This window comes from Acomys russatus, chromosome 18, assembly GCF_903995435.1.
Source record: "Acomys russatus chromosome 18, mAcoRus1.1, whole genome shotgun sequence".
NCBI lineage: Eukaryota > Metazoa > Chordata > Mammalia > Rodentia > Muridae > Acomys > Acomys russatus.
In genome coordinates, this window is record NC_067154.1 from 43850438 (window position 1) to 43922127 (window position 71690).

Sequence of the window (71690 nt, forward strand, 5' to 3'; positions counted from 1 at the left end):
ATTGTTGTCCTTATGCCACTCATAGACTGTGCCTGGCTGTGCAATGAATTTGACAGATTTTTGACAGGTATTAATCTCACTCGTTGATGAAATGAAAAGGAGACATTTTTTAAAGTGTAAAGGGCAAAACTGAAGAATATCTGATTGCATTGTGATGTCAGCTATCATCATATTTTCTTAAAAGCTAAAGGGTCAATAAGATAAAGGTAATTTATGTGCATTCATGGTATCTAAAAAGTTAATAAGATAAATGTAATGAAATGACAGTCAGTAAACTGGAGATTCCTCAGAAGACTCTTGTGACCTGAAAGCTTTTTAAATACTCAACAGAAATCTACTATCTCATGTGTGATGTGCAAGTGTAAAACAAAAGTGACACTCAACATGGCAGCCTGACTAAAGTTTTTACTCTGGCTAGAATTTCTCACTTTAGCTCACTCTGAGAATTTTCCTTATTCCTTGACCAGGCCAGGCCTCACGAGCTCATATAAGGTATCAGAATCAAAATGGAGTCAGTTTTGTGGAGCTCTCATGCAAATAGATGTCACATCAGTAGGGGATTTTACACATCTATGCCTGATGACAACAGAAATCAGACAGAACCATGGTCTGAACAAAAGCCAGTGCAGCCTCATGCACAAACTATTCTCAAAGGGGTGTCTGACTCACAACTGTCCCTTAGTCTTGGACTGATGTCACCCATATTGTCAATCTTTACAGCCAAGGATTCTCTCGAACATCATAAGCCCTGTACCTCATTTTAGTGTGAAAACCTTCGCCAAGCTTTAATCTCCTTGAATACGCATTATGGACACATAATGACAGATGTGTTCCATAGCCATGCTCTGCCATTCCCAGATAAATGTGTTTGTGGCAGAATCTTTCTGATCATTGTTCAAATCGACTATCCAAGGCTAGAGATGGTCAGGCAGCATGGGGGACTGGGAACGACAGAGGTGCAACCAGCACAACCAGAGATCTTTATTTCAGTCAAGAGTCCCGTCCCAACACCAGTGGTCAATGTCACACAGGATAGAGCACATCGAAGGACAACAGAATCATGACCTGGAAGAGAGCACCTGAGATGGTGCTGACACTGACTATAGGAGAAACCTTCTATTTCTGAGGTGATTGTCTCAAAGATATCACAAAGTTGCAGTATCAAAAAATAAAAATAATAAAAAAAAGAAAAACATAAAACAAAATGTTAATCAGTGAACAGAAAATGAATTCTTATAAAACAAATGAACACAAATTAGTCTGCTGTCTGCTTCAGTTTAGATCCCAGGGGTCTAAAAAGACCCAGGCACTGAAAGCTCAGTCCTCAGGGCAACATTGCTGAGAGGACTTAGAGGGAAGCTTTTAAATGACTGAGGGGAATGTGAGACCCAACCACCTGGTGCCCTTTGTTTCCTGACTCAGTGTCTAGCCACCTATGGGAAGGTGCTTAGGCTCCGTGATACACTCCCCACTTAATGTTGCTTCCTGGCCCAAAGGAAGAGGGTCAGCAAACCAAAAACAACCCTTTCTCTTTATAAGTTAACGAGCTCATGTGTTTTGATACAGTAACGGAAAGTTGAAGGACGCGTCACCAAAAGAAGAAACTCATTTAAAGAACTAAGTAGCAGAATGGGCGACTGAAGCCATTGACTACCAAGCCCTCTAATCCTATCGGAGTCCTGAACAGAAACGTCAAATGATGTGCCTGACAAGATTCAGCTGTGGCGACGCGGAGGCTGGGTGCGTAGTCACACACTCTATCTGATACATATGCTGAAAAATAAATAGACAAGGGCTAGATTTACAAGTAGTAAAGAAAGAAATGTCTTTGAAATTTCTGATGAAGGAAAAAAAAACTTGACTGTACAACAAAGTCTGCGGTGTGATGTGGAAATAGCAAAAGGGTGAACCCAGACTTCCCTTGGAGAGCCATCGCAGTATTCCTCAAGAGCTACGCTCCAATTTAAAATTTACACGTAGCCCAAAAGACCATGACACACCTTGTTTCTCTTCTGCCTGCTACATATGCATAAAGCATTGCTGTACAAACTACTTAGAGTCTGCTAAATTTACTTAAACAGAAGCTCATTTTATCCGCTTTTATCAAGTATCCAGTATAAGGCAGTACAATCTACTGCAAATAACCCTTCAATTATCAATAGTTATGTAGGAAGCACTCAGTCTGCAGATAACTGCTCAACAATCAATAGTTAGCTAGGACTCAGTCTCAGATAGCCCCTCAACCATGCATAGTTAACTAGAACTCAGTCTCAGATAGCTCTTCAAGTAGCCATAGTTAACTAGGACTGAGTATCAGATAGCCCCCCCAACCACCCACAGTTAACTAAGGCTCAGTCTCAGATAGCCCCTCAATCATCCATATTTAACTAAAACTCAGTCTCAGATAGCCCTTCAACTATCTACAGTTAAATATGACTCAGTCTTAGATAGCCTCTCAACCATCCATAGTTAACTAGGTTTCAACACCACACTACGTTATACTCCTGAGAAAACCACACACAGAGCCTTTCTTTAAGGGAGAATAATTCTCATTGATTGTCAGCAGTCCAAGCATCCACAAACAGGGATCACAATGCACTGTGTTGAGCTGATTGCACTGAAGGATTTTGTAACCAGGTACTCATGTGGTGCTCCCTAGTCCTCGGTTCATACCCTGGGGACTCGGTTCTTTTCTGCAAACCCGTGAAATCCCACCCAAATTTTAATGAGTTGGTAAAGAATACAGAAGAAGGGACACATATACATGAAAAGCAAACACTGACTCATGACCTTCACCAATGTAAAACAATTCAAAGTAAATTCATTCTTAAGTACATTTATCTTTCTCTGGCACATATATATGGTATACATTAGGGTAATAAAGGATAATATAGCCCAAATGCTGTTTTTGAATATTCTTTCCTGTACATTTTCCTCCATATGCACACACACTTACACACACACACACACCTGCACATGTACAACCCCACACATGAACATGTACACACACATACGACCCATTTCTATTGGAAATGAAGGCCACTAAACTTTATTCACGCTACTGCAATTGACTTCTAGAACATGTCAGCTCCACAGTGACTCATTCACCTTTGTTTTTTATCTCTTTTGTTAAAATAAAATCTTTTCTTTTCTTCCTGAAAGGCTGAGGAGAAAGGAGCCAGAACAAGGGCAGGAAGAAAGAAAGCTCAACAATCAATAGTTAGCTAGGACCACCCTCGTTTTAGGGAAACCAAACATGAATCGCCCTGCTTTCACTGGCTTCAAAAAATATTTCTATAGTGACTATATCCCAAGTGAACAACAGATAAATTACCTAGGGGACGAAGGGTGGTGGCCACCGCTCAGCTTCTCCTCAAAGCTCAGCTGCTTACAACAGAGTGAAACAGCCTGAGACTGACTCATCGGATTTTTCTCAGTAGCATCACAGGAAAGAATGGCAGGCAGTGTCAGAGAAAGGAAACCGAATGCAAGCACCCCACCCCAAGTCAGCTCTTCTGACTACCACAAAATCAAACAGGTTAGTGTTTTCAACTGATGGACTGGGTAAGTCCCATCACCCTCCACAGTATGAATGGCTCTTAATCAATCAGTTGCAGGCCTTCTAGAACAGGTGGGAAATTCTTCCTCCACATTGCCCTTAAGCTAGCAAGAAGAAATTCCCTTCCCTCCTCCCCCACCTAGAAAACATCTGCCTTTCCTGAGTCTTGCTAGTGTTTGGGCTGGAACTTCAGTTCTGACTCCTCTTCTCTCCTTGAGATTCAACCTGGCACCACCCAAGGGCTCCTCTGGGTCCTCAATACATCAACTGCTTCTCCCAGGGCTGTCAGCATCCACAGTGTTGTGTTGTGAGTCATTCGCTGTAATGAATAAATAAATTCTCTCTCTCTCTCTCTCTCCTCCCTCCCTCCCCCCTCTTTCCTCCCAGCCCACTACACATAGGAACACACACACACACACACACACACAAACACACACTTACATTCAGTTTTGTTCCTCTATTGAACTCTAACACACTCTGAAATAAAGTTTCCAAGGATCAGAAAGCTTGGAGCCCCTGAGCCACGTGGCTCTGCACTGAGGTCAGTCATGGGGCTCAAAGTGGAGTGACCAGCCAGCCAGGATCTCTCAAAGGTAGCCAGCCCTGGCTGTAGGCAGGCAGTTTCAGTTCCACCTCTGTGGGGTTCTCACAGAGCTGCACCCAACACTACTTCATCCAGGGGGCTGGTCAATGTGAATTTTCTGGAAAGCAAGAGCTCTGGCTGCAGCTTGGCTCTAGAAAAACAAAGTAATGACATTTTTCAAAATTCTTAAATGTTTTGACTATATTTATTTATAATTAGTGCGTAAAGACACTAACTGGCACATATTGATGGGATAATGGTGTTTTGGCATATGTATACATGTACAATATTGAACTTGCTTAAATATATTTATCTCCTCAAACACTGACCACTTCTTTTGTGTGTATGTGTGTCCATATGAGGGTATGTGTGTGTGCAGGAACATGCAAGAGTGTCCATGTGCATGTAGAGGCAAGAGCTTGACTTAGCATGTCTTTCCTCAATTGTCCACCACCTTACTCTTTTCTTTTTTCCTTGTTTTAATTAATTAATGTATTCACTTTATATCCCAGTCATGGCCCTCTCCCTCCTCTCCTCCCAGCCCCACCCTCCTCCCCTGTTCTCCCTCCCCTTTCCCCTATTCCTCAGAAGAGGGGAGCACCCCCTTACCCACCCACACCAGCTCATCAAGTCGCATCAGGACAGAACGTGTCCTTTCCCCCTGTGGCCTGGCAAGGCAGTCCTGCCAGGGGAAGTGATCAAAAAGCAGTTAACAGAGTCCATGTCAATGGTCAGGCCCTGCTTCCCTTACTAGAGGACCCACATGGAGCCTGGGCTGCCCATTGGCTACATCTGTGGAATGGGCCTAGGTCCATTTTAAAAGTGTGCCTACAGGGGCATGGCTATCACAGCACTCGGTGTTTAATAGCCTCTGCCCTAGGCACCCTGAAGCTGGAGCCCAGAGGCTGCAAATGTTGTAGCCCTATGGTCTCAGAAGGTGTCAGGGTGACAGCCAAATGATCATTGCAAAGTATTGCAGCTTGAAAGCTCTTGGAAGGCTTCAGAATGCGAGTTAAGAGCAGTTCTTTTTAAAAAAAAATCTGCAAAAAGAAAAAGAAGGATCACCGATGATGGTAGAAAGATACAGATCTGGGGCAGAGGGGAGGCTGGAGAGATGGCTCAGCAGTTAAGAGCACTGGCTACTCTCCCAGAGGACCCAGGTTCAATTTCCCAGAACCCACAGGGAGGCTCACAATTGTCTGTAACTCCTGTTGCAGTGGATCCGACACCCTCATACATTCAAGCTAAACACCAACGTACATAAAATAAGAATAAAAGACATTTTTGAAAAATGAGTACAGGTCTCCTATCTCTGGCATGTCTTGGACATTAGAGTTATAGAGCTCTGGAGAGGCGGGTATCAAAGTCAGGAGCTACAGATTTCTTGGAAGCTGGAAATAGCCATGAGTTTGAACTTTTTCTTCGGGTTGAGTCCTGGAGGCTGTCTGAACAAGTTCCCTGCCTGAGGCAGAAAACTCTGTCACCATGAACAGAAAGAGTGTCAGAGAGACTTCTAAGACCCTGGCCAGGAGCTTGTTATGAGGCAGACTCCATCCTCAGGGTTCGTCCCTCTAGAGTCTTCTTTTTTCTCTTCCTCTTCCCACGAACCATCTGGAAGGATGAGTCCCTGGCCCCTCTCTCTGTTGTGTAGAACCAAGTGGACCCGAAGTGTCCAAATGTGTGTGCCCACAAATAAAATGTTAAACAGAACTGATCAAGGGAGACATGTCAAATCCACGGCCCAGGTTGTTCCTGGGATCCCTACCAGAAGCTATCCGGCAGCTGTTATCCCAGCAAGCATTGTTAATGATCTGACCATAAATGCCTGAGGATTAAAGTCCGTTTCCCTGCCCTAAGGGTGCTTGAGGAAATTCCTGTCAGGTTTTGTCCAGTTGGAATTCTTGCTTCATTCCCAGAAACCTTGTCACTAACAGCTGGGACTGAAAGGCAGCCTGCCAAGTGATGATCTACTGCCCACAGCACCTTGTCCTCAGGGCTCTAGAACCCTTTCCACCGCCACAATTACTGTTCTAAAGAGGTAACTCTGTCTGCTGTTAGGGCAAGGCGTGGGTAAGGGGACAACAGTCAGGGCTGATCTGAACATCACAGTGAGAGGAACCTGCTCTAGAGAAGGAGTTGCATCTGTAACAGCTTTGAGCCTGAACTCGTGTAGGCAAGAAGAGATGAATTTTTAAGAAGCCCACTAAACAAGGTTCAAATAATAAGACCAAGAAGAGGACTACTAAAGAGTATTCACCGAAGGCCCTGTGTAGGGAGGCACCCAGGACATTCAAGGCCATACCTTCACCATGAACCCTATGGTTCTGCTAGGTCATGGTGCATCTAGGAAACACATACGTTGTCAGTGTTCTTCCTATATCCTTGATTATTCCTGATTGATTTACACAGACAATTCTCTTCACTGGAAATAGTTTGTTTTTTTTTTTTTTCTGGGGCATGAAACTTGCCTTGACAAATCAAACATTCACCCAGCCTGTAACCAAGCAAGTGTTCCTTGAGACTGAGTATGCACTCTTCTTATACACTGTAAATTCAACACATTCAGAATTAACTGACCCATAAGAGAGCCTTGCAATCAAGCAGACTAGACTTTGGGTTTCCAATGCCGTTGACTCCTACAAGTTCAGCTGAATGCAGGGCCTCAACTGTGTCATGTTTCCCGTTACTCCTCTGTGAGTCTCTCATGCCTGTGACTCAGGACAATGTCTGTGAGAGATGTGGTGACCACATTCATTGAAAGCAACAAGGAATGGAAAAACTCCCCCAACACACACCCACACCAAATCCAGTGGAAGCAACATACAGGTTGATATCTGATAGTGGCATTGTGTGCTGTTCTGAGTCAGCAGGGACAGAAAAGCAATTTTCTTCCCTCTGACACTCCTGTAAAAGATTAAGACAAAAAGTTCCTCATTCCTTTATATTAATGTATTTGCTCTGCAGTTCAATGAGGAAGGTGTTCAGAGGACTTCTCCTTAGAGTTCCTGCCCATCTCCTGCTGTCTGCAGAAACCACCCAGTTAAGATTTTCATAGAAAGGTACACAGTTTGTGCTTTCACTGTTAGAAGAGCCCTGCTTGGTAAAAATGCACATTCAAGTCAGAACTCCAAATTCCTCTGCAATCATTTTTTTTTTCTTTAGCTATCCTTTCATGCTGCATGTTTACGACAATAAAGGTGGCCCAGAATTAACCTTCTTGCAACTAAAACCAAATTTTAAAAAACTGTCACTGGGTGCCCCTCAAGCAGGAGTTCCAGGGAGGGACCTGGAAGGAGCCCCTTATACACCCTTTCCCAAGCATACCACCTGCTGTGAGGGGTCAGGCTCTTCCGTGCGACTTCTGTTGAAAGCACAGGGAACATTCTTCCCCGTTGACCTTTCTCTCTGCAAGATATACACTGCTCAGAGTCCAGTCTTGAGGTCTTCAGAGCCTCTCTGACCAAATGGAGAGGTGACTTATCAAAATAGGACTCTTTCAAACGGATCCCATTGGTCCCTCTTGCCTAATTTATCTTGATGGGCAAGTACCAAGTACTGACAGCCATTTTAGTCCCTCTGCCCTCTTAGACCTCTGAACTTTGGTAGTTAAAATCCCCCAAAGACAGTCCCACCAGTCCTTTAGTTCTAACCTCCATGCAACATTTAAGCAAACTCTAGACAAAAGCAAATTCTGTTTTTCATAAGGTTCAGTTTCACAAATAGTTAAAAGATTGGATTTTGTCATGGGGAGCTGTGTGTGTGTGTGTGTGTGTGTGTGTGTGTGTGTGTGTGTGTGTGTGTACCCTATCTCTTAGTTAGAAGGGCAGATTAAGACAAATGTACTAATCTCCTGGAGGTATTGACAGCGGGGACACCAGAGAGACATGGTCCTCGTTTTTCTATTCAGGAGAGAACGTCTTCGTATAGAATCCCTTCTGAAACTCATTTCCAGAGAAAATACCACAAAGCACCTTGAGAGTCAACAAATTCAAGTCAACAAATTCCTCCCAAACTAATTACAAAAACACCTCAGATATTTGAAAAATTAACCTGAAGAAGAGCAGTGAAAAAAAAAAATATTACAACCACTTGCAAGATGTTCCTTGTCAGTTATTAGGGTTTCCCACAGTGGGATAACAGATTATTCTGGTCCCTGAAGAAGGCATTTAAGACAGTGTATCCACCCAGCTCCTGGCCTTCATTGTCTCCTGGCCTCAGACTGCATAGAATAGCACTGTGCGACCGACCTCAATTGACTTGAGAAGAAAACCTCCTATCTCCCTCAACAAAACAGCATGGTCTTACATCACCGCTCCGTGCTGCATCAACCCTGCTGTAAAACTCTGTGCCTGCCTTACTAGGGACTCTGTCTTCTACCAACCACTCCAGCTTCAATGGGAAGCCCCTTGTAGGTCTTCAGCTTCTAACCTCCCCGTGTCCCAGTGCCTTCAGCATCAGGTGACCACAGCACACCTGTTGAGTATTGAGCACACCTTAGCAACTTAGGGCTCTTGGCACTGTTTATGGTATGACAGCAAGCAAGAGGCCCACAAGACAAAGTTCTTGGTCAAGTGCCACTTGAAAGAAAGACAGAAGAAAATAAAATGCAGGTCTCTTCCCGCAGCACCTTAGAGATTGTCAGGCCAGATTTGGTCAGGACACCTTCTAACAACACCAAGGTGTCACTCATACCAGAAAACCTCAATTTCTTCAAATCCTCAGCCCTTCATGATGCGTGGCAGATTTCCATGAAAGGAAACTCAGGAGAAACCAGACCAACAGTCCTAGCCAGGGGGAATTGATCAGGCTCCTTTCAGCAACCCTGACCTCTGACACTGGAGACTGGCAGCTGTGCTGAGCACCTTGAAATTGTTTACAGAACCCCAGTGTTTTGCACTAAAGAACTCCAGTGAAGGAGGGATGCTCCAAACAGTAGAAGAATGGCAAAGTCCATCTCTCTCAGCATTCCTAAAATGTTCTGCCGATTGAAACGATTCCTGTTGGCTTCCCATGGGATCCCTCATTGAATTTTTGTTGAATTTCCATCCAATGCACTGGCTGAGGTAGTTAATCCTTGCACACTTTCCAAGAGGGAAGTAAGCAGAGAGCCAGGAGGAAACTTGCCTTGCAATGTTGAAACAACTCAAAGAGGAAAGTAAAAGTTCAAGCAGAGAAGTGGATGCTCTGAGACCCTTGGTGGCAGCAGGATGCCAACCAAGATTCGATGTGAGTGCTGCAGCCCTGTGCTCTCAGCAGGCTTCTGGCGGGGGGGGGGGGGGGGGGGGAGCGGCAGCCAAAAGAGCGTGCTGGCAAGTGTCACACTTTGAAAGCTCTCCGAGGGCTTTGGGGTGCTAGGCAACAGCAATCCCTGACAGAGTGGTCCCTGACAGGGCTTACAGGTGCAGCAGCGTATCTCCTGTCTCTGGCAGGTCTTGAAGGCTCGAGGTGCAAATCTTGACAAGTCTCTGAAGCAGTTCATCGTGGAGCTTTCAAAGAGTTGCAGGAATGAATTCCCTTCTGCAGCCAAAACATGGAGCCTTGGACTCTGAGGAAGGAGGGTCTGGAGGCTGATCTATGCAAGTTCCCTGCCTGGGCCAAAAGCCTCCCATGTGGCAAGACTCTTAACTAGTCTGACTCCTCTCCAGAAAACCTTAAAGGCATTCTTTCTCAGGAGAATGTCTGGGGGTCAAGTCTCTGACTAGGTAGGGAGCCAGCTTGGAGCAGGATTCCATGTTTTCAGCCTCCTCTTCTGCAGAGAGGAGAAACCTGTGAGGGGCAGGACACAGGGGACTGCAGAGAGCCGGGATCCAGTCTGGCTGAGCTCATGGTTCAGAAGTCTTCCTGCGCGTTCTCTCTCTCTCCTTCCCCCCCCCCCCCCACCCCGGGGAACAATCTGTGAAGGCTAATTTTCCAGAGTTTTCCTCTATTACACAGAACCAGGTGGGCCTCAATGGGCCCAATGTGTGTGCATGAAAATAGGATGCAAAAGGGGGGCCATGGGGGGAGGGGAAAGCTGTCAACCCTAAAGGGGAGGGACAGAACAAGGAGCCCACCCACAGTTCCCTTCGGGTCTCATGTCCCATTTTCCACCATTGCTCTTTCTGTAAGGCTTTGTGAAGTTGTCGTTGGTTCGTTTGCTTATGTGGTGTGTGTGTGTGTGTTTCTAATTAATTTTTTGAGAATTTATTTTATTTATGAATTTACAACATCTCCACCCTTCCTCCTTCTCTCTTCCAACTCTAGCCACAATTCCTTACAAACATATGACCCCTTTTTTAGTTATTATTGACACACACATGTGCACACATGTGCATGCTACACACACACACACACACACACACACACACAAATACATATCCTAATGATTCCACCTAATGTTACTTATATTTTCATGAATTTAGGGCTGAGCACTTCTGATTGGGTAACACCAGGGAGCTCATCCCTGGAGAAAACCAATGTTCCTTCTCTCAAAAGCCATTGACAGCTTAGAACTCTTCCTGTGGGTGTAGTCTTATGAAATGTCCCCATCCGTGCTGGCATGTCAGCTGATGTTATTGGTATGCAGGTCCTGTTTGGGCAACCATATTGCTGACATTTCTTGAGAGCAGCTCCCTGTTATGTCTAGAAAGTGCTATCTTGCTGCAGGCACCCTGGTGATCCGGATCTTACAATGTTTTCACCTCCTCTTTTACCATTGTCTCTGCATCTTAGGTGTAGAGGTTCCGTTGTAGGTGTACTATCTAGTCTTGTACACTCCACACTCACTTGTTCTCTGCGTTTTGACCAGTTGTGGATGTGTGTAACTGTCTCCATCTGCTGCAAAAAGAAGCATTTTGGATGAGGAGCGATGGCTGAGCATACCTGGGGTGTAGGGATAAATATTTAGAACGCGCCTTGCTAGTAAGTTCTTCTCTAGACTTTATGACCTTGCCAGCACCAGCTAATGATTACTTTCACAGTTCCAGGCATGAACTCCCTTCTGTTAAGCAGGTTCTAAGTCCCTTTAGACATAGCCAGGAGTTACTGCAGAAACTGGTTAACTGACTGATGGAACTGATGGATGGTGACACTGGGGTGTCAATGAGAAGGCCACCCTGAGTGACTCCTGGCCCTTGAAGTTCTGGGGTCATTTCTTCTTCTGTCATATCCTTGTTATTTCCTTATGACAAACTTTCAGTAGTGGGGTACCTAGTAAAGAGAGTGAGTGTGTGTTCTGATATTTGGCCTCCAGCTAAGACAGTCCATCCATTTTTAATCATAAATTTTTTTTCTGATATCTGTGAGGAATCAGAAAATCATGGCTGCTCTGCAGCCTCCTCTCATCAATTCTCCATCTACAAGTGAGCTCACTACATCATGGCAAAGGAAGTTTAAGTGAGGTCATTTAGGAAGTGTTGAAATGTTGGAAATTTCATGGCTAAAACAAAAGTGAAAGGGAGGGACTGTGGGCAAGGGCTGAGTATAAAGGCACACAGCCAGCAAAGGCACACAGCCAGCTTCTGCTCCTGCTGGTCACACCTGAGCCAGAGCTGCCCCCCAGAACACCACAATGCTCAAGGTACGGTGCCACTTGATGTGCTTTGCCTAAATTGCTTTTCTGGTTTGATTCTTCCCTTCTCAGTCAGTTGGTCTTTTAGTCACTAACCTCTCTGACGCAGAAATGACATCTTAACCCTTCTCATAGCCTGTGAGCTGCCTAATTTAGCTGCATGTTAGTTCTCACCAGGGTTTGACAAATAAGAGACATGATCTCATGGCTTACTCCTAGCAAGAAAGCAAGCCATTGTGCCTTCACTGCACCCCAACCTCTTGGTTTTATGTGTGCCCTCTGTGTGATGCGAGCACATTGCACCTCTAATTATCTGTTTGCTGTCATGTTCTGTGGAGTCTCCTGGGGACTTTTTGAGTCAAATGGCCTCACTCACTGGCTTGGTGGCTCACAGAGCTATGCATACTGAGCTCACAGGGGCTCCTGATGTTTATTATTAAACAGCTCCCTACTCTGCTTTAATCTATACATTAGTCACCGTAGTTTACTAAAAAGATACGCAAATGCCACTATAAAGTCAAGCACACCAGCGAGACATTTGACCAAGTGTGACTCACAGAAGTCTGAGCTGCAGTGATCGCTCCCCTTATGATCTCTCCCTCAAAGGTCAGGAAGGGAGGTTTGCTCTTAGGCTCACAGGTCATGTTCAGCACCCTCAGGGGAGCCCACCAGCCTCACTGTCATATATCACATAGACATGGCCTTCTGAAGCCATCCCCACGCTGCGGGCTTCATGCTGGTGTCCCTTGCCGCCTACTCATCCAGTGTTAAATGGAACTTGGAAATGTAGTCAACAGGTTATTATTACACCAGCTCTTTTCCATCCTCCCTCCCCCATTTCATGTAAAATGTTTATGAAAATATTTACCAGCATAAAAAGCAGTATTATTCCTTTCATCTGCCATCACCAGAAACATCCATTGCAGGATTCTTTTTGCTGCCCAGGTCATCTACTCTCCTTCCTTCTCCTACTCCAAGCTCCCTTCATTTTCTGTCAAATCTTTAACAATGTAATGAAATTTCCATTTCTTTGAAAATAATAGGCATTAAATCTGAAGACTCTAAAAATGGGGTTAGAGCTGAGATAGGATGATTGTCACAAGTTCAAGGCTAGCCTAAGCTACTTAGTGAGTCCAGGCTGGCCAGAGCCACATAGAAAGACCAGCCTAAGAAAGAAAAAGGAAAGGAAAGGAAAGGATAGGAAATGAAAAGAGCAAATAAGATGAAAGGAAATGAAAAAAGACAATAAGAGGAAAGAAAAGGTTGGTGGGTGGCAAAGGTGGGAGATTCCCATGAAGGCACCGGCTCTGTTTCTGTGACTCCGCTTCAACATTGAGCTCAGTGTGAGTGACCCTGGATATTTTACATCGTCTTATCTGATCAGTCTCTGGCTACTGTTCTTAAATGAGCAATGTTACAGTCAGCAATGGAAAGAAAGATAAGCAATAATGTGATTGTTATGTGCAGAAAATGAAACTTCTAAATAGTTGACTCAAAGCCTGGTGCTAGGCATGTGCAGAGATGCTCCTTCCAGTTGGCTGGTTTTAAAATATGTTCCCCTGTGAAGGCACAAACTAACAAAAGTACTACCTGTGCACTGAAGAGCTTGATATTTAAAGGAATTACAAAGTCCTCTGCTTTGTGAGTAGAGTCAGAACACCTTCTACATGCAATGGTCATAACCACAAAGTCCTTCCATCACCTCCCCTTCGATCTGGGCTTAACAGCCTGCATATTTCTGCATCCTCACACCTAACAATGTACAATGTACTTGGAACACTCATTACCATGCCTGGTACAAATCAAACAAGGGCAGTTCTCAGCTATCTGGATGCGCCTCCTGTCCAGATGTCCTCATTTCATGGACAGATGTCCTTCTCTCCTCCCCTCTGTCTAGGCTTTCCCTTGCTGCCCTCCCTCTTGCTGTTATCATCATCTGCTAAGCAGTCTGCATTATCAGTGTGACTGAGAAAAGAACTTAATTATTGCATATTTCCACACCCTTACACCCAACCAAGTAGGTGCCTAGCTCATATCACTTTTTAGAAAGGAAACTCAGTTACGTCAATCAGGTTTCTTCTCTTTGCCTCATGGTCTCAAAATAAGAGAGTGGACACAGAGCAAGTGTGCGGTTCTAACCTTCTTCTCTCTGAAGTCTGTCACAGAAAGTTTCGCCAGCATGATCCACGGCTTGAAAGTGGACCACCTGACAGACAGTGTCATCCAGAGGAGCAAGAGAATGATCCTGGATTCCCTGGGTGTCGGCTTCCTGGGAACGGGCACAGAAGTGTTCCATAAAGTCTCCCAATATAGTAAAGTAAGGAATCCAAAGTTTGCCTCCAAGATAAAAACGAGTGTGTGCACAAGCCCACTCCAGAAGTCCATGCTCTTGTTTAACTTAGTTTGGTTGCATTTGGTGTGCCCAGGGTTGCTCTGTACATTTGTACCGGCTCCTCTCTTTCCTCATCTTATTTTCAGAGTCCATTGCTATCCACTACCAACTCAGTCTTAACACCATTGACTGGTAATATCTCATGGCTCTTTACTTGCACGACTAAATGTACATTTCAACCCAAAAGTCTGAGAAGTGAAAACTTAGCATAGATAGCTTCTTCATGCAAATATTCTCTAGAGAAAAACGCTATTCAAGTGCTCTGAGCTGAAGGTAGGCATGTCCACGGGAGACTGTTGTCAGCCACTCTCAACAGGATGTACTTGGTGTGCACAGCTAGTCTGCCCCACTGCAACTCCCAAGACTTACCCCAAGATCAAGCCAAAAAACTAGGAATGTAACATTTCAAAGTCAGTCCCCGCTCTCCACATAACTGTTGAGAATGTCCTGTCTAGTTTATGACTATATAGTGGGGGAGGAGGTCCCCCTTAGTCTTAGACTTAGCGGTGGTGAATAGGGTGAAAGTGGGAGGGAGGGAGGGAGGAATGGGAGGATACAAGTGATAGGATAACAATTGTAATCTGAATAAACTAATAAAATTAAAATTAATTTATGAAATAGAATTTAACACTTATATAATTCCTATAATTCCTGATTTTGTCATGGTTCTTCTTGCTGTAGGTAGTTTATTTTATATAAGTGTAATAATATAAATGTATATGTGAAAAAATATTTAATAAAAAAGAAAAATAAGTAAATAAAAGAAAAAAAAGAGTGGATTCAGATCCGCTTGCACGGAGCTTCTTGATCATGACTCGGGCACAGGCAGAGCTATATCCTCTCCCTTACAAGACTAATGTTGTATATTCCCTGACATGGAAGAGCAATGTCCCACCAGCTGGGCTGCCCTCACAGAGGTTCGCTGAGACCTGACTCTTGAGATGTCACCTCAGCATATTGTTGCACTAACTGATTTTCTTCTGTTCCAGATCTACAGCTCCAATAACTCCAGCACTGTTTGGGGTCGACCCGACTTCAGGCTCCCACCCACGTATGCTGCTTTTGTCAACGGTGTTGCTGTAAGGAGTTTACCAATCTTTTCTTTAGTTAGATCAGTCTAACTCCAGAGGCAGGAAAATTATTTACAAATGGGATCACAGCGGTTCAGAGATGTGAGGTGTCCTGCCTTTTCTCCTCATTTCATGCTTCTACAATAAAATGGTACTTTCCCAACAAATTATAAAGTAGAAGAAATGGAAGGATCTAGATTAAAAACATCTGTAAAAGTATTTTAATTCTGGACGTTGAATGGATATAGCAAAAAAAAAAAAAAAAAAGTATGACAGACGTATAACCCAACATCCAAACATAATGTCTTGTTGATTCCTTCTGTTGTGGGTCCCAGTATCTGTACAGTAATATTCTCTTTGTTTAGTCATTAGATATTTATTCAGAAAGAAACAATGGCCACACAATATCTCTATGTTCTCAATGAAAACTTAGAACTTTTCATCTGACAGATAATTTCCATGTTTTTTCCTCTGTGTTAGGGAAACCCCACAAAACATAATATTCTGGGATTCAGGAGAGAGATTAACTGGCTTGTGGGGACAGCAGCTCAGACTAATGAAATTAAACCCACTGGTGTGTCCTGCAGACAATGAGAAACACACCAGCCACATTAGACAGACATAAAAGGCTATGTTTAAATGAAATTCTGGTTATTACTGCTTCATCTGTGGAAGAAATAAATGGCTGGGGTGAAAAAGGACAAAACCTTAGGACATAAAATAATCACTTTAAAACACAGCTTAATAGTTAATATAGGTTCGAGAGCTTTTTTTGCTGTTCTTGCAACTTTGATATGTATGGCCCAATATATAATAAATGATATTAAATTTTTAGTGCGGCTTGTTTAAAAGGTGAAGGGTGAAGGAAAGGGCAGCCTTCAGAGGAAGAATACAGATCTTCCGCTAGCACTGGTCTCCAGGGTGGGACTCAGAATCCTCCAGGAAATCACTAATGACTCTCCAAGGTCCCGCCTTCTCCTGACAAAGGAGTGAGGACCTCTGTCCTGGAGATGGATGGGTTGGGAGGTGGGGAGGATCTGGGAGGAGTTAGGGGAGAGGAAACCATGATAGTCTATGAATATTTTTTTCAACAAAAATAAATAAGATTTAAAAGAAAAAAATAATCACAGTCTATTTTTAGGATGTAATTTCCAGATAGTGGGGTCCCCCCAAACTCTCAAGATCATTGCTAAATTAGGAGGCAGTCCAAAAGGCAATGCACTTAAGAGCACCTCTGAAGGGGGCTGTTTGTTATCTATTCACACAGGTTCATTCCATGGATTTTGATGACACGTGGCACCCTGCCACCCACCCTTCCGGAGCAGTCCTACCTGTCCTCACAGCTTTGTCGGAAGCCCTGCCTCAGACTCCGAAGTTGTCCGGCCTTGACCTGCTGCTGGCATTCAATGTTGGCATTGAAACACAAGGACGATTAATGCACTTCTCCAAGGAAGCCAAGGACATACCAAAGAGGTATAGAGAGACTGCGCCCATCAAGGAGAGCCATGCTGCCCTCTGTCTGTCAGTAGCTGTCTGTGTCTGGCTTAGAGGCTGGCTCAGAAAACAGCTGCAAATGAGACCGTTTTCGGGCACAGAACAAGCCCTATATCTATATAGAAAGGTGTGGTTCGGAAATGATTCTGAAAACTTCCCTTGGCCTTCTAAAGACAATTAGCTATAAAAGCCAGGAGATAACGTGGAGGTCTCTCACTCTAAGGCAATTCCCATCACAGGCACCCTGGGTATCCCTGGCTATCTCTCAAGCTGGAGTTACAGGCAGTTGTAAATCTTGGAATGAAACCTGAGTCCTCTGTGAGAGCAGTACATGCTCTTAAGTGTTGGACCATCTCTCCAATCCCTTGATTTTATAATTGCATTTTTTTCTCTCCACAAGTCCCATAATTTATTCATGTGTGTTGGTCACATCCTCTGCCCAATTCTCCCACCTCATTGTGTTTCCACACTTTATCTTCCCCTTAGATGAATATCTTCTTTTTATTTAATTTTTATAAGTAACCCTGAGTCCATTAGTGCTACCCATATACACACGGGTGTGTGACCATCCACTAACGCGGAAACAACCTACAACAGGCAGACCCTAAAAGGAGGGTCATTCTCCCTCCCTCAGCAGTCATCACTGTTTCTCCAATGGGGTGTGGTCGCGTTGTCCTCTCACAGGTGTTGTGAGAGTACCACAGCTACGGTGAATGATGTGCAACACACATGCCATGTCTAGAAATGAACATTTCACAACTTTCCTCCCATCTGCTGGCTCTTATATTCTTTTCCCCTCTCCTTTGAAGTTCCTTGAGCCTTGGACAATGGGAAGTTGGCATATGTGAATAACCCATCAACAGCTGAGCACTCAGAGCTATTTATAGCCAGCACCTTGACAAATTGTGAGTCTCTGCATTAAGCACTACTTCTCTGATAGCAGCAGCACAAATTATAGCTATATACATAAATATTTAGAGTACGGCTTAGCAGGGCGACCGTTAAACAAAACAACAGTGGAGTCCAACTCACTGGCCTTCCACGGAGCCTAATGATCTCCTCAGTCTCAGGACAGATATAAAATCTTTCCTGTGGAGCAAACTTCAAATCCAGTCAGAAAGCAGTTCGGTACTCCCGTGATTTTCATGCCACTCTTGTACCGGCAGGTCACTTAATGGTATAGCATGCGATGTCCAGTGCCAGGTAAAGCTAATGATGTCTTTTTCTACCAGAAGCCTGCGTAGCACATTCTGAGTCTGGCTACGTGGCAGAGAGAGGGGGAGGGATTATTTTCTAGTCGGTTTGAGGTTGATATCTCTGTCCTGTGTCCAAAGTGAGTGATCTCTTCAGCCATAGGGCCAAACAATATGGTTATGATGGATAACCAAGAGCAATAGCAATAGCTTGAATTGTTTTGGATCCCTTTGTAGCCTCTGACGAGCAACTCATAGGGAGGTATCCCTTGCCTGACACTGGGATCTTTCATCTAATAACCCGTGTCTCTGGAAGAAGCGTTGTCTGCCCAAGCAGAGAACTTCTACTGAACTCCCCTTATTTATAAGATATTGCACATCTTAAACTAGCTGACAAAGTAATGGATTCTCATAAGGCTGCTTCGTGTATCCTCAGTTTTGGCGAAAGTAGCCCTTACTTTTTCCACTCCCCAGTCCCATGTCCCCACTTAAACTTTTAACCTGAGCACCCCCCCACTCTCCCCTCCACCCCTTCCATGTCATTTGTCTTCCTCTCTAATTGACTATTTTCCTTGGCTTGCAACACTGTACGATCCCTTACAGCTTTTTCATGCACCCTACTTTTTGATTGTCTCTGTCTACTAATATCTTATTTCCCGATGGCCTCGGTATTTGAGACTTCTCCCGCTATACTTTCATTCGACCTGTATTTTACAATCCCCTCTTCCTTATGGTATCCATACCCAGTGGCCTGTTTCTAGTCTCCTGCCTTCCACATGTACTCCAGGTCAAACATATTAACCAAGAGAGTCAATACTAGGATCCACATATAAAAGATGATATGTGGTGTTTGTCTTTCTGGGAATGGGTGACTTTATTCAATGTATTTTTCTCCACTTCTGCCCATTGCCTGCAAATTTAATGATTTGTCTTTCCTTATAGCTGATTAATAGTCCATCATCTGTAGGTACCACATTCTTTTATCCATCCATCCATAAGTTGAATTTCCTGCCTTTGCCTTTCAGGTTTCACCCGCCTTCTGTGGTGGGGACTTTGGGAAGCGCTGCTGCTGCATCCAAGTTTTTAGGGCTCAGCTTGACAAAGTGCCGAGAGGCCCTGGCTATTGCTGTCTCTCATGCTGGGGCACCCATAGCAAATGCTGCCACTCAAACTAAGCCCCTTCACATCGGCAATGCAGCCAAGCATGGAATGGAAGCCACGTTTCTGGCGATGCTGGGTCTCCAAGGAAGCAAGCAGATCTTGGACCTGGGGTCAGGGTTTGGTGCGTTCTATGCTAACTACTCCCCCAAAGACCTTCCAAGCTTGGATTCCCACACATGGCTACTAGATCAGCAGGATGTGGCCTTCAAGAGCTTCCCGGCACACCTGGCTACCCACTGGGTGGCAGATGCAGCTGCCTCTGTGAGAAAACACCTTGTGACTTCAGAAAGAGCTCTGTTTCCTGTTGACCACATCGAGAGAATTGTGCTTAGGATCCCCGATGTCCAATATGTGAATAGGCCCTTCCCAGACTCGGAGCATGAAGCCCGTCATTCATTCCAGTATGTGGCCTGTGCCATGCTGCTCGATGGTAGTGTCACTGTCCCATCCTTCCACAGCCAGCAGATCAACAGGCCACAGGTGAGAGAGCTGCTCAAGAAAGTGGTGCTGGAGCATCCTTCTGACAACCTGCCAAGCTTCAACACCCTCTACTGTGAAATGAGCATCACTCTTCAGGATGGCACCACCTTCACCGGACGGTCTGACACCTTCTATGGTCACTGGAGGAAACCACTGAGCCAGGAGGACCTGCAGAAGAAATTCCGAGCCAATGCCTCAAAGGTTCTATGCAGGGACACAGTGGAAAGCCTCATCAAGGTAGTAGATAAGCTGGAAGATCTTGAAGACTGCTCCATGTTAACCACACTTCTGAAAGGACCCTCTGTCCAAGAGGAGGCCTCCAAACTATCCAGCATGTTTTCATTCCATCACACAACCCCGCCCAGGCTTACCAATATCTGAACAGCTTTGCACTAGAAGAGATACAATGGTGTGCTCTACTGCTCCATCTGCCCCGCAAAGAACAGAGCAAGGTAGAGAGTCCAGAAACAGAGATAAGTGTATTTGGAGGGAGTCCTGTCCTGTGAGTTTGATAGGACCATTTCCACAACCTTCAAGATAATATTCAAGAAACAAACAAGATCTGATATGTGTTCACAAGGGTAAAGTCTAAGGCACCTGTTGTCTGCTTATAATCTTCTCTGGGGAATTATTTATTAACCCTGGGAATGTCACAGATGTAGAGGAAGTTGGACCTACATGTTGCTGGCTGGAGGTGGAGCAAGCTTGGTCCTGCCACTGCCTGGGCAGAGAATGTGGGTACTGTGCAAGCCTCCTCTCTGCAGTGGATGGTGTGAGGGAGCGTGGCAGGTGTCTCTTGTTCTTCCCCCACACAGGCCTGGATATGTAGCCAAGAACCTTTCTGCTTCGGCCTCTCTACTGCAGAGACAAGACAGTCTGGGATGGGGCAGGGGGGCAGCTTTGGCCTAGGACCCATGGCTTCACTCTTTATAATAGATAACCTGTCAACTCAGAAATTATCTTGAGAAAATTTGACAAGCCATGGATACAATAAAAAATAAATAAAAGGGAAGAGAGATGTAAATGTGTGAGTGATGAAATATTAGCTATAAAACATACAGATGTTACATTAGCAACCATGGTGAATGTTTTCTGAATTCCTGGTATTTTCGTGAAAAGAGCAGGCTCTTAGCTCCAGACTTGTAAGCATTCACATGGAAATGTGTTTGGTAACTCTTTGAGTGCCCCAGCAGAACATATCAGTTCCTAGTTCACAGGAGGAGAAAATATATCTAGGAAAGTGATAATCCATAGGAAGGAAAGAAAGATGAGGAAAAGATACTTTTAAAAACAGGATGTAAAATGATAGAATCTTGACTATATCTACAATTCCAACAAACAAACAAAAAAGAACAAATGTTCCAGTTAAGTAGAACCAAAACTTTTAGAACATGCTTTGTATTAAAAAATATTTAGCAGCTTTATTGATGTTTTATTAATCACCCACTTGAAGTATGCAGTATAAAGATGTTTAGTCAGTTGTGCTAACATTGCCATAACTGAATTTTGGAATACTACCATTACCACTAAAAATTCCTTTGAACCTATTTGAAACAAGTCCCTACGCCCACCTCCAGTACTTAGCCCAATACGAGCTTTTAAAATAGAGTTTTGTCTTTTCAACCCATCTCATACAAACAGAGTCACCTGTCCTTGGCTTCTGCCACATAAATGGTTTGGATCATCTTCCACTTGGGGATGAGTGATTTCTTTCTTTCATTGCTGAGTACCATTATAAGGTCTATGGTAACTTGTGTGGGAAACCTCTTCAGGTAATGTGGATAAATACTAACCTGCTATTTAATTAACACATGATAGTGAGGACTTAACACACCCCAAGGGATGTACTTAGTACAGGCAGGTGAGAGGACAACCAATGAAACAGATCTAACCCCCAGTTCTCATGAGTGTGCAATCTAGTGAGTTTAGACAAAGAACCACCTTTGTGCCTGCTTTGTCAGGATCCACTTCCTGTTTTCCTGTCCTGGTGTGGTTGTCAACTTCTGAGGGCTGAGTTGTGTTCAGAGTCCAAAGTAAGTGAGAATTCCCTAAATGCAATAAAACCCAGCAATTCCTGGGCTGTGATACAGCCTGGTACACCTTGGAAGTGTAGCTTCCTGGTCAACTCAAGCAGGAGCCAGCACAGAGGAAAGGATGGGGGGGGGGGGGCCAAAGTCGGAGGAAAGTCACCTTATTCCTTCCAGTGGCTATTACGAGCGTGTGAAGCTACGTGCACGTGTGAGGAGTCCTTCCCCACCAACAGAAATCCACCCACAGCTCTATGTGATGGGAATCCTTTTTAATCATTTAGAAAGGAGAGATGGCTCAGAGGTTAAGAGCACTGGCTGTTCTTCCAATGATCCTGAGTTCAATTCCCAGCAACCACATGTTGGATCACAGACATCTATAGTGAGATCTGGTGCCCTCTTCTGGTGGTCAGCACACATGCAGGCAGGGTGTTGTATACATAATAAAAAAAAAGAAATTAAAAAAAAAAAAGAAAGAAAGTGATTTTTTTGACCCTGCCTTCAGCCCTATGTGAAAACAGAGAATAGAGGTAGCAGGTGGCTCCTTGGATAAAATGTTCACCACATCCCATGTGGATCTTCTTCTTCTTCTTCTTCTTTCAGAGCTCCAGCATCCACAGGAAAAGCCTGGCATACTGCCTTCCTCATGGAACCCCAGTACTGGGGAAGCAGAGACAGAAGGATCCTGAGAGCTCACAGGCCAGTGTAGCAAAGTCAGTGAGCGCCAGGTTCAGGGCCATGTCCTGACTTGGAAATAGGTGATGAACAGTAGAGGAAGTCACAGGGCAATAACCTCTGACCTCTACACATGCACACAAACCAAATACACAGAACATGGCACAGGAATAGTTTGACAGAGGCAAACATTCAGCATGTTTCTAAAACAGTCGGGTGTTTTGCTATGTTCTGGGCACCAGCTTCTTCTGGCTGTATGGCATGTGAAAACAATGCATGACACATAACTTCTAAAACTCCCATGGCTTTATGTGACCATAAAGAACACAAGATAACTAAAATCTATTCATTCTTCTAGTTCATTCATAAATGCAAAAGTTTACATAATTACTAGCATAAATTCTTCTTGCTTTTTTATTGGAGCTCATAGCGCCCGTCACCTCAGCTGCTGAGGAAAGAGCCTACCTGGAGGTTCAAGGGGAAGTCTGGAGGAGCCGGGAGTCCATCTGTTTGAAATGTAGCATGACAGTGTTGCCTTTGCTTTAAAAAGTGAAAACTCAAAATGAAGCATGCTCACACAGAAAATGCACGGACTGAATAATTTAACAGTGGTCACCCAGATATGATGGGGATCATACTTGAGGTGCCTGCCAAGCCGTAGAGTGTGCAGCTCATTTGGTCAGAGCTAAAATGTTTTCACTTTGACAAGTTCTTCTAATTATTTCCTCTAAGGCCTCCCTTTCTAAACATGTGGTAAAACACCTCTTTCTTCCTGTCTCACTAAAACCCTTATGCCAAAGGGCTGTGCCACGAACACACATGAGGGTGCCATGTGGCTGGTAGTATCCCTCCAGGGCCTGCTTACAGCTTTTATTCCACCCAGGATCCTTGGCATCGGAGAGTGTGCTGGTGAGAAGGGTTAAAACCTCATCTTTCTTCGGCTTCCCAACATTGGGAACAGAAGCTCACAGACCCTGCACACATAACAAAGCAGTTTAAACCAAGCTTTCATTTTAATACCCAACTAATAAGGCAAATGAAAAATGACTCTGTGAACATTGATGGGAAATAGTTAAAGCAACCATGATTTAATTTATACAAAAGAATTACTATATTGGATTTATTCTCTTACAGAGAAAGCCAATGTATTTTGAAAGAATATACCAGCTCTTATCTCCTTAAAACACATCCCCGCCCCACTCTAAGATCAATTGCTACACTAGTGTTGTAATAAAAGCAAACGTGTCCCACTGTCAGAATAGCAGTTGTGTTTATATGTAGGGAGGAAGGGAAAGATAAAGTACCACAAAGCTGCTCACCTCTCAGGAAACATGACCTCTGCTTCTCTGTCTGTATCATAGTCTGGCCAGCAGAGGCTTCCAAAGCAGGAAGGGAACAGCTGCCGGCCAGGCTGAGGAGTGAACAGTGCAGCCCTTGCCAGCCACTCTAATCCCACCTGAAAAGACAGGAAGGAAATACCAGGGTTAACAAGGCAAACTGATGAGAATTTAGACATGACATTTTAGGCGAAAACTGAGGGGATGTGATGGGAGTATTACATTCTCTGCATATGTTGAGTCATCACACTGTACTCCACAAATATGTAGAACTAAAACAATAAGAATTGGAGTGGGCTGGAGAGATGGCTCAGCAGTTGATAGCACTTGCTACTCTTTCAGATGACCCGAGTTCAATTCCTAGCAGCACGCACATGCCAGCTTACAGCCCCCTCTTCTGGATTCCTTAGCCACTAGGCACACACGAGATACACAGACAAAACATCCATACTGGTAATTTTATTTTCAAAAAGGATCGGAGAATATACATTGTATACATATGTGAAATTGCCAAGAATAAAGAAAAGATGGTTATAAAGAATAAACAAATGGGATAGTTTGAAAATGCTTTTGTGGCCAGGCATGGGTGGTGCACGCGCCTTTAATCCCAGCACTCAGGAGGCACAGGCAGGCAAATCTCTTTGAGTTCAAGGCCAGCCTGGTCTACAAAGTGAGTCCCAGTCCAGATCAGGCAAGACTACACAGAGAAACTCTGTCTCAAACCAAAAAAGAGAGGGAGGAAGCAAGGAAGGAAGGAAGAATTAAATAAGTCAAAAAATCAGAAACACTTATGAATCTATCTTTTATTTGAGGAAGTGTCATCACTGATTTTAAAATGATACTTGCAATGAAAGGCCAGCCCAAACACAAATTCTCCATGTGGTTTCCAAGGTCTTGAGGCTTCAGAGTGTGGCCTTCATCTCGCCACCATCCTGTGCTCAGAATCTGCAGGTGACACCAAGCATCCCGTCAAGCTGGTTTTGGAAATCAAGAGAAACCAGGAGTCTGTCCAGGAGTCTGTCAGCCGGAGCACTGGCAAATCCACTGGGATGTGTTGAAAAGCATTATTATTGCTTTCCATGCCAGAAAGATTGATGTAATTGGCACCAGGTGTGGGTCAGGCATCACATGTGCTTTGTTTTGTTTTGTTTTTTAAAGCACCCCAGTTGATTCTCAGAAGGGCCAAACTCAGAGTGCCACAGACCTGGGCTGGTCACAGAAAGGTGCAAGATAGCAAGCAAGTATACAGCACTAACAGAAGATGGGTTTAGCATTAGTGAGCATTGATTAAAATGAGTATTTTGCCTCACAGCCTTAGGATAACTCACCAGGTATAGTGACGGCAGCAAGCACAGAGACGTTAAAGTCTGCTAAATCTTGTGTGTGTCCCCAAGGGCACTCCTGGCACTTTGCTCCCACACATTTCTTTCCTTCTCTGCTGAGCTGTTTCAAAAGATAAGGAGTCCATCTGCTTGGCCTTGCCTTCACCCTCAAAATGAGAAATAAAAGCAAATGATGTCTCTGTATGTATTAAAACACCCAAGTGAATCAAGCAGAAACACTGAATAATTCTGAATGTCTCACAGCCATACCAGCTGTAAATAGCACAGTGCAGCCACAAGGGGGAAGGTGGCGATGCCCTCCCCAGGAAGGAAATAAGAGCTATACATTAACTTGCAGAATCACAAATGGGTGGATTTTACATAGAGAAACCTAAAAATAAATAGATAAGTCTGCTTTATAGGTTTTGTTTTTTAAATTAAAGTACAATGACATTCGACTCCTCCGTATACCTCATTTGCTCTCTCTCAAATCCATGGCCTCTTTTTTTCTTTAGTTGTTACATGTACACACACACACATGTGACTATAATCTGCTCAGGCTGTATAATATTATATATATGCATACAAATTTCAGGGCTAATTAATTGGTATTGGGTAACCAATTGGTGTGCTTTACCCCAGAGAAGACTGTTTCTCCTGCTTTTGGCTCACGTTCATTAGTTACCCATAGTGCTTTGAGACCCTCCGCCTTCCGCATTCACGTGCCTATCAGTGTTGTCCTTGTTCACTCTTGTTTCTGCTGCCATGTTAAGACTTCATGGGTGGAACTCCCCTGTCATTCCAAGGAGATGCAACCTCCCAGCAGCATTCCTGATCCGCTGCCTCTTAGAATCTTTCTATCCCATCTTCTTCTTCTTCCCGAGCCTGAGGTGCAGGAGCTGTGTTGTACAAGGGTCCCGTGGTACTGGTCACCACTCAGTCACCTCTCATTATTTTGATCACTTGTGGTTTTCTGTAATGAGCAGTTGCATTTGTTGAGAAAAGAAGTTTCTTGGATGAGGGATGAGGGCTATACCTATCTGTGGACATAAGGATACATAGTTACAATATAGCTAGAAGTTCTGCGTGTCCACAGAGCAATTAAAAACAGACTTGGAGGCTGGAGAGATGGCTCAGTGGTTAAGAGCACCACCTGTTCTTCCACAGGTCCTGAGTTCAATTCCCAGCAACCACATGGTGGCTCACAACCATCTATAATGTAATCTGATACCCTCTTCCGCAGATAAAGCACTCATATACAATAAATAAAATAAATAAAGTCTTTTAAAAAAAACAGACTCACACAGGTATTTGTACACTTCCTTTGTGGTAGCATTAACCCCAAGGAAATCTACAAACACGCGACAATGTAAGTGAACCTTGAAGACAAACACTGCGAGGAAGAAGCTGGACACAAAAGAAAATACAGTGCATAGCTCTGTTTATGAATTGCCCCAAAAGAGGCAAATGCACAGAGACAGAAAGTGGAGTAGATGTCACCAGAAGCTGACCTGGGAGGGGAAGACGAGGTCATTGTTTAATGAATGTGATTTCATTTGGGAGTGATGGGGAAATTCTGGAGCTGGGTGATGGAGATGGTGGGGCCACATAGTTCTGCCACTGGGTCTTACACACCCCAAACAGTTACAGCGGTAAGCTTTATGCTATGTGTATTACACACACACACACACACACACACACACACACACACACACAAAGAAAAAAAGAAAAGAAAAGAAAAAAAAAAAGAAAAGAAAAGAAAAAAGAAAAAGAAAAGAAAAGAAAGAAAAGAAAAACGGCATTGGTGGAGAGGAGACAGAGGGTTATGTGCTGTCGGCTGCTGACGGTGGAACATGGCAGGAACAGGTTTCTTTCTCGCCTGTTTGGGCCCTAATGACTGTGGACCCCTCTCCTACCCACTTTGTCTCTAGAGCTCAGTTCTCAAAGGGAGTGGTCAGTGGGTCAAATGTTGGCCACAGTCAACAAGACAAAGCAGAAAAAAAATAAAATAAAAGTAGTGGATGAGGCTGCAGCAGGCACGTCTTGTCCCTCGCGTTCAGAAACCAGCGGCCCTGTCACAGTCCAGCCAGCATTGGACGACTTCTCTCTGACAGGTTTGCATGCCACCGAAGCCACCAGGTAGGGAGCCTGGCTGCAGGAGGCACGCAGTCAGTCCACCAGCTTCTGAGAGCCTGTCTCTGTAGCTGGGCTCGCGCCCCCCTCCCACCCCCCTGGCAGCGGCTGGGGCTCCTGCAGCCTCCAGTTTTGCTCAAGAAATGTCAGGTGAACCCTGCGAGCTTGTCATTCCCTCTTCTGCTGGTAGGGGGCGCCAAGGAAGCAAAAACTAATTTTTTAATGACTTGGCCTGGGTTGGGGAGGATAATCTTTAAAAGAAACGGCAAATAAAATAAATGGATTCTCTTCTTTGTAGGACTAGTAGTAACTTCCATGAAACTTATTTCAAAAAAGAGTGTAAATACGGATATACGACCTTTTTCCCTCCAGTTTTTGGTTTTTTAATTTTACACAACAAAATTTTGAACTGCTGAAGTTCCAAAGCTGGAACTTGGAGTATTTTTAACTAAAATTACGAAGTCGGGGGTCCCCACTTCATCTACACGAGAATGGAAAGGCAAAGAATGCCTTGGGAATCTCATAACAGTTTTGTGTCTTGATAGAGACAGGACTGTAACTAAGGGTCGCAAAAACATAGTATTGGCTGGTACGCAGTTGTGCTCCATATTTGCACTTCGTGTCTCACAGTGTAGAAATCCAGAGCTCCCTATGCATAGCCTCGTTTTCTCATATGTCCACAGAAAAGATTTCCAGGCTTTGCTTTGGGGTTTTTTTTTTTTTGTTTGTTTGTTTGTTTGTTTTGTTTGGCTAGAACAAGCTGTGTTTCTTCTATACACAAGATGGTTGAAAGAAATCTGCTCTTTTATTGTTAAATAATAAATCTGCAGTCTCCGGAAGTGTTGCTTCTATGACTGAACCATTTGCATTATTAGCCCTGCGTCTTCCAGCAGAAAGTCACTGTGGCTTTATGTTTCCAGTGTTTAGTAACACCACGAATCTACATTCAAGCAGAAGTCTAACTTACTGCTCAAAATCATGGGTAGAAGGCTGCACACCTGGATGGCTGCCTCTAGCCTTTGACCCAGAAAGAGATTTACGTGTTACATGGCTGAGCACTGTCAGTATCAGAGGCCCAGATTAGGAAACAGAAGTACACATGACTTCTGTGACAAGCAGGAGAACGAGCAGCTGTTCAGGAAAACACACTTGTATCAACAGACATCACTAGTAAAGAGAGAATTTTAAAAAAATGCTGAGCGTGGGAAACAGAACACTCTGGTCTGGTTCTGAGTGCTGGAGGTCAGATCTGCTGTCTCCATCACTGCCTGGTGTGATACTAAACACAAGGCTCAGTGTGTCTGAGCCGACACCCCCACAGGTCTGAATTCGGACAGTAACACCCTCAAAGCACAACTTTGTTGTAGGGTATGTCTAGTAAGTGCCATCTCTGTCAAGACCTTGACACAAAGATATCATTGCTGGATGACTACTAGCTTGTGTCCTCCATTGTCTTTCACGAGGGTGGCTAAAATGGAGTGTGGCTCAGTGGTAAAGCTGTTCCTTAACTTCTCTGAGACCCTGAGTTAGACTTTCAAAACCGGCGTGTATTACGCCAGCGAAGTTTTGCAAATAAACACCCACAAGTCTGTCTTTAAAAAAAAAAAAAAATCTCTTTGGCTTCCATTGGTGAATTATAAGTTGGGCAGCAGCCCATCGAGGATGGACACGTTGATTGGGCACAGAGTCTGGCTATGTAACTAAAGCAGGGGAAAGGAGGCAGGAGTCCAAATAGCGTGCTGGCTAATGTCGGGCTACCTGGCAAGAGGCCAAGTGGGGAGACTGCTCTCATTCTTGCTCTGTAGTGTCCACATACCTAAAAAAGATCAGCCTAAGGAAAAAGAATTGATTCTGGCCCAGGTTTGAGATATAGTTCACCATGCCGGGGGACATGGTGGTCATCTGAGTTCCCCTATTTATTTAGTCCAGGATGGAATCCACAGGATGGTTCTGCCCACTTTCAGGCTGGCTCTTCTGTCTTCGGCCTAACCTTCTGGATACACTCCTCCCAAAGAGACACTCAGAAGTGTTGTTTTATCAGGTCATTCTAAATGAAGTCAGGGTTGACCCTGATAGGCGAACCACCCCAAAGGACTGCTTTATATTACATTGACTCACGTTGGGCTAGTTTGATTGGTTGCTATAAATCTCCAATTTACAGTTTCTCTGTGTCTTTACAATTTCACTGTTCAGGCTGGAGATAAGGTTTAGAGGCTAAGAGCATGGGCTGCTCTTTCAGAGGACTCAGGTTCAAATCCCAGCTGGTGCCTAAGAACTGTCTATAACTCCGGTTCTGGGAAGGATCTGATGACCTCTTGTTGCTTCTGAGGGCACATCACCACGCATGATGTACAGACATGCATGCAGACAAAACACCTATACACATAAAGCTCCAATTCACTTTCTTTATACAACAGATAGCACAAGTGCTTCCGTTTTAGTTTGGTGTGTTGAATCCCAGTGCAGGAGTTCAGTCCACAGAGTGCAGAGCAATGGCCTTTTGTTGGTTGCAGCTTTTAGGTTTTGTTTTGAGACAAGGTATTACAATACAGACCAGGCCGTCTTCTAACTGTAGATCCTCCTGCCTCAGCCTTCTGAGCGCTGGGATTTCAGATGTTCCACCATGTCCAGACAATGTGCTTTTACCAAATCTTGTAAAGAAAGGTAAGTGTTTGTTTTGAAGCTGGCTTTCCTGAGAAAGACTGACAAACTGTTCGAAGTAGAAGTGAGGATCATATTCAATAGATTAGTATAAGCTTACAGACGTTTCTAGAAGACGCAGTGTATGCAATCAAAGACTGTAAATGCTAAATTTCTTGATTTGGAATTAGAGTTTAAGTATCATATATTAAGCAGATATCCCCATCTATTCTCTTCATGAATGACTGTTGTAATTTCTAACTTTAGTAAATTCAACCCTAAACTGTACTTTTAAACTCATCTTTGACCTACAATAAATTATGCTGTGATAGGTAAGTGAAGCTGTCAATAAAAAAATCTAAAAATAGAGGCTATAATTTAGGTGGTGTTTTTGCTTAGGGCAGTTAAGCACCTATAAAACAGGTAAGTATACCGAAGGCCAACAAACCTATGAGGAGATTATCAAAATATCCTTGGCGCTTCCACTAAAATATGGTTGGAAGCCAGGTGTGGTGGTGCAAGCCTTTAATCTCAGTACTCAGGAGGTAGAAGCAGTAAGGCAAGCCTGGTCTACAAAGTGAGTTCCAGGACAGCAACCTGGAAACCCTTCTCAGGATAATGTTTCATTATGTCCCTGGAATTATGAGTGAGAAAGGAAAGGTGAGCTTGACCTTACCAAACTTGCCTGGCTAGTTGTTATCCTGGAGTAAAAGTCAGATAAAAGCAGCCTCGGAGTCACTAGGAAACAGTAGTTCTCCCCCACATTGGCAAACACTGAAGTATCACAAGTTCAAGTCACTGAGAAACTTTATCTCTTAAAATTTTACAGTTAGGTTTTTCTTTTGGAAAATACAAGGGTGGAACATCTCCAGCCTTTAGCAGGAGAGTCGCCGAGAATCAGCCTTTCACTATAACCTAGATGGGCCCCCAAGCTTTGGCTAAGGGGTCTCTGGGCATGCCATTCCCAGCCCTTTTTAGCTGCAGAACTTGCAAGCAAAGAGGATCCTATGTTCGCTTTGTGGTCCAGACCTCATGCAGCTCCTGTGCGCGCGCGCACATAGTGGCTTTCCTGGGAGCCCACTAAAACACTGCTCACTCCAGTCTCTTCTCCACTCCAGTCTTCCCCAGCATCCTTGGCTGCCCGATGAACCCGATCCGGTTGTCTAGTGTGATGCTCTTAGTCTCTGTATGCGAACTGGGCAAGGAGGACCTGGGGATTAGACAACTGGATTTACCCTAACTCAATTGGTCAGCGCTGAGGTTTGAAAAGTCATACACTGCAGGGAAATGACCAGTGTGGAGAGATAGCGATAACTTGGAAAGTGGGGTCACAGTCTTGAGGGGACAGCTTAACACCAAGTGTGGCACAAGGCAAAGCAGAGCAGCGCAAATCTGGTGAGACGGGTGGCAGCACAGACTGTATATTGTTATCCCCGACCTTTGCAACTGGCTCAGGCCTGGTGAGGACAATCATTTCCTTCAGTGTCCCCATTTGGTTCTCCCTCCCCGGGTACCCCGTGTCCCCAACAGTCCCAAGTAAGTCCGTAGGTGTTTTGTTGTTTTTGCCACAGTTTCGGTGGTGGTGGCTGAAGGGAGGGCTTTCTGCACCACTGCTGTAGAGATACACACACACACACACACACACACACACACACACACACACACACACACACACACACACACACACACACACACACACACACACACACACACACACACACACACACACACACACACACACACACACACACACACACACACACACACCAAACCACCCCCCCCACCCCCGGTTGGAGTCGGGTTCGCGTAGCCAGTTCCAAGCTTATTCCGAGAGGAAAGCGCTTTTTAGCTTCCGGCGCACGCGCGGTGCAGCGGAGGCGCCGGGCGGCGGGGTGGGGCCGCGACCGTAGAAGTGTCACGCGCCCGGAGGTCACACGCTGGAGCCCGCGCTCGCGCCCGTCTGTGCCGTCGCGGCGGCGCGCACGCAAGGCCGACGCGGGGGCCCCCGGGGCCTCCGGGATCTCAGCGCGCGGGGGACATGGCGCGCGCCGGACGATACGAAGCGCACTGGTGCTGGGCGCTGGCGTTGCTCGGGCTGGCAGCGGCGACTCTGGGCGCGTCCTCTACGTCCGGGCGCAGGTGGCCGGTGCCCTACAAGTGAGTGAGGCGGAGCGGGGGCGTGGCGGGGACCCGGAGAGCGTGGAGCGGATGCCCCAGCACGCTCGGGGACGCGGGGCACTGCGAGCGCAGTTCCTACCTCGTTGGCAACTTGGAGGTCCTCACTGGTTCAGGGCAGTCCAGAGTTCTGGGAGGAATGGAGAGGGACAGTACAGCACGGTGTGACTTTTAGGTACAACTAACTTGATTCCGAGAGCAGGGTAAAACGTTTTAAATACTACATTTATTTCAGGCTCTATCGTTAGCTGTCGTGGTAAAACATTTGGGCAGAATTTACAGGGAGGCCACCTGCTCAGGGTGTGTCCTTGCTAAATTACTAAATACCAAACCGGAAGAATCTCTTCCCTGGGCCAGTCAGGATCACCTTGTTGGTCCACTTCAACTTGAAGGTAGGGCCCCTCAGGACCTGTAGTCTTTGACCCAGCTAAGTGACAGCCCGTGGGACATTGCGAAACGCAGGAGGGGCCTCATGCGGAGAAGCCTGGTGTGGACATCAAGAAGTGGAAAGAGCTGTGGCTGTGGCACAGATTTTTCCCAGCAGGAGGAGAGGGTGTCATGGCACAATGAGAGACGGTTTGTGCCTCCGGGGAGTTCTTGGTTCTGAAGGCTGCAGATCAAATCTGATTCCACCAGCCTGTCCGCTGTGTGGTCTTAGGAAAGTTGCTCAGTATCTTCACCCTCACGTGCCTGAAGAGAAAACAGGAAATGATAGTAGCACGCTCATTGGCAGGAACATCTTTTAGAGAAAACCAGCTGCTGACAACTTAAATATCCGTGCGTTCTATTCATGAACTGGTTCTGCTTAATGTATATGAAAACAAAAAAGTTTACGGTTGAAGCTGGTTTTGGTGAAAATATTCACAAGAAATAAAAACTAAATAGCCAATAAAACAAGGAGGAGATTGTAAATCTCAAAATATCTTTAATACCAGGACACCGAGGCTGAGTTTTGTTTCTAAGGAAGTCGCAACTTGACACTCCCACCCGACAATTGGTATATTTACCGTTATGAAATTTTCACTTGCTTTATACTTACAAACTTGCCTTTGACCTGGAGTAGGTTTTCCTGTGGGCAACGAAACCTACTTACAGCTAAATGTCTCTTTATGCCAGCAGGTGAAGAGCTAATTTAGAGTAGAAGTTTTTGTGGACACGGTTGAGACAGTAATAAAATACTCTGCCTGGAACCTTTGGGGTCTTAGAATTCTTTCTCCTTCCTCTGAGCGAGCGTTGCCAGGCACAGGAGGTGGTCCGGGGACACGTGTGGGAGCCATGGCCCCAGTCTCTTCCAGTTGCAGTGTCCTTCCCTGGGCCTTTTTCTTTGAGCATAGTTTGCAGTCTCCTGACTGGACTCAGCCTGAATTTAACCCCTGCCACTCTTCTGATTCGTACAATAAAGATGGCTTTCTGTATTCAGCTGGATCAGATTTGCTTTTTAAAATCCTCAAAGCACATTCAGGGTGGGAAGTTCCCGTGTCAGGGGCTGTGTGATGTCATTCTGTACTTCCCATGACAGATTGTCAGCCTGTCTACTCTTTTTTCCTTCCTTCTTTTCTTTGCTACCCCCCCCCGACCCCGGTGACAGGGTTTCTCTGTGTATCCTTGACTGTCCTAGACTCACTCTGTAGACCAGGCTGGTCTCGAACTCATGGAGACCCACCTGCCTCTGCCTCCCCCCGAGTGCTGGAATTAAAGTTGTGGGCCACCGTCCCAGCTAGCCCCTCTCTATTGTCTTGAGGCCTGAATTCATGTCTGTAGCGGCTCTAGCCTCTGCAGATAGTTCAGCAGTTCTCAGCTTTTTCGGCCATGGCCTCTTGATGGGTCAGACCACCCTTTCACAGTGGCCACACGTCAGATATCCTGCACCTCAGAGATCCACATAATCATTCACAACACTAGAAGAGTTACAGTTATGACGTGGCAATGAAGTTATGGTTGGCGTTGCCACCGCATGAGGAGCCGTGTCTCAGTTCAAGGCTCGCAGCAGTAGGAAGGTTTAGAACCACTGAGGCATTTTCTACGTCTTCTAATAGTGCCCCTTCCGTTCCTGGCGTCGCTTTCTTCTCTGGTCCCTTCACCTACTAGTACTACCCTTCTCAGACAGTGGAAACTGATTTCTCCCTCCTTGTGCCTTAGGTCTCTATTTCCTTAGTTTTAGTTCTTTCTCCAGCTACCTCTTGTCTTGGTTTCATGTCTTCTACTCCCCAACCCCAAGCTTGGTGAGGAAGTGACTAGAGTTAGACTTGTTGCTCCCCTTCTCCTCAGTGTAGTCCCATGCAAGGTACATCTTCAGGAAACATTGTAGAAGTCAGCATGACAGGGCATGCTTGTAACCTTAACCTACAGAAGGAGAGGCCGAAAAAGGCAGAATCTTGGAGTTTGTTGGCTATCCAGTTTAGTGAGAGACCCTGTCTCGAAAAAATAAAGGTGTAGCCAGGCGCGGTGGTGCATGTCTGTAATCCTAGCACCCGGGGAGGCAGAGGCAGGCGGATCTCTGTGAGTTCGAGGCCAGCCTGGTCTACAAAAGTGAGTCCAGGACAGCCAAGGCTACACAGAGAAACCCTGTCTCGAAAAGTTCAAAACAAAAACAAAAAATAAAGGTGTAAAGCAATCAAGGAAAGTAGAGAGAAAGAGTGAGGGCGGGGGGTGGACGTGGAGGGGAAATGGAGCTGAAATGAATATTGCGAATCTAAAGTGTGTTAGAGGAGCAATCCCTTTTGTGATCTAATTCGAGGGTTGTCTTTCTTACTAGGCGCTTCTCTTTCCGTCCAGAGCCAGATCCATACTGTCAAGCTAAGTATACCTTCTGCCCTACTGGCTCACCCATCCCGGTTATGAAGGACAATGACGTCATCGAAGTCTTAAGACTACAAGCTCCTGTTTGGGAATTTAAATATGGAGACCTCCTGGGCCACTTTGTAAGAGTGCCTCTTGATCTTGTAACTTTGCTTAAGTAATTTATTTGTTACTTTGACTACAATGAGGAATCGTATGTGTTGCTGCACATCGTGCATGTGTATGCAGCTACTCACAAGCATGACATGGCTGGAGGAGCATGTTGGGTGTCACACTCCACTCTACTCCCTTGGCAATAGATTCAAGTGGAAATGCCTGGCTCTTAAGTAGATGCTAAAGATTTGAACTCATGTCTTCGTGCTTACATAGCAAGCACCTTTACCCATTCAGCCATCTCTCCAGCCCCTGATAAACTTCTTAGCATCTTTAAGTTGGTAGTCAGAAAGGGCTACCATGAAGTCTGCATGGCACTACACACCTGTAATTCCAGTACTTGGAAGTGTATGCAAGAGAATTGCCATTCTAGAGTCGGCCTGGGCTGTTTGATAAGGCTGTCTCAAAACCAAAGCAAACGCTAACGCCGAGTACCAAGCGTACTAGCCTTAATCTATTTTGCTATGATGCATCTTGTAATGGGCCCCCAGACCTTAGCACAACTGATGCCGTGTTACAGGCACCAAGGCACTTTTCTGACCTAAGAGCCCAGCATGTAGACCCCCAACACCTGTCAAAACAAGAACAGAGACCCAATCCATCAGAGTACATAATTCTGGGAAAGTCCTTAAATGTACGTAAATGTAGGAACCTTTTTTTTGACTTCTGTAGCTCTACTTATTGCTAACTCTTCTTGCTAATTGAAGTGTATTAACTAAGATGTGTGTGTGTGTGTGTGTGTGTGTGTGTGTGTGTGTGTGTGTACACATAAAAAAGCTGAGATTGATAACGCTTCTGGCTACAAAACTTGGACAAGTTTCCTCTGTGGTCCTCTGGCTTGGGAATAAAGACTTTCTGTTGGCTTTAAGAGTCCGTGTGTTCTCAGGAGTTACCTTGCAACCCTACCTCGGTACCCAGCTCCTGGGAAGGAGAAGGGCGTGGCGGGCAGGAACCACTTCTTGATCTCCAAGCTCTGCTCTCCACCCTTTCCCAGCTTAGTGACTCCCCTGGGCGGTAGACACACTCCTTCCTGGACCACTCACGAAGGCTTCCCGTGCTTCCTGTACTCTTAGCTGTGACAAGATCCTGAATGTCTTCACATAGCTCACATCCCTGCTCTAGTTGCCAAAACCAAAGTGACAGATGGGTGCCTGAATTTTGAGGGGCCGTCCCCTCAAAATGAGGTGTCACCACAAGGAGAGTGACACACAAGCGTAGCTCCTTGAGCAGTTGTGGTGTCCCAAAATCTGTCCCAATGGGTGACCTGGGCTCCTGGTTACCCCGTGGACGCTTTCACACCTGTGTTATCCCTACACAGAAAATCATGCACGATGCCATCGGGTTCAGGAGTAAACTGACTGGCAAGAACTACACAATGGAATGGTATGAGCTTTTCCAGCTTGGCAACTGTACATTTCCCCACCTTCGACCAGAAATGGATGCTCCATTCTGGTGTAACCAGGGCGCAGCCTGCTTTTTTGAAGGAATTGATGATAAACACTGGAAGGAAAATGGGACATTAGCTGTAGTTGCGACCATATCTGGTAAGTTTCAAAAATAGTGTTTGATGATTGCATCAAAAAAGTGGAAGATTTCATTCATCCGCCGAGCCTTGAGTCGTGTGCGGCCTCATTCATGGTCATTTGTAGTCTGTGCTTCTGGGACCATTCCACGTTGTACTAAGTGGATCCCCATGCAGAGCGTTGCTAGGTGATGCGTGGCCCATCCGCTCTGTCCACGATAAACGTGAATGAATGAAACGCTGTGTATAGTTAAATCGGAAAGCAAATGAGGAACAGATCTGTAAATGCCCTATTAGGAAGGAGTCTTAGCTGTATCTGAAAAAAAAAGTAGTTATAATCTATTTTTACATGGAGATATTAAGAATTTGCTTCTTGGGTCTGGCCCTGTTCTGAGTGCTCTAATTAGACCACGTCACTTACCAGCATCCCGAACTCCTGAGAGAAGCATTATTACAGTTTTCCCCCCATTGTGCATATGGATGGGGACACTGCGAAACAGGTTAAAGCTATCCAGGGAGTAGGTGGGACTCCCGGCCCTGACGGGAAAGCTCTGCAGGCCATCCCCTTGACAGCTCTGGTGTACTGCTTGCCTAGATGTGTACATTCACTGCATCTCAAGGCCTCCTGGGTGATGTTTAAGTGCTCTTGATGTTACCTGTTGCTTTCTATTGGAAAGTTGATGGTGCAGTTGCAATTTTTCATTTCCTGCATCCGGTATTGCTGATTCTTTTGTCATCAGAACTTTTGTCAGTAGCGAATTATGTGACACCTGGGGTCACGTTTCCCCTATGGGCCCATTGTCTCTTGTGGGTAATTCCTGCTCATACCATGTGTGAACCTTAATTTATGTGTGTTGGTTGTCCCCCAAAGCATAGTGCTGAAGTGAAAGCGAATTATCCCACAAGCCCCCCCACCCCCCAGGAATTGAGGAAATGCTCAGGGTTTCTATTTGTTGATGTTTACAGAGAAGTTTAAGGTGTGTTAACTCATAAATCAGTGGGGGAGGCTAAGACCTCCCTCAGGCTTTTTACAAGTTAGGAATGGATGCAGGCGAGGTCAGCCCAGGGGCATGGCTGATGTGCTCAAACACAGAGCTAGATGGAACAGGCCACATCTATAGTTGAGGTCTTTCCAATGTAACCTGCACCCTTTTCTAATCTTTCCTTCTACTTTCTAATTCACAGGACCCAATTATCCCAACCACAGAAACCCATCTTTCAGCAATGCTCACTGAATCAACTGGCTTCTGTCTTAAGTCCCAAGCCGGGCCATAGCCTCCTTCATATAAGCTGATAATCATAGAATAGCAGTTGCTCTTTTCTGTAAAAACGCTTTCATTTGCTAAAACTTTAAAGCTTGTAACTTCATCTTGCCTGTGCTTGACCCTGTCCCATGACTGTCTCTGGATGTTACGACAGTGTTTGGAAGTCCAACTTTTCCAAGTTACTTCCTAAGAACCAGGCCTCCCGTTCTAAAGCAGGCTTTATAGCACTTCACAGTTTCATTTCAATAAAAGTAGTAAAGGGATCCAGAGGGTTCACTTGAAAGACAAGTTATTTCATGAACTCAAACTGGCGTAACCCAAGAACGGTTTGCTGGTAGTGAGATTTGGGGCCTAGGTCTGTTGTGTCTACAAATGCCCAGATAGGGGTTGCACCATACAGAATAGCAGCATTCTCTAAATATTTGGAGAGGTTCTTCCGATCTGGTGTGAGGTGGCAGTAGAAGACTTAGCCACCCAGCAGTCTGTGCAGCCCACGAAGCCGGCACAAACAGTGGTCAGTTTGGTAGAGTGGCTGGAGGAATTTGTGCGGTGGGTAGTCAGCAGTGTCCCAGCCAGCACAATACAGGGTAAAGGGACTGGCTGGTTGGTCACAGGAGAGGCTGCTTGTAGCGCAGGCTGGACTGCAGCTCCTTGGCTTCCCTTGCTTTTGCCCCTTCCTGTTTGCCCTTTTCTCTCCTTACACTCTTTCATCTTTGTCCTCTTCCTGGTCTTGCGTCCCTTCTCTCGTTTACTTCTGATGAATCTAGGTCTTGCTGAACAGAGAAAAATAGCTGCTGTATATCAGTGTTAACCCTCGTGACTATCACTCTGACCACAGCTTAATTATAGAATTTTAGGGGTCTTCTTTATATCCCCATTATGTCTTGCGTATACAATTCAGAGGCCTTGAAAAATGGAGGAAAAATGTAGCTATGCTTGCAGTCCTGTTGTGGGTATAGGTTTTGAAGGTTGAAACTATTTCTTATCCATCTACCCTGGTCTTAATTGGGTCAGAACATTTTATAAGCAGTTTACATCTGTTGTTTTTGTTTTGTTTTTCTTTTAAACTAGGAAAGACATTTAACAAAATGGCACACTGGGTGAAACAGGACAATGAAACAGGCATATATTATGAGACATGGACGGTCCAGGCCAGCCCCGGAAAAGGGGTGGAGACATGGTTTGAATCCTACGACTGTTCAAGTTTTGTCTTAAGGACGTATGAGAAATTGGCCGAATTTGGAACAGAATTCAAGAAGATAGAAACAAACTATACAAGAATATTTCTTTACAGTGGAGAACCTACTTACTTGGGAAATGAAACATCTATTTTTGGGCCAGAAGGAAACAAGACTCTTGCTTTGGTCATAAAAAAATTCTATGACCCCTTCAAACCATTTTTGTCAACTAAAGAATTTATGTTGCATCTCTTGAAAATTTTTGATTCAGTGGTTATACACAGACAGTTCTACTTGTTTTATAACTTTGAGTATTGGTTCCTACCTATGAAATCCCCCTTTGTCAAAATAACATACGAGGAAATCCCTTTACCTACCAGACCTACACCACTTACTGACCTGTAACAACTTTCAGTCCGACCTCTCCAGCCACCTGCACCCATGCTCTTCCAGGGGTGCTTGCCCATTTGAGTCTTTTTCACCTTGCCTCCCTGGGCCAGGAAGCGCGCTATCGTGACATTTTAAGACTCTGGGAAAGAAGCAGAAACCATGACTGTACTGGCCAAAGTGAATGCACTGTGATCTTTATTTTATAATTAGTTGAGCTCAGCTATGTATGCTCTTTGATTCCAATGTTGACTTTTGTTTAGGGCTATCTTTTCTGTTACATTAGTATTGTTTTCATAGTTTAAGAGCTTTTTTTGTCATCTAAAGAATGTCTGTTTTTATAGTTATTAGAACCTTGAGGTGCAGGTCTGCTTTCTATTCCCATAACCTTAAAGACTTGTTTGGACTCCATGGCTGAAGCAGTGCCTCTCCGGACATGGTAAGTACTGCAACTAACTGGCCATTCTCATAGAAGCAACTTGGCATCTCTAGATTTGTGTCCTTACCTCTGAAATTATCCATCTTCCAGGAATGTGAAGAGTGGCAGCAACTATGTTGCCACAGGAAGGGCAGGCACACTGAGTGTATATATGGCCTCAGAGGACTACTGGGATTAAAAGAGCACAAACTGTCGTTCACTTGCCTAATGTAGATTACATTCCTGGGTTTTGTAATCAGAGACCTGGAGCTGATGGACAGCACACATGGCTTCAGCAGCCCTTCAGTACCAGCCACCCAAGTATCTGGCTGCAGACATGTCTTGGTGAAGTGTACTTGACTGCTTATGTGCGCCCTCTGGTTCTGTGCCCACTATCAAGGCTAGTACAGTCAAAGAGGGTACACTTTCCTGGAAAGGACAGGATTTTGTCAAGGACCTCAGCTCACAAGCTGCTGTGGGTATTAGACAGGCTCTCAAGGTCCTGCATTTTGATGAGTTGATTTTTGACTACTCAACACTAGCGCAATAATGAGGAAAAAAAACCCAAAACATCTGTTTAATATAGAAATGTGCCAGTTACTCATTTCTACCTACCAGTTTAGTGCTTCTTGGGAGGTTATTACCTTACTGTGGAGCTGTCATAAAAAGCCTCATCTTACTCCTTACCTCACTGCTGTTCCAGATGGGTAAGCCACGGCTCAGCAAGGCTAAGTTACCTGGAATTGTTTCACTCAGCTTATGCTGAATGAATGGACGCACTGGATGCCTTCCAGCACTGTTCAGATCATGGCTTCAGACCAGTATCTGTACACCAAATGTTACCAGTCTGTGTTGTTTCTGTTCAGTCTAATAAAAAGGCAAGACAAAAATCAGGGCTTGGATTTTATCTTTGGTCTTATTTGTCTAGGAATTTGCTTTTTATTGTTTAAAAGTATAAATCCCACAAAGCCGAAGTGGCCCAGATGACTGGACAGCCATACACTACACTGTTTTGCCTACCCTGAAGAGGTAGACCTGTCCTCGCACACAGAGGGAACCATCTTCCTCTGCCTCTAGTCTATATATTCGCTGTATAGCAATGCCTGTGCCAACCCAACAATGTTGCCTCTTTGACTTGTCTTCAGAATGTGTTGTCTAAAATACTTTTCACAATACCACTGTCTAGAAAAAATCAGAAGGGGAAAAAAGGGCAAGCCTCTAATACCTGTCAAAGTGCTGTAACAGTTCAGTGCTCAGCCCTAATATACACATCTCTCATCACTCCCTCCAAGGCTCGGTAAACATTATGGTAGAGGTGTAAGACCAAGAGTGCTATGAGATGCTGCCATCTGGGCAGGACCTGGCTACCACATTCCTTAAGTCACAGCATCTGTGTTTGTCCATTATGGGTGGGGGTGGGGCTCAGGAGGCCACACCCCTGATAAAACTCCCGGTAGGACAGGTTGTTCGCTAGGGGAAGAAGAGTCTGTTTCTCCAGTGGTATTGCCACTAGGCTGACGCTGCTTCTGCATGCATCTCTAATTAAATTCTGGATCCAGGCGGGGGTGGAGGATGGGGTGGGGGTTATGAAAGTAGAATGGGACTCGGCAAGAGTGGCGGAGTAACACAGAGTAGAGTGAAAATGACCAACATGCATTATATACATAGACAAAACTGAAGGAGGAAGATGGAGAAATCGAAAGTGCCATTTCTGAAAATGTTCACTCTGGTGAACAGTTTGCAATATAAAAATAAAAATTCTTCAAAAGAAAAAAAAATCTTCAGCCAGGCATGGTGGAGCATGCCTTTAATGCGCAGGAGGCAGAGGCAGGTGGATTGCTCTGAGTTTGAGGCCAGCCTGGTCTAGGGTAGCCAAGGCTACACAGAGAAAACCCTGTCTCGAAAAACCAAAAAAAGGATACATTCTTCAATTTCTCTAAGGTGTAACCGTGTTTGGTGGGACTGAGAGTTGAGCCGAAGCTCTCGGGCACCCAGGAAGCGTTCTAGCATTGAGTTATATCCCTGCAACATTTCTTAACTTCTTGAATGAGGTCTCAAGTTGCCCGGTGGGCCTTGAACTTAGAATCCTCCTGGTTTAGCCTTCTAATTAATTCAGCACACCCCGCTGACTTTTATATAAAACAAACACACTTCTACTCAGCTTTTAGTGTCCAGGTGGCCTCATGATCTTCCAAGTGCCTTCAAGGGTCTCTTCTTTATTGTAGGTATTTATACTTTGGGAAACTACTAATTCTAAGAATAAGCTTTTACTGAGAAAAATGCTTTTTTGTTTTGTTTTGCTTTGTGTGTGTGTGTGTGTGTTTTGAGACAGGGATTCTCTGTGCAGCTTTGACTGTCCTGGACTAGCTTTGTACACCAGGTTGGCCTTGAACTCACATCGATTCACCTCTTTCTCAGCCTCCTTGAATGCTGAAATTCAAGGCATGCCAGCCTGGCCTAAAAATCAAGTTCCAGGACAGCCTGGGCTATACAGAGAAACCATGTCTTGACCTTTCCTACCCCCACACAGGCAAAAACAAACAAACAAACAAAAAAACTGGCCTCAAATATAAAGTTTTCCCACAAACTGTAGTAACTTATTTCATGTTTAGCAAGGCCTATTTTTTAGATAGCCTAGATTACCACAGTAAATTGGATGTTTCCTGAAGCCCAATTAAGATAAATTAAAATGTATCTTATTTCTATTGTTTAAAAACTATTCTGACTTTATATAGACATAATATGGCTGGCTAGGCTAGGCTAAATGAAATTCTAAGTATGGTTTTAAAAAACAGTATTTATGATGTTTTAATTGCGTGTGGGTATTATATATGTAAATAAATGCAAGTGTCTATGGAGGGCGGAGGGATCAGGTCGCCTGCAACTGCAGTTACAAATAGCCGTGGCATGATGATATGGGTGCTCGGAACTTCCAGACAACTCACCAGCTTTTAACCATGCAGCCATCTCTTGGGCTCTGAGAGTCACATTCTGAGTATAGCTCTCATTCTGAACACAGAAAGACCCTATTCTTTATTTTTAATCATAAGGGAATTTACATTTTACAGCAAATTTCCTAGGTATTAAGGGTATCTGGACAGAGTAGATGTACAGCCAGCCTACCACTGTGTTTAAACACTACCAAACAATAGACGTGAAGCTAAAGTCATAGCTTTGTAATGTATGTATAGTTCTCTTAAGTTATTTATAAAAATACAACGGCATTAGTAACTATCTTTATTCTCAAATTGATAAAACCATTTAACATATATTTTACAGTATAAACAAATTAAGTTCTATGCATTTTGCTTATAAAGTGACTTAAAGTATTCAAGCATGAAATTCAATTTGTACAAAAAGTAAGTTTTCAAATAAAGCTTTGGTTAGTAAAACTCCGTTATATACCATCTCCATTTTTCAAAGTTTAAAAAAAAAAAAAAAAAAAAAAAACCGCCAAGTATTTCCTGTACAGTCAAATCTTCTTACTGCTTATAAAAGAGAAATATTCTAATATTGCCTTTAATGTTGAACTCTGGGTCAGTCTTTTCCTTCTCATTTCTATGTGGCTGACAGAATAAGAATACCATCACTTCTGAAGAGGGTAAGTTGTATAGAAAGCCACACTTCGCTTTAGTCTCAGGAAGTTCATCAATTTTTAAGACTGTTAGCTTCTGTAACTTTTTCCATAAAAGTCACACTACTGAAGAGCCATGCCAGACACGGAACTATCCTGCTGCTGTCTCTCAAGAGACATGATTAGTGCTAGTGCCAGAACATAATACAGCAGCTTTAGGGGGGAAAAAAGCAACCCAATAACTATCTATAACCACAAGTGAGTATTTTTTACACTCTACAAAGTCTAGGATTTACCTTTATTCATATGAAAGTAATATGAAAAGCTACATAAATAATATAAAATACCAGTTTCAACCAAATTACCACAAAACTGCAGTTATTTTTTCTATTAAAGTGTTCCAGTTCACTGAGTAATACTTACTCAAGTTATTATGAACTCATATTTATATATCCTCTTTTAAATTTAGTGTTTCTGAACTATACAGATAATCCTTTTGATTTTTAAAGTTGTATTTATCGAAGCTATATAATTCCAAAGTTAAAGCATGAACCATCATTAAAGTTCACTGGAGACTAATATTCTTTCATGAAACTGTTCATACATAATTTAGGAAGTTCTACTTTTAATTTCCAATTTAGTTTTTAAGTAAAAATTTCATTTATTGTGTAATAGTTTAAAACTAGTTCAAACAAAGATTTAAAAAAAAAAGAGAGAGATTAAAGCATTCCTTTACATACAATACCTCAGGTACCACAAACATTAGTAACATAACAGAAAGAACTCACATGGTTTAGCATATTACACAGTACAGCTAATGGGTATACAAAGCTAAGTACTACCTTTCTTCTACTCCACTCATTTCTTTAGATTTGATCCTGGCTCTGTGGCCATCCTTAATAGCCACTGCAACATTTATCAGTGTTCTGTGTACTCGGGTAGTATATATACTTATATCTTTATTTTTAAAACAGGTTCATAACATCTGAAAACATTCAACCAACCTCTTATGAACTATATCATACATTTCTCTCACAAAATGCTCACTTTCCTGAGCTATATGACACACCTTATAACAGGTGTATTTATAACTGAAGACCCTAAAATGTCAAGTTTACATTTTAAAAAAATGCATAGAGAACATTTCAGAAAACTATATTAGTACACTTCTTAGATATTAGAATATACATGTTGTTTCCTTCAGACTATGAATTGTCTCATTTTCGTAACTGAATATTACCTTCAAATATGAAACCACATTTTCTTTTAATCTTTAAACATTTGATTGCTATTAAGCTATCATAAACAAACATAAAACTGTAGGTCTTCTGACAAGTATCATTCATTATATAAGCTCACCAAAGATACCAAATTTCTGTGCCACAAAATAGTAGAATTACATCAGATCTAGAGCAAATAAACTTTTATTATAATACATTTTCTTAAAATTAAGGAACTATTTATTCATCATGCCCTGTATCATGCAACCATTACCAAGTAGGCATCATGTCTGGAAACCACACCCTGCCAAGATGCTTAGACACTTCCCAATGAATCTGCTCCAAACTATACTTCTGGTCAGGAATTAACACTTCCTCCATAATGGACAGCTGAGACAGGCGGCCCCCACACATCTTCACAAACTCAACAAAAGCACTGCAGGACACTTCGCATTCCCCCAGCCCAATTGCTGACAAATTCTTGCAACGTTCTGCAATGCGAATTAACTCTTCATCCAGGGGCCGTAACCCATTGGCACACACCACCAGTTCTACTAGTCTTGGGCAGGTCATGCCCACGCGGCCAAGCACATCTTTGCTTACTGATCTCCCAAAGTAAAGATGAGTGGCGGGAATTTCATAACGAAAGAATGGGTCAAATTCCTCTTCGTATAAAAAAAAATACATCACTAGGTTGACTTTGGGCGAGTGTTTGATAAAGGCATCCCAGCTGCTCTTCTGAAGTGTGTGGAAGTGTGTCTGTCCAGGGTTCTCACTGACCACGTCAATACGCAAGTGTTCTAGGCGAACGTGCTTTTCAGAGGACAGTGCGAGCAACAACTCATCACTCAGTAAATGGTAGTTGAGGGCCAGTTCTCGTAAGCCATGGCACTGGTCAGCCACGCACAGAATACCTGGAAGAAAAAAAGGTTATTTGAACAATTTTCTGTTCAAATGTTTAATCAAGTGCATGTCCCAGGAAACAGCCATGCTTCTCTTTTCTTCAATTAACGCAATTTTAAAAATTTAGTTGAGATAATGAATTAGAAATTATACTTACTCATATTATGTATCATATGAAACCAATTCTATATCCTTGTTGCTCACTAATAACTCAAAATATTAAAAATGTCACTTCAAAATATTCTATATCTAAGAAAGATGATCCTAGAAATGTACAGTGTCATTTTCTGTTTGTCCCTCCCCCAAAACTCACTATGTAGCTTAGCCCAAGATTGGCCTCAGAGTCCTGGGGATTGCCAAGTGCCATATTATAAAAGACATTATTATACTAAACTTACAGTTTAAGAAAAATTCCATTTTCAACTAAAACACACACTAGGGGACAGTTTCTGAAATTCAAAATGTATTCCTAATAAAAAGAATGGGGATAAGTAGGACAAAAAATTTGCAAAGTAAGAAAAGTCCCATCAAATGGTTATAGTTTAACCACAATGGTATGCAATAAGCGTGTCAGGTGTCTAGGAAATATGAAACTATCATTCTTAGATGAGCCAAAGGTAGCTATATTTTTTAAACAGCTCCCATACTCAAGACACTTTCGTCCAAACTATTGTTTACCAAAGAGCCAAAATTCAATCTCCAAAGTGGTTTTATGGGAGAATTCGGGCCCAGTGTCTAAGCTATCTATCAAACAGCCCACTCAATCCATCTCATACATTAAGAAATAAGTAGGACTAACAAAACACACATTTTCATTACTATTTATTTCACTAGTTATGATAGGTACTAAATATGTTTTTCCACAAATACTCAAAATCTAAGGAACTAAATAGTATTCTTAGTTCAAAGTAGAGACAACTAGCTAAAGACAGTCAAACTAGAATACAAAGAGACTAGAAGTTCATGCATAACTATTGCTTAAGAAGTCTAGAAGCCCACCAATCAAGTTCAACTTTACAGCAGTGGATGAAAATGTGCAATATAATCAGACAAAGTGACCAACCAAAATAAGGCTCTAGATAGACACATACTCTGAAATAAGCCCAACACTCAAAACAACCTAAACACATCTCTGCAACATCAAAAAGCCAAATACAAAGAATATTCAGGAAATTGCAAAGATGCAAACAAGAGAAACGACTAAAGGAGCTGCCACAGTCCTAACTCCCAAGATGCCCTCTTCCCCCAGAGACCCTGCATTCCACTGTTGTCTCTGTGAGCCTGGAAAGGGATACCATGCCTGTCACTGTGTTGTGGTGCATGACACACTGACCTTCTAAGATGAATTATCGAGGTAGTCCTAATCTTATGGGAGCTGCTTTAGACTCAGTTTACTTTTGGCTAGTTGCAGGAAAGGAAGTTAAGAGTCAGAGCACATATGGGACTCAGAGGCTAACTGCTAGCTTTAAGAAAACAAGTTTTAGATAAATTCATGTTAATAGCATTTAGTAATTTCTTCATACATAAAAAATTAAAAAAAAAAAAAGTGACCAGACTCAAACAGGGACCATCCCCACCACACAAACTGAGTGAGAAAAGGAGATGTCAGTGCAACAACCTCCAAGAAACAAACTCACCCTACAATATGAGAAGGGAGTAGATATTTCCCTGAGGCTTCCAGGTGAGAGTCCAGCATGACAGAGACTGATGTTCGCTTAAGACCCTAAGCACAGAGACCACCTACAACTCTGCCTTACAAAACTGTGGAGCTGATAGGCAGGTCAGAGTATAAGCTACTACATTTGCAATTAGCTAAGCAGCCAGGGACAACTAGTGCACGAGTTATAGGCACTTAAATACATAACAGCATGGTGACAAACACAAATCAATAACAAAAAGACAAGCTACCTTAAAAACAAGAAAAAGAAAAAATATAGGCAAAAAACCAAATAGATATTTCTCCAAAGAACATATACAATTAGCCACTAAGCCATGGGGGAAAAAAGTCATCAAATAGTTGGGCACGTGCCTGTAATCCCAGCACTCAGGAAGCAGACAGAGGTACATTATTGAGAGTTCAAGAACAACCTGATCTATGTACTGAATTCCAGGCCAGCCGGGCTACATACTGAGACCCTGTCCAAAACAACAAAATTATCAAGAAAACACATATAGGCATTATGGTTCATGCAATGTGATCCTAGGAATTGGGAAGCTGAGGCAGGAGGATTATCATGAGTTGATAGCTAACTTGGGTTATATAGTGACTTCCAAGAGTGAGAGAGGACCTGGAAGGGTGTGGCAGGAGGAGTTGGGATGGTGTGTGTGTGTGTGTGTGTGTGTGTGTGTGTACACACAAATCAAAACCACAATGACACACCAACTAGGATGCATATAATGAAAAAGAGAAAAAGCATTAGTGAAGACGTATGAAAGAAATGTACAGTGGCAATTTTCAACCTTCATCATATGTTTTGGAGTTAATCATCTGTGTTCTTAAAAAACCCTAACCCTTTGCTTGGAACTCCCTAAAGAGTCTATTTTTGTTTAATGACTTGCTACGGTTGCTGCTCTGGTAGCCTAACTATCCTGGAGCCAGTGTGTGACGTGTAGCATAGTTCAAGTGGGTAAACAGCTACTACGTGACTTGGCAACCCTACCACTAGCTTTACACCAACAGAACCAATATGTCCATACAAAAGCCACATGAATTTTCATATAAGCATTTTCTGTTATATGCAAAAGGTAGAAAAGAACCCAAATATCTACCAATTGATCAAGATAAGTATGTTCTAAACATATAATGGAACAAGAAGGAATGAAATTCTAATGTTTTGTTTAGCTAAGTAACAGAAACTAGACAGACAAGACAGACAAGACAGACAGACAGACACAGACACACACACACACACCCCATAATTCCATGTATAGGAACTATCCAGTATAGACTTCCTGGCAGAGACAGGAAGTGCAGAGAACTGGGTAGGAGGGGGTAACTGGGTCTTCAGGGTATGACAGTTCTGCTTCCTTTTGGTCATAATGAGAATGTCCTAAGATTCATAGTGATGATGATAAAAGCCAATACACCACCGATTTTTACATGAACTGTGTGTGAGTTACATGGTTCAAACATATTCTCATTCTCTGTCCCGTCCCCCCAGGCTGCTGGAGTGATGTTTTTGTGTACCCTGTAAACATAATCTTTGTACATTCAAATGCTGACTTATGAGCCAGCGGAGAGGAATACAGACCACACTTTAGTATTGTTAAGCATCTCCTGCTCAATGTTTTGTAAACATACACTTCCCTCACCTTCTGATTGGTTAAAGAAAGAGCTGAGCAGCCAATAGCTAAGGCTAATGGGAAGCAGGACTTCTGGCAAAGAGAGAGAGAGACTCTGGGAAAGAATCTCAGGCTCACTGGTCGCTAGCCAAAGAGGAAGAGCAGGAGCAGGGACAGAGACTAAGATGGAGAGGTAATGGGACCTGAAAAATGGACAGGTGGGACACAGGCCAGGCCAGTATAGTCAGGCTGATGATAGCTGAGGATCTGCCCAGGTATAGTGCCAGAAGCTCATGAAAAACATAAAAAATCTCTGTCATTATTCCACCCACTGGCAGTCTCAAAGAAAATCCAATTTTTTTCCTGGCTGTCCTGGAACTTGCTTTGTAGACCAGGCTGGCTTTGGACTCAGAGATCTGCCTGCCTCTGCCTCCTCAGTGATGGGATTAAGGGTGTGCACCACCACACCCAGCTCATAAATTCTATTTCAATAAAAGTTTTATGATGTTGATGTATTGATGAGTAGGTTAAAAGTTCTAACGATGACTTCACAAGGGTGCTGACCACAGTGGCAGGTCAAAACAAAGAACTCCAGGTCCTGAGGGCTCACAGCTCACATGACATGTGAGTGAGGGACAAACAAGAGCAAGGAGGTTAGGAACAAAAGGACCTTGGACACTATGAACCTATGCAAGAGAGCTCTCACGCACAGCAGACAATAAAATGTGCTCAACCTCACAGAGAAAATAACATAAAGTCTATTAGTCTCTTCTTAGCTTCTATTTTATAATGCTTTTATTTAAAAGAGGCTGAGGCAACTGAGTGAATACAACAGTAGGCATAGTTATTCCTATCACTAAGACCCTCCTTGTGGGTGATCTGGAAAAACCACCAATAGTGAGTCATTTTAGCGAATTCCAACCCTTTCTTATAGCAAGAAAAGCAAACAAGCAAACACGAACAAGACAGCTAAAGACAGGTACTTTAAAAGTGGTGGACTCTACAATGAAGCAGATGAAAACCATGTTTATGCTTTTCAGTACAAATCACTTGTAATTTAAGTAACCTCAAACTGGACAATGAACTAATAACTTAGAAAATTCTACATAAAATAAGACCTCTTATAATGTTATTTCTAAAATTTAAGTTTTAAAGAGCATTCTCTCTCAAAAAGGCAACCATGCTTAAATACACCCCTTCTCCTCTGTGAGAAGTAACTGTGACTATTCTGACCCAAAACACCTACAGCTGAACTGAAGTTAGCAGAATCCTAGTCTATCTCAAGATGCTCCTCAGGCAGCCCTTAGTGTCGCCTTGTGGGCTGAATGTGAAATGTCTCTCATGAACTTTCATTTGAACATTTGGTCCCAGCTGTTGTCAGTGCTGTTTTAGAAGGCTGTGAACTTTTAGGAGTGGCAGGTCGGAGGAATGAGTCACTGGGGTAAGGCCTGAGGTTTTATAGCTGGCTCCACTTGCCCTATGCTTCCATGCTGCACAGGGTGCGATGACACCGCCTACCTCCTGCTCCTACACTGCACCTTCCCAATCATGCTGACTAGTGCCCTCAAACTGTGAGCCACAGAGAGACGCCCTGTCCATCCTTAAGCTGCTTTTGTCAGAAATTCTACCTCAGCAATGAGTAGCTAATAAACCTTCCTCCTTTCTAATTTTTTAATCTATATTCAAGTACACACTATAATCAAGTTTGCCACATAAAATGACTAGAAAATAAAATGAAAGTCAGTCTAACCTATAATACTGCAGATATTATGCTATTGTTATTAGGACACTGAATATTTTTATGCAGAAGAAATGGTTTTGTTAATTCATTTACCAGTTCATTAACAGAACTATTAAACAATTTTATTAATTTGAGAAACAATATAGTTTACTACAATATGTCTGGTAAAAACATAACATACCTGCTGGAGAGACATGCGGACAGCTGCTCATTTTTAGCAGCTTGAGTGTGTCACTGTTGTTGGCCACTAGCACTTTAAGGGATGGATCATCTACCGGGGTGTCGTCTATCTTAAGTGAGGACAGGGATTTGGAGTTTACAAACACAACTGTCAGTGCAGAGATAAAATGAGACTGAAAGATAAAAGAGTAAAATGACACTTTACAAGGTTTCCGTACCAGGTTAGGTATGTCTGCCTGCACCCTAATGAGGAATTTAAACTGTTAAAAGGCAGCACCCCTGCATGCAGTTACCAACGTTTAGTTAAAGAGGGACTACTTTCCATCTCTGAGAAAAGCCTTTTGTACCTGTGGAAGAAATGTCACTTCAAGCCTCAGAGTATTTCTAAATCACAGCCACAATGAGATCAAAGAAGAACCCTGGAGCCCAGACTAAGAGACTCTCTCAAACACTTCATCATATTTGGAAACTAATGTCCTGTACACTGCACCACACAGGCAGAGCATCAACACAGAAACTACTGGCACAGTCGTGAGACTTAAGTCAATCAACTGAAAGGCTGTAGTAACTCAACAGAGAAGCACACACAGACAAGCAGAATCGTTTAAAAATCCCACATTTAAACCCTCTCAAAACACGGTATGTAAATCAGTCTCAAGACTTGATCTTAATATATTTTACTTTAAATAATCTATCAAACACAGATCTGATCAAAAGAAATTCTACAGAAACAAGAATAACTGTGTTTTTAAAGCACATGACTGAGATAAGCTATGATCAATGGGCAAATAATTCAGGGGAGAAAAGGAGGACCAACACATGCTTCAGCACATGTCCACAGACCCAGCCTCACCCTGCATCCATCACCTTCACACATCCTCTACAGCAGCACCTGGGGATGAAGCCATGGTAACAGGCGACATCTAAGGAAACACTACCTCCTTGTCACAATCCTTAACTTGCTTTTTCCTTACTGTGTCTACACAACTGACTTTGGAAATTGTGACTAAGTAACTGCATTAACAAAATACTCAAATCCAACAACTATTCCTTCAATGATCACAGTTAGCCTCTTTCCTCATTGTCCTTAATTAGCTATGGTCACATACATTTCTTCTATTTTCTCTTCTGTTCAAGATAGCCAAAATACAGGAATACCTTATTTCAATCTTTTCTACAAACAATAAGAACCAATCAACCAAACAAAAACCAAAACACCCAACAAGTACAAGAAGCATATGAGGCAGTCCCAGCTACATCAACAGTTCTTAAATTGGCATTACATACAAGTAAACTGAGAGCCCCAGATCATAAAAATCAAATTATGTTCAACATGCTTTATACGTTTATTTTATATATACATATATACCATATATAAACACATTAAAAAACAATGGCAGATACATTAAAGTATCAATCAGAGCATATCATTTCCCACAAGGCTTGAAGAAGATGGCCCTACATTGCGAGACTCAGTTTCTTAGCATGAGGTCTTCAATAGCCATCTCAATTGGAATCCCCTGGAATGTCTGAGAAGACTTGACCTCAGGAATAAGAGTCTAAATCTGTGCACAGCCAGATGGAGGAGTCACAGCACCTTGATTCAGGTAATTAATATGCTAAACAGATTCTCATCTCCATTTCTCTACTCATGAGAAAACATTCTATCTCAAAATGTACAAAAATAATGAAACTTAAATCAATAGAGGTTTTGAATTCACAGTATGTTATTTGGTTCTGCTATTAAATTGGAACAATCACATACCAGTTATAATTCACACTCAATATTATTTCCTGAGTCACTCCAGTAAAATGAACTGCGATGAGTCTACATATTTTGGCACTGAAGAAATGGCCCATCAGCTAAGAACACTGGTTGCTCTTCCAGAGGACCCACACTCAGTTCCCAGCTCACACATGGCAGCTTACAACTGTCTGCAACTCCAGTTCTAGGGATTCAATGTGTTCTTCTGCCTCCATAGGTACCAGGCACATATATGGTACACATAGTTACATGCAGGCAAAACCACTTATACACATACAATTAAATAATGCTTCTTTTTAAACCTACATATTTTACTTTGTGGCATACTTAAAAAAATGCCTTGTCCAAATTGCTGTAAGCTGGTCAGTGGTTAAGACAGTTGTAAAGGCCACAGTTGCAAATCTCAGACCCTCCCTCCCTCCCTCTTTTATTGGATGCTAACCTAGTGTAGTGAGTAAGCATCAGCAAACCTGAGAGCAGCTTTTATCAACTGGCCTTTCTCAGAAGGGATTCTGATAATTTTCCGCTTCAAAGAGAACAGCCGTGGGCTGTCTCGATGGCTCAACTGGTGAGCGCACTTGCCACCAAGCCTTATAAATCAAGTTCAAACCCTGGAACCCACATGGTAGAAGAACTGATTCCTATAAGCTGTGTCCTGACCTCCACACATACACATACATACCAACTAAATGTTTTTAAAAGTTTTAAAAAAGAACAGTTGTATAGTAAGTAGACTGTTCTTTAATTAAGTATAGGACTAACACCAACAGTTAAATCCTCACAAGAATAAATGGTTTGAAATAAAATCTGTTAAGATAAATCCAAGCTATATTAACATCAACATTGCTCAAAAATATTCTTTTTATAAAGTTGCTTGAAGGATTTACATAATAAACAGGCTACACTTGCTCAATACTGGTATTTTCTACTTTTGGCTTCTAGTTTCAACAACCTCCTCTGAAAGCTCATCAAAAAGTGACTATGGCAGCCGGGCGTGGTGGCGCACGCCTTTAGTCCCAGCACTCGGGAGGCAGAGGCAGGCGGATCGCTGTGAGTTCGAGGCCAGCCTGGTCTACAAAGTGAGTCCAGGATGACCAAGGCTACACAGAGAAACCCTGTCTCAAAAAAAAAAAAAAAAAAAAAAAAAAAAAAAAAAAAAAAGAAGTGACTATGGTTTTCCTTCCTCTGATATGGTTAGTCTCAGTTTCACTATTTTCTTTTAGCACTTCCACTACCTAGACAGTCATCTGTAAATTCACACGTTCTTTAACATTACCAGTGAAGACCAAGTACTGCTTCATAGCATCTTTTTCCTGCTGCTAGAAAGATGGCTCAGCAGTTAAGAGTCCCCGCTGCTCTTGCTGAGGACCCCGGTTTGGTTACAGAACCCACGTGGCAACTCCTACTAACTATCTGTAACTCCATTTCAGGAGACATGACACCTTCTTCTGGCCTCTGCAGGCATCAGACCCACACGACGTAGAATACTCAAGAAAAAAATTAAAACTCCTTAGAATCCCATTGTAAATAGTATTTTTAACACTGTAATAACAAGCATATCTCCACTGCTTTGCTGTGCTCTCACTAACAGTGCTGCTGCTTTCACTGGAGTCCTCTGCAAGTGGGATAACAAAACCAGCAGCTACCTTTGGTAGATCCATAAAGCTTGGCCGAGCAGTTGAAATAAGTCCAAGTGTTTTTAAAGAGCAATTCACAAGCTGCGATAATATATCACAAGCTGCTTCAGCGGATTCTTTGCTGCTGTCCACCTTAGGAAGAAAATGTCTCATGTAACATATTCACACTTCTCTTTGAATATCTTAATTTTATAAAAGCAAGCAATATAGTTATTAATTCAGTGCATTATCATTTAAAGGACATTCATGTTCAATCACCCTCCCCCAACCTTAGTCTAATTTTCACGAAAGAGTTCATTATAATACACGTGTGTATCTACGATTTAGTGTGGAAAGACTAAACTGGCTTACTTCAAAGTAACTGTACAATGTCAGTTATTCTGTCTTGTACTTGGTTAAATCAAGTAATACATGTAAACACAGTGTCTATGGTGAACTAAGAAATTAATGTCTATGTATTTAGAATTTTCAGGTGAACCACACATCTGAAATTCTTCAATGTCTTCAACAGAAAAATGAATATAGAGTAAAATATGGTGCTCAACTAAACAGGCAAGAAAGAGGCACCTGCTCTTATACATCTCCTACTTAGACATCTCCTGAGGAAAAGAGTAACAGGACCAAGCACCATCCCCCAGAAGGAAAAAGTTTCTTTTTCTCTAGACTAAAAAAATGTTAATACTATTACTTTTATTTTCAAATTTGTGTCTTACTGAACCCCAAAGGAGATCGTAAATCTTACAGTGGGTGAAACAAATGTACTAACTGTAGTTCTCAAAGTGTGGTTCCCAGAGCACATGCAGATCATCCGAGCACTGAAGACATGCCAACTCTTATGCCTGAACCAAAGCGTATTGGTGAGAAGCTGTGTGTGGGACCGTGCAACCTCTGTCTTTACACTCCGCCTGGTGAGTCTACTGAGCACAGTTTGAAAAGCACTGTTCTACACTCATAAATCTGACTGTAAGTCCTTCAGCCTATACTGACCACTTAAATACTATTAGAAGCCAGAATAATTCCTGCAATGTGCTTGCTTTCCAAATTGGAAACTACTACCTCACAGAAATAAATCCCTAACAGAAATGCTAAACTTAAGTGTAAACATTTCTATGAGTTGTGTGTGCTGGCTACACCTGAACTGTGTCCCAAGACTATAAAAGAATACAAGGACCCAGCCAACCTACTATACAGAGTGCTCTTTACAGTCTTCCGGTAGTAGTTGCCATTAGCACACTCTAAGGCAAGTGAAAGATGACTAAAACCAGGGGAAAGAAAGCACTTCAAGTTTCCTCCCTGGAGGGAGTGAGGAGCTCCTCAACTTTTGTTTGCTTGAATGATACCCCTTATCAAACAAATAACACACCCAACTGGAATTTCAGGTGAACAAAAGAATAATTTATGTCAGTAAGTGTGTCTGGGATACACCTACAATAAAAGTTAGCAGTGAAGTCTAGTAAACTCAAAATTAACTAGGCATCTTTAGTTTCCTCTTGAAATAGTATCTCTGGCTAGCCCTGAACTCACTGTGTAAGCCGGCTGCTCATAACAGGGATCCTGAGGCTGGCAATCCCATTCCTAATGGCCTAGTGCTTTACGACCACCACCTGCCGTATTTGATGCCATCTACTACCAAGCTCTTCTGCCTTACAAGGAAGCCGCATTTGTGACAGCATGAAGGTTAGGTTAGCACACTGCTTAGTACTATTTAACCTGCCCCTTGGCAAGTAGGAGATATAGGCAAACCAGGCAACTGCTTTTACTATAGCTTTTTGGGTTTTGTGTACCATTTTTTTCTTCTTCAAGACAGGGCTTCTCTGTGTAGCCCTGGCTGACCTAGACTCACTTTATGGACCAGGCTGGCCTAGAACTCACAGAGATCCTCCTGTCTCTGCTACCCTGAGTGCTGGGATTAAAGGCGCGGGTGGCACTCAGCATGTTTAACATTTTTAAGATAAAAGGCCTTACTATATATAGGCCAGAAAGACCTCAAATTGTTGATTCTCTTACCTCAAACTCCTAACTCCTAGAGTTACATGAGTAAGTCACCATGCCTGGCACATTTTCATCTTTTAACAATAATTATCATTTGTTGAGGGAAAAAAATTAGTGTTAAGGATTCAGCAAGCATCTACTTCTTTATTCATCTCCAAAGTATAACTTGATGAACCTTTGTTCTCTCATAGACTACCGTGATTTCATATAATACTCTTCAAAATCTCAAAATGCGCCACTTCCTTCACTCATTTCACCATTATGTGAATCTTACATGTCCCTTGTAACCCTGAAATGACGCAAACAGGTCTTGTATTTTTCCATGAATCCTCCTCTTCTGTATCCCTCTAAAATAAACTCTAAACTATTTAGTTTCTATACCATCTTTAGATTTAAAGTTTTGTTTTAAATAAAAATGTATCAGAACAAGCCAACAAGTCATTGGCCGTGGTGGCACAAAGCTTTAATCCCAGCACTTGGGAGGCAGAGTCGGGCAATCTCGGAGTTTCTATGAGGCCAGCCTGGTCTACAGAGCGAGTTCCAAGACAGCCAGAACTAGACAGAGAAACCCTGTCTTGAAATAAGAACAACAAAACCCCACAAATAATCAACCCCCGCAAAACAAACAAAACAGCCTTGTTCTCAACCTTTCTAATGCTATGACCCTTTTAATACAGTTCCTCCTGCTATGGTGACCCCTCCTCCAACCATAAATTTATTTCATTGTTACTTCCTTCCTAACTGTACCTTTGATACTGTTCGAATCATAATGAAAATATCTGATATGCGACTTCCAAAAGGTCGCAACTCACAGGTTGAGAACCACTACCCTAATGTTTACTGTATATTTCTTTCCTCAAATTTGTTGCCAGCCACTTACCATTAATGTAAAGCTTCAATTATTTATTTATTCAATTATTTAATGCCTACTTTTGCTTTTTGAGAAATTACTTGTAAAGGGGTATTTTAGTTACAGCAAATATTAAGCATTACTTGCAATGGCGTCTAAGGCATGCAATAACTGTAAAACGTTAAGCACTTTCCCTAAAAAAGAAAAAAAAATCAAATATTTTAAAGACATAAGAAATTGTATTGGTTAGGACACAGAAGCCACTAAAATGCTTTTATTTTTTAACAGAAGGAGTTATTAAGGTCTTACCTTGAAGCTGACATACTGTAGGTGATTTGAATGCCTTTTAATAATCTGTTTGATCAGCTCTGGATGTGTAGCTTTCAAGTAAGATGTAGCTGGCTGATTCAGTTCAAACTCAAAACATCTCCACAGGTCAGGCATGTGAAAGACCTGATTCCAATTCCGGCACACTTGGGAAGCGTGAGCCCGATCAAGAAGAGGCAAATACTTAAACACGTGGAGAACGATGTCCTGCAGAAGGTTGCCCCAGTCACAAGGCCGAGCGCACTCATGTGCGGTCCTCAGTCTCTTAGGTTTCCCTGCAGGGCCTTCTTCAGGTGAGTCATGGCCACTATCTCCTCCTCCTCCTCGTTTCATCCTATTTAGAAAAATCCATCATTTTTCCCATCCTACTTAACTTTTCATCACAAGTTCATTTTCTGTCACTAAGACATGTGCTTGTATTTGGACAGTTAAATAGAAATATGCACAAAGAACTGAACCAACAATTCAAGGAGAATATAAGAATACAATGAAAAATGCTACAGAGATGAACATTCCTGAGGTGATTTTAGCCATTTACATTTAAGCACTACTTGTAATTTTTAAATGTATAAATCACGACTTGCAGTCAACTACATAAAGTAACTAAAAGGAGAGCCTACAGTCATACTTTCCAATTTTTCAGTCAAATCTGAAGTAGACCAAGGTGCCCATGACCCTCTAGACTCTAGAGAGGACAAAAGATAAGTAGTCAACAAATCTATCCTGAATAGCCGATGACATCTGCTGCTACTGCTACACATATCCAACCTCTGCCTGATGTAAGTAAACCTGGGCTGAGAACACAGCCCAAGCTTAAGGCCCTTGCTTTAAATACTTCAGGCCCGTAGTTAGCCTGTAGCAGCAGGCAATACATTATTTAAAGCAATCTATCTGACTACGGGTTGTTTCGGCTGGAATGTGGTTTCTTCTCCCAACCCATTACTGTCACCTGCTTTCTTCTCTTTTTTCTGAATGATGCCTCTGTGTTTTTTTTACCTATTTGTACCCACTTTCCTCCATTTGCTTCTTGGAAAGACGATCTATTCATGACAAACCATACCATACACTTAAGACCAAGCTCTCTGGGTTTGAATCCAAACTACACTTCTCACTACCATGGCTTTGGGTAAATTACAAGATTGTCAGATGCTTCTGTTTGCAAAACCGTGATCTTAGGATGCAGGGTTCTCGTGAGAAATGACATGTTAGGGCTTTTGAAAGGAGAGCCAACTGATTTCCTCTTCAGAAAAACAGCCCAGTATGAAAACCATCACACAACTCAGTAGAAGAGAGTGTGCCCAGAGTGTGAAGAAGAGTTTCTTTTCTAAGGCAGGGGAGGGGAGTGGTGATGTAGAGAAACACGCTGGAATGAGCGCTACCAACTCAACGTCACAGCTAACAACGAGCAGTGAGGTTAGAGACATTGGGGTTATTTCTTCCCAATATACTTTTTTCCCTTTCTATAGTGTAATACCATTACTTCTATTCATATTCATTATAATGTAATCAAAATTCCAAAGGACACATTTTAATTTGTTACTTGACTCCTACACTAATCTGAACCACTCCTTGGTAGAATTATTTATTTAGTTCAGGACCTACAATAATATAATGCTTTTGTCTCAAGAGAGCAACTCTGGTGAGGCACTGACCCAAACAAGACTTAAGAAGATGGCTTGTGACTCCAACTAGTGACAATCAGCATGTAAGAATCTCTGCTTCCTCTGTGGGATAATGACGACACATGTACAGCCGTTCTCACCCAGGAGCTGGCAAGTCCATGAAGGACTGAGGGCTGGAGAGCAGAAGCAGAGAGGCAGAGGGCACAAGCCTCTGACACAGCAGTCCAAAAGGCCTTAGCAGAGGAACCTTCTGTCCTTTGCTGTTCCTCTATCTGACTATATACATGCACACACACAAAAGGGCATACTCTTGAGTAGGAGAATCCAGAAAACTAAGTGACAGAGGTGACAAGATGGCTTTATGGAAGATTCAAACTTACTTATGCATCTATGGATAGATTTTTTTTTTAAAGGGTGTCCAGAGAAAAGCTAGAATAATTGACAGTGACATCTTTTAAAATAATAAAAAAAACACTCTAATAAAAATGTCCTACTAAAGGTTAGCCTGCCATTATGACCCATTTTCCAACTTTAACTTATCCTGAAGGTTTAACTTTAATTTTAGCATTTTAAATTGGGTCAAAGAACTAAGAGTCTGCAACCAAGAAAGGACTCAAGACTTTTTTTTTTACTGTTTAAAAACTACTCAGATCTCTGAGACACTGAAATTCAAAAAAGAGTGAAACAGCCTTCCTACTTCCAGACTGCCTCCCAGGATGCTCCGCTGCTTATGGAGAAACCTTCCAAAGCCAGAACAAAAAGACCGAACAGTTTCTTTTACGGCCAAGTATACAGATTTAAAAAAAAAAAAAAAAAGCTACAAGAACGGCAGCAGTACTCCTAATAACCTAAAGATACTCTGATGATCATAAGCTTATACAATTTGTGTGAGATGGGTGGGCCCGGAAATCAGAGCCATCGCGTCTGCCTCTTTACACAGTCCTAGTTCTAAATGAAGTGGACTTCAATACAGCCCAAGTTTGGGAGGAAGGAGCCAGAGATGGCAATTAAAATTATCCAACACTAAGAACAATATTCTCTTGACCTAAATATAAATTGAATATACATGGCTCACCAAGTATAAATTAAGTACTTAGTAGTTTATGAATAGCTAAAAAGTCTATGGTTGTCACAGGCATTATGAAATTAATATCACTATCATAGGGAACAATAGAAAAACAAAAGGCCAAAAGCTAAAATGTCCTATGTACTATTAGGTGTGAAAATACCATTAGTGATTAAACACCTAATAAAGTTTTAAAATATTATGTTTCCAAATTGGTCTTTTTAACTCAAAATTTCCAGTTTCTTATTGTACCTATCTGCACTAGAAACTGTCTTATAAAGCTGAACAGCTCACAGCACTCACTAGTATACAGCTACTTTACAGCAGTGGGTTTACACTGCTTCCGGCGGAAGTGAAAGTGCCTTTGACATCTGAATGGGAGGAGTGTGGCATATCAAAACAAGACAATAAACATCAATGAGATGTTCTAACCACAGAAAACCCAGGCTCTTGCAGTTTTGGTGTTATGCCAGTGTTTTAGGAATCCAAAGAAACAACTATGGCGGCAGGAATTTTTGCTAGTATTTGTATCAAGTGTCCAGGAAACAAACTAATGAAGGAAGCCTTCTAACTAGCAGAGTAACACCCTGAATTTGGGAGCTAATCGAACTTTTCATAAACTGAAACCAAGAGTCAGTTTCCTTTGGGTCTTAGACTTTTAAATATACTGGGCACGCAGTAATTAAAAATTTGTACTTAAAGCTTTAAGAGTCCTGTCCTGGCATGAGATTTGAATATGTCCTATGTTCTGCTTTGGATAGAAGGAAACCTAACACACTCTTTGGCTGAAATACAAGCATCGAACAATATGAGAGAGTTGAACTCTCAGAACGGTTAAGAGCACAGTGGAGATAGGTAACCATATAAAACAGACATAGCCGGGTGGGCTAGCGTTTACAGTTACAGTCAATTTTACAAGCTCAGTGAAATTTCAAAAAATCACCTTTTCCACGTAAGAAAACGGCAATTAAAACATGTGGACCACCGGACTAGGCACCATTAGCAACAAAAAAAACGCCTCCCGCTCTCACCTCTCGGCTTGGGAGATGCACTGGCTGCTTCCGGGTACCGGGCTGCAGCGCAACCTAAGCGGCTGCACCTAAGTTGACCAAGTTTTTCCACTCGGGCGCTCGGCGCGGAGGCCGCCGCCGCCTCCTCCTCCTCCCCGGCCTGGCTTTCCCGGGCTCTTTTCCACGCCTAACCGGTTTTTCCAGCCGCGCCGCCTAGGGCGAGCCAGGCGGCGCCCCGCCACACACGCGGCCGCCCGGCGCGCAACCACGCCTTGTTGACAAGTACCGAGGCCCGGGCGGGGCGTTCCGGTCCAGCCCCGCGCGCGCCCCCGGTCGCCCCCGGCCGCCGCCGCGGACCTCCCCCGCCCGACTCCGGGCCGCGACCCCGAACCTCCGCCGTACCTGCTGCCGGGGGCGGCTTCCCCCACACACCACCCCGGGCTGCGCGGGCGGCGGCGGTGGCGGCGGCTCCCGCGGCTCTCACATGAGGCCTCCCGGGGCCCCGTCTCCGCGCTCCCGCCGTCGCGGCCCCCCGCGCTCCGCCCGCATCCGAGACGCTGGTCCCGCGGCGGGCGCCGACGCGGCTCCACCTTGGCGGCTCCGGCTGCCCGGCGGGGGGGGAATGCTTTCCTTCTCTGTCCCGCGCGGTCTGCGTCCTTCGCCTCCGCACCTCCTCGTCGCCGCCCGAGACGCCCTTCGGAGAGCAGCGACAGACAGCAGCGAGCCCTCAAGCCCCGGCCCGGTACAGACTCCAAGATGGCGCCCCGGGCTCGCGGCCGCGCGCTTGGCCCCGCGCGTCTCCGCCCGAGGGGGGCGGGGCCGGGGCGGGAGCGCGCGCCGAGGCGGCCCCAGCCGTCGGGACTGTCCCTGGGCGAGCTTTGATGGGGGGCGGGATATGGGCCGGTTGAAGTGAACTAGAATAAGCCGCTGGCTTTTCTCAGCCTTAGAACCGGAAAGTGTAGGGTGTTGCAACCGAGACGGAAGAAGGGGGGAGTGTCTGCAGCAGCTGGACCCACCCCTCCCGGATGTAAACATCAGCTGACAGCGACCCACCTCCGCGGGGAGGGCGCGGCCCAGGGTGGTTCTAGGTCGCTGCACACACGTAATAAGGATATCTACGTGGTTAACATTACGATGACAGATGGTTTCTGAAAACAATGTTTACATTTCCATTTTATCCAAGGATATTTTTTTAACGAGTCATAACTTTTTTTTAATCTAATATCTACTTTATTATTTAATTCCAAATTTTATTAAACGAACTGGTTTATTATTTCTTTTTTATGTTTTAATTAAAAATAATTTGTTAACTTTATATCCCCATGAGTCATAACTTTTTTAAAACCTCAGTTACTTGTGAAATAAACCTTGAAGTCTGAGATTTTCTTAATAAAGCACTTGGGGAAAGTGTGAAACAGATGGATAATTAAAAGAAGACTCCTGTTAGAGCGTTTTTTGTAAATCAAGGCGTGTTTTAAACGCCACCTATTTGACTTATTTTGAAAGTTTGGACTTGATACTGGATTTTCTTAAAGGTTCACAGTTGCAAAATGCTAAGACCAACTGTATTTTTCCAAATATCTCTGCCCCTCTTCTTCCTACCTCCTCTTTCTTCCCGCTGCTCCTGCCCTCCTTATCCCACCCCCAACCCCCCTCTTTTCTTTAGACAGGGCTTCGCTTTGTAGCCCTAGCTGGCTTGGAACTGGCAGAGATCCGACAGCCTCTGCCCGCCCACCACTGAGACTGAAGGAATGTGCCACCCCACCCAGAAAAAAAAAAAGCTGAACTTTAAAAAATGCTTCAAGTGGATTAAAGACCTCAACATAAAACCAGAGACACTAACTCACTTAGAAGAAAAAGTGGGAAAGAGCCTGGAACATATTGGCACAGGAGACAACTTCCTGAACAGAACACCAACGGCCCAGGCCTTAATGTCAACCATTAATAAATGGGACCTCATGAGGCTGAGAAGCTTCTGTAAGGCAGGAGACACTGTCAAGAGAACAAAGCGACAGCCTACAGACTGGGAAAAAATCTTCACCAACCCTACATCTGACAAAGGTCTAATATCCAAAATATATAAAGAACTCAAGAAATTAAACACCACCAAACCGAATAACCCAATTGAGAAATGGGGCTTGGAACTAAACAGAGAATTCTCAACAGAGGAGTATCAAATGGCTGAGAAACACTTAAAGAAATGCTCAACCTCCTTAGTCATCAGGGAAATGCAAATCAAAACAACTCTGAGATTCCATCTTACACCCATCAGAATGGCTAAGATCAAAAATTCAAGCGACACCACATGCTGGCGAGGATGTGGGGAGAGAGGAACACTCCTTCATTGCTGGTGGGAATGCAAACTAGTACAGCCACTTTGGAAATCTATCTGGTGCTATCTCAGAAAAATGGGAATAGGGCTTCCTCAAGACCCAGCTATTCCACTCCTTGGAATATACCCAGAAGATGCTCCAGCACACAACAAGAAAATTTGCTCAACCATGTTCATAGCAGCCTTATTCATAATAGCCAGAACATGGAAACAGCCTAAGTGTCCCTCAGTAGAAGAGTGGATAAAGAAACTGTGGTACATATACACTATGGAATACTACTCAGCTATTAAAAACAAGGAATTCCCGAAATTTGTGGATAAATGGATTGAGCTAGAAATGATCATAATGAGTGAGTTAACCCAGACGCAGAAAGAATCAAATGGTATATACTCACTTATATCTGCATACTAGCCCAAGGGGCATGTCCCACGAAAGCCTTCACTTACCAGGAAACTGGGACAGAGGGGAAGGCATCCTATTGGGACTCTAAATGAGAGACGCATGGGAGAACAGCAAAATAAAAGGATCCAGAGGGTCCTAGAAATCTACAAGTAGAACAATATGATAGGCAGATTTGGGCCCAGGGGTCCCGCTCAAACTAAGGCACCAGCCAAGGACAATACAGGAGGTAAACTTTAAACCCCTTCCCAGATCTAGCCAATGGTCAGAATATTCTCCACAGTTGAGTGGAGAGTGTGATACGACTTTCTCACATACTCTGGTGCCTCACATTTGACCATGTCCCCTGGAGGGGGAGACCTGGTGGCACTCAGAGGAAGGACAGCAAGTAGCCAAGAAGAGACTTGATACCCTATGAGAATATATAGGGGGATGTAATCCCCCTCAGGAACAGTCATAGGGGAGGGAAATAATGGGAAATGTGGGGGGGGGGGAGGAATGGGAGGATACAAGGGATGGGATAAACATTGAGATGTAACAAGAATAAATTAATAAAAAAAAAAATTAAAAAAAAAAAAAATAAATAAATAAAAAAATAAAAAAAAAATGCTTTTATGTATTTGTTTTTTTTTTTTTTAAATTTTATAAACTTGACTTTATAAATGTGTGTGTGTGTGTGTGTGTGTGTGTGTGTGTGTGTGTGTGTGTGTGTGTGTGTGTGTGTATGTGTGTATGTGTACATGAATGCAGTTCCCATGGAGTCCGGAATGGGAGTTGGGTTTTCCTGGAGCTGGAGGTACATACAGGCAGATGTATGCCTGTCCTGAAAGCAAGCGCTTTTACCTGCTAAGCTGTTTCTCCAGCCAAAAGCACACATATACTTCTTATTGGAAAAAAAAATGCAGTCATGAGAACAAGTTCTGTCACGTATCGAAGCCCATAAACATGGTAGCATCACCGCATATGACGATAATATATCGTGCATTTAAACAAACTAGAAGAAAGGGGTTTTAGTGTTTTTACCAGAAAAGAATGTTTGAGGAGTTGGAATGATGAAGCATTAGACATTGCATGCATGGATTAATGGCGTTAAACAGGTGCTCGGCAGTTAAGAGCACTTGTTCTTGTGGAGGACCACGCTTCAGTTCTCAGCACCCACGGGCTGGTTCACAACCATTCATAACTCCACTGCCCCGAGATCTGATGCCCCCATGGAAACGATCCTGACATATGTGCAGGCCAACACTCGGACACATAAGATTAACGATCAAAAATTTTAAATGAATATATTAATTGAAATACCACATTACACCTGCGGATGTATATGTTTATGTACCAATTAATGGATTTATTTTTTAAAAGTCAGATGAGCACTGAGAAACTCAGACTTCTCAGAGTTAAGGTCTATGCGGACACTGTTCATTAGGTGTGCATGCACAGTACACGTGTAGTTAAAGGTTTGTAGAGCAACATTAAAAAGTTAAAGAGGAGTCAGTGAGGTTGCTCAGCTAGTAAAGGCACTTGCTGCTGCGCTTGTTGCCCTGGAAACCAAGGTGGAGGTAGAGAACTGGCTGTCTCTGGCCTCTGGAGGACACAAGGTAGAGGAGGGTTGGAGAGATGGCTCACTGGTTAAGAGGGCACAAATTCACTTCCCACCACAGGCTGCTCACAACTGCCTGTAACTCTGGCTCCAGGGGACTTGAGGGCACCTCTTTTATTTACTTTACCTAATCCGATACATCCAAAATATTGTTTCTATGTGTAATCAATGTAAAAACAAAACAAAAACATCGAGCTGTTTCCTGCTTTTCTCTATGTGGCTCAGTCCCCTCATCTGTAAGGGGATTACTACTTCACAGGTCTTGGGAAGGCCAAAACAAGACAAGGGACATGAAGCTCATTGTAAAATTACCAGAGGCTTGGTGGCCGAGAGCAGTTAAAATTGGTGTTTGTACAGTTCTGGAAATAAGAAACCTAAAATGAGCTAAAAAATCAAGGTGTCGGCAAGCCAGTGACCCTTTGGACTCTGGAGAGGGGACCTGCTTACTTGCTTTTCCAGGTTGCCTTGTAGGTTGTCTGTGGTTTTATTGCCCATCTTCCATCTTCAAGGCCAACAGTGGATCATTGCCAATTCCCACCTGGGCTAATCCACCCTAATCTCATTTCAAGGTCTATGTCCTTCCATTTCTAAGACATCCACTCCGAGGACCAAGACCAGCAAAGGTGGAGCAAGTATTTCTCTGTACTCACACTCCACCTGTAGCACAAAGGTTAGCTACTATAAACCATCAAGACATGATTTATCTCATTAAACTGCAGTTGTAGTTTTTATTAATGCTGTGTGTATTCTTCACACATGTTTGTGTTTGTGTTCTGTGAATGTCTCATTCCCAGCACTAAGCACAGTGCAATGAACCTATTAAGCCACACAATCCACTCAAAACACTTAGGAGGAAGTAAGGGGTTACTAAGCAACCGAGAACAGTACCGTCCTCATCAGAGCATGTTGTCAAGTGCTGACCTGGATGAAGCAGGTGCTCAAATATTTATTAAAGGAACCAAGGAAGCCGAATGAAAAGCTTACATTCACTTCTGGGCAACACTAATGCGTTAGTTCTTGTTAAACTCTTTCTGACATGATCTCTCCTACTTTTGCTTTTTTAAAACTTATATATTTCTTTAGAACTCAATTTGCTCACTTTGAGAAAATGTAGGGCATGTTGTTACAGAACCTGTTTAGCTGAAAAACCGGTTATATTAGTAACTCTGATTCCATGGCTACTGATTGGGCAGTGATGTTCAAAGTTGGCTTTCATTTCAGGTTTTATGTATGTTTACTATTGGTTTTCTGCTGCAAGGTCAAACCTTGGACTGTCTGTGTACCCATGAGCTGTGTATCTGTGGAGGTCAAAGGACAACTTGTGGGCATTGTTTCTCACCTTGCTCTATGTATGTCCTCAGATGGAGGAGGCTATCAGGCGTGGTGGCAAATGTCTATCTTGATGGCTCTACTAATTTGTCCCTTTGTATGATGTGTGTATGTTTCATCTGTGTGATCACAGTGTGTGTATATCACAGTGTACTTGTGGCAGTCAGGGAAAATCATCACTTGTCCTTGTTTTCAACCTTGTTTGAGGCAGAGTCTCTTGTGGGTCACCATTCTAGTCAGCAGGCAAGATGCCTGTATGCTTCCCAATAGTCTCTTGTCTCTGCCTCCCAGATCACCATAGGAACACTGGGAGTGCGGACTTATGTTAACATGTCTGGCCTTTATGGAGGATCTGGGAGTCTGAATTCAGGTACCCACACTTATGCAGCAGGCACCATTCCCACTGAATCGTCTTTCCACCCCTGGACTTTTATTTCATATTTTCTCTTCGTTGAGACTCCCTCTGGAAGTGATCTTTATTATAGCTGTCTTTCTAAGGTACTTTTTGATCACAGTATGCTTGTCTGGGTCTAGACTGCTGCCAGGCTTTCCTGGAAGACTGTGATGGCTTTCCATCAGACGTTTGATACATGCCACCCATGCTGGAAGCTGGAGGCTGCTATGGACCTGAGCTCAGCGGTCCCACTAGACTGACAACTCCTGGAAATAAATAGCCTTGTCCTCTTGCAGCTTGGTTCATGTCACAAGTGTCCTGTTACTGACCTATCGGTGATACCGTGGCAGTAGCATCACACAGCAGAACAGGCTTGGGCTTTAGGGACAGGGAGTTCTAGATTTTCAATTTGGGATTATTTTTTTTTCCAGCAAAAATATTATAGGAATCCTAATGCAGTCATTTCTTTAAACAGCATTATGAGACGAATAATTTTCCTGCAGTTGATGGTAAATAAAATGGTAAATTTAGAGAATATTCAGTGATTATTCCTCCCCTTTGCGCTCATCTTCCAATTATTTTATTAAGAAATTAAATCACTTTTATAAATACTTTCTTATTTGGTTTCAGTTTGGTATTTTTATTATGAAAAAAAAAAGATTACAAATTAGTGAAAATAAGCAGATGACTCAAAGTCACACCAGCAGAGAGGACACAGAAATAGCTTAGAGGAGTAAGAACTTGCACTCTTCTTTTCCTGTTCCAGCCCTCACTGCCTGCTATTGGCAGTTTTCAGGAAGTTGAGCTGTAATGTCCTGCTGTGTACAGTCACCACCTGTAACATGTGACTTCAATCAGGTGAAACGTGATGACAAAAGTAGGTGGGAAGAGAGGTAGATGATGAAAAAGTTCTGAGAAAAATAAGCCAATTAGTAAGCACAGAGTCCAAAACAAATGGAGTACTGCAGCTGTTTCCTCAAATAACATTGTGGGCAGAATAAGGGAGATCTTGGACCTGAGCAACCTGACCAGATGGTTGAGAAGAAATGGATTTTTCTCAGCTTGAAAAAAAAAAAAAACATTTATAGAAAAAAAAATCACTAAGTCCCACTATTGTGCCTTCGCTCTTTTCTGCCTAATATATTACACCAACCAGGATGATCTGTACAAGGATGTTGGATCTAGGGGTTGGCCATAACCATCCTCTTCAGGTACGTGGTCAAACTTTATTCCTACAGTTTAGGGATTGTTGAAGAACAGATTCCTCACAAACACTGATAAGCCACTTCAAGCACACACTTGTAGTGCTTTGTCAGTTTTCTTAGTCATTACCCACACAGCATCTGAGACTCGGGCCAGGCATCCCACTACCTTTCTTAATTTCCTTTCCCAATGTCATGATAAAATACTTTGATAAGATCCAGGCTAAAATGCACCATGGCAGGGAAGTCACAAGGCAGGTGCTCGAGAGACCAGGTCATACCGCATCTGCGATCAGAAGAAGAGCAAGGAATGCACCCCAGAGCTCAGCTGCAGGCCAGGATTCCCTGAGTAGGGAATGAGGCCACCCACTGGGGGCTGGTCTTCCCACCTCAGTTAACTAAATCTTAATAACCCCCCCCCCCACAGGCCAATCTAATCTAGATCATTAAGCCCTACTGTTCTGCCTTTGCTCTGCAATGAGACTCTCTTCCCAGGTGATTCTTTCTACATTGTGCTCTGCTGACAATTAAAACAAACCATCCTACTGATTTTCCACCAGCAAAGCCAATGGATCTGAGTCAGTTTTTTCTTACATGCCTCAAGTGTGCAGGAAGCCTTTTGGGTGCATTCTTCAGGTTAGTTTCAATCCCAGGGACTGTGGGTTAGTTAAACATTTACAATAGTCTCACTATAATCTTCTGTTTTCCTGAGGGTATGTCAAGGGGCAAGTCTCATATTTGAACCTACCTTTGTCTCCTGGAAGCACAAATGTCAATCCTGAGCCTGAGCATACTGTGACACAACTCACTGTTCTCTCACCACACGGAAGCTTCCACATTTCCACCTCAGTCCCTTTACCTCCTCTTCTTTTTCCTCCTCCTCTTCCTCTTCCTCCTCCTCCTCCCGCTCCTCTTCCTTTTTAATGGTTTTTCCTTTTATTGGAAATAGTTTTTTTTTTTCATACAATGTATCCAGATTGCAGCTTTCCCTACCTCTACTGCCCCATGCCTCCCCACCTCCGCTCCCGTCCAGATCAACTCCCTTTCTGTCTCTCATTAGAAATGAACGGGCTTCTAGGAGTTAATCGTCAAACATGACAAAACAAAATATAATAGGATAAAACGAAACCCATCACATTGAGGTTGGAAAAGGCAAGCCAACAGAAGGGAAAGAGCACCAAGAGAAGGCACAAGAATCAGACACACCCATTAACACACTCAAGGGGCCCATAAAAACACTAACCTGAAAGCTATAAATAAACACGGAAGACCTGGTGCAGAGTGTTTGCTTCAGTCTCTGCGGGTTCACGTGATTTAGAGGGCCCTTGATATATATATAAAATTAATTTATTCATATTACATCTCAATGGTTATCCCATCCCTTGTGTCCTCCCATTCCTCCCTCCTTCCCATTTTCCCCTTACTCCCCTCCCCTATTACTGTGACTGAGGGGGGCTTCCTCCCCCTGTATATGCTCATAGGATATCAAGTCTCTTCTTGGTAGCTTGGTATCCTTCCTCTGAGTGCCACCAGGCCTCCCCATCCAGGGGACATGGTCAAATATGGGGCACCAGAGTTCGTGTGAAAGTCAGCCCCCACTCTCCACTCAACTGTGGAGACTGTCCTGTCCATTGGCTAGATCTGGGTGGGGGTTTGAAGGTTACTGCATGTATTGTCCTTGGCTGGTGCCATAGTTTGAACAGGACTCCTGGGCCCAGATCTGCCCATCATAATGTTCTTGTAGGTTTCTAGGACCCTCTGGATCCCTCTATTTTGCCATTCTCCCATGTAGAGGGCGCTTTTTCTCCTGGTGTTCTTGACCTCCTCTGGCTCCTACACTCTTTTTGCCTCCTCTTTCTTCTGCAGTGTTCCCTGATCCCTGAGGGGGAGGGATTTGATGGAGACATCCCATTTAGATCTGTCTGTTTCAAGGTCTTCCTCTCTGTGTAATGTCTGGGTATGGTCTCTCTGTTTGTTCCCATCTGCTGGAGGAAGCTTCTTTGATGATAACAAAATAAGACACTGATCTAAAAGTATAACAAAATATCATTAGAGTCATTTTACTGATACTTTTTTTTTTTTTTTAATCCTGGGAATCTGGTCTGTCTCGTCTCTTGTTCTTGGTCACTCTAGCACGGTCGGCTATCAATTCTGTCTAGTGGAGTGGGCCTTGAGTCAAATCAGACATTGGTTGGTTACTCCTACAAGTTTGGTGTCACCGTTGCCCTAGCATGTCTTGCAGGCAGGACAGACTGTAGGTCGATTTTGTTGCTGGGTTTGTGTTTATGTTTCTCTTTTGGTAGCCTGCAGAGTACCTTCCCACACCAAAGACATTAGATGGTAGGTACCAAGACTCCATCCACGTAGGCACCAGGTTGACTTCTCTGTGAAGTGGGTGTTGTCCTCAGCAATGGGGCCCAACTGTCAGTTTGCAGAGAGCAACGCATCGTCTTAGCAACAGTCTAGGTTGTCTGGGGACTTCCATGGGATCCCCTTGGCCAAAAACTCAATCGAATGCAATGCAGTCCCAGTACTGGGAGCCTCCTTTGGTGCCAGGGGATGGCCAGTTGGTACTCCATCTTCCCCATTCCTATGAGAACTCATTTAGATCACATCGCCTTCATGTATTTAGGAAGTTTCCACTGCACTAGGCTTCCATATCATCCCTCAAATGCCCCTCAATTCCAGCTTTCTCTTCTCATTCCTTTCCTCAAACTTACCTCCCCGTGCCCTCCACTGTTCCACCTGCCCCCAGTTTACCCATACAAACCATTCTATTTCCTTCTTCCAGGGAGACACATGAATCCCAACCCAACCCCGCCATCCTCAAGTCTCCTCCTCTATACCTGAGCCTAGATCTCTGGATTGTAGGATTTCCTTGGTGTCTGTTATGACTCTTTTTTGATTTTGGTAATTTGGATATTCTCCCTCCATCTTTTAGTTTGGATAAGGGTTTGTCTATCTTGGAGATTTTCTAAAAGAACCAATTCTATGTTTCATTGATTGTTTTGCTCTTGGTTTCTATTTTATTGATTTCAGCACTCAGTTTGCTTATTTCTTGCTGTATACTCCTCTTGGGTGTGCTTACTTCTTTTTGTTCCAGAGCTTTCAAGTGTGCTGTTAAGTTGCTAGTGTGAGATCTCTCCACTTTTTAAATGTAGTCTCTTAGTGATCTTTCCCCATAGCGCTGCTTTCATTGTGTCCCATCTTTGGGTATGCTGTGTCATTTTCATTGACTTCTACAAAGTCTTTATTTTTATTTCTGTCTTGATCCTTTTTTCATTCAGTAGAGAGTTGCTTAATTTCCATAAATTTGTAGGCTTTCTGCTGTTGATATCTAGCTTTAATACATGCTTGTCTAATAGGATGCAGGGAGTTATTTCAATTTTTTTTTTTTTTTTTTTGTATCTGTTGAGACTTACTTTGTGTCTCAGCATGAGGTTTGCTTTGGAAACGTTCCATGAGATGCGAGAAGATGTCTTCTTTTGGGTTTGGGTGAAATGCTCTGTAGATGTCTGTTAGGTTCATTTGGTTTACATTATTAATTAGCTCCAGCCTTTCTGTTTAGTTTTTGTCTGGATACCTGTCCACTGGGGCCAGGGCACATTGAAGGCTCTCACTATCAGTGTGTGAGAGTCAGTATGTGATTTAAGCTGTAGTAGTGTTTCTCTTACAAACCTGCGTGCCTTTGTGTTTGGGGCATAGATGTTAATAGATACAAGGTCTTCTTGTTAATGTACTTTGATGAGTAT

General features: G+C 43.3%; 3 protein-coding genes across 3 annotated transcripts; 2 read left to right on the forward strand and 1 right to left on the reverse strand.

The window, feature by feature from the left end:
- Nucleotides 1-11691: 11691 nt before the first annotated feature.
- Nucleotides 11692-19987, forward strand: Acod1 (aconitate decarboxylase 1). Its single transcript, XM_051161019.1, has 5 exons — nt 11692-11700; nt 13847-14008; nt 15073-15162; nt 16421-16626; nt 18866-19987. The coding sequence occupies exons 1-5, from the start codon at nt 11692-11694 to the stop codon at nt 19860-19862; spliced, it is 1464 nt and encodes a 487-aa protein (XP_051016976.1). The 3' UTR covers nt 19863-19987.
- An 11666-nt stretch (nt 19988-31653) lies between these two features.
- Cln5 (CLN5 intracellular trafficking protein) lies at nt 31654-39130 on the forward strand. The gene is made up of 4 exons (XM_051161020.1): nt 31654-31772; nt 34546-34711; nt 36061-36286; nt 38601-39130. The coding sequence occupies exons 1-4, from the start codon at nt 31654-31656 to the stop codon at nt 39110-39112; spliced, it is 1023 nt and encodes a 340-aa protein (XP_051016977.1). The 3' UTR covers nt 39113-39130.
- A 4403-nt stretch (nt 39131-43533) lies between these two features.
- Fbxl3 (F-box and leucine rich repeat protein 3) lies at nt 43534-57471 on the reverse strand. Its single transcript, XM_051160931.1, has 4 exons — nt 56966-57471; nt 53824-53946; nt 50414-50585; nt 43534-45220 (listed from the first exon to the last, which is right to left on the reverse strand). The coding sequence occupies exons 1-4, from the start codon at nt 57314-57316 to the stop codon at nt 44577-44579; spliced, it is 1290 nt and encodes a 429-aa protein (XP_051016888.1). The 5' UTR covers nt 57317-57471; the 3' UTR covers nt 43534-44576.
- Nucleotides 57472-71690: the final 14219 nt, after the last annotated feature.

Excerpts from the sequence above, each read along its gene's own strand:
- Acod1 (XM_051161019.1), top strand. Across the intron at positions 14,009-15,072 it reads AAGTCTCCCAATATAGTAAA|ATCTACAGCTCCAATAACTC; the intron begins GTAAGGAATCCA and ends CTTCTGTTCCAG. Across the intron at positions 15,163-16,420 it reads CTTTTGTCAACGGTGTTGCT|GTTCATTCCATGGATTTTGA; the intron begins GTAAGGAGTTTA and ends CTATTCACACAG.
- Cln5 (XM_051161020.1), top strand. The coding sequence starts at position 31,654 with ATGGCGCGCGCCGGACGATACGAAGCGCACTGGTGCTGGGCGCTGGCG. Across the intron at positions 34,712-36,060 it reads GAGACCTCCTGGGCCACTTT|AAAATCATGCACGATGCCAT; the intron begins GTAAGAGTGCCT and ends ATCCCTACACAG. Across the intron at positions 36,287-38,600 it reads TGTAGTTGCGACCATATCTG|GAAAGACATTTAACAAAATG; the intron begins GTAAGTTTCAAA and ends CTTTTAAACTAG.
- Fbxl3 (XM_051160931.1), bottom strand. The coding sequence starts at position 57,316 with ATGAAACGAGGAGGAGGAGGAGATAGTGGCCATGACTCACCTGAAGAA. Across the intron at positions 53,947-56,965 it reads TACAGTATGTCAGCTTCAAG|GTGGACAGCAGCAAAGAATC; the intron begins GTAAGACCTTAA and ends TTTCTTCCTAAG. Across the intron at positions 45,221-50,413 it reads TCCGCATGTCTCTCCAGCAG|GTATTCTGTGCGTGGCTGAC; the intron begins GTATGTTATGTT and ends TTTTTCTTCCAG.